Genomic DNA, 71505 nt, shown 5'->3' with positions numbered 1-71505 from the left:
TTGGTAATCACACATGGGACCTGGTTCCTCGTCCCCAGTCTGTCAATGTTGTTTCTGGCAAGTGGATCTTCAAACACAAATTTCATGCCGACGACTCACTTGAAAGGTACAAGGCAAGGTGGGTTCTCCGCGGTTTCTCACAACGTCCTGGTATTGACTTTGATGAAACTTTCAGTCCTGTTGTGAAGCCAGCTACTGTGCGCATAGTCCTATCCTTAGGTCTCTCTCGCTACTGGCCCATCCATTAACTCGACGTCAAGAACGCTTTCTTACATGGGACTTTGTCTTAGACAGTTTACTCCTCACAGTCGTCTGGTTTTGCTGATGCTGCTCATCCGGATTTTGTGTGCCGTTTGAATCGTTCCTTATATGGTCTTAAGCAAGCACCTCGAGTCTGGTACAGTTGGTTTGCCTCCTTTCTGCTCTCTCTTGGGTTTGTTGAAGCTAAGTCTGACGTCTCTTTAGTTGTTTACCGCCGTGGAGATGATATGGTGTGCCTACTGCTATATGTTGATGACATTGTTCTGACAGCTTCTACCGAGGTTCTTTTTCGTCGCATCATCAGTTCATCACCTCACTTCAACAGGAATTCTCTATGAAGGACCTTGGCAAACTTCACCATTTCTTGGGGATGCAGGTCCAACACACGACAACTGGTTTGTTTTTGTCTCAACGTCAGTACATGATTGACATCCTTGACCGCGCTGGCATGGCTGAATGCAAGCCCTGCTCCACCCCAGTTGATGTCAATCCCAAGCTGTCTGGCACTATTGGCAATCCAGTGGCTGATCCTACAGATTTTCGCAGCCTTGCAGGGGCCCTCCAGTATCTCACTTTCACACGGCCTGACATCTCTTATGCAGTCTAGCAGATCTGCCTTCATATGCACGACCCCCTGAGCCTCACCTTGCTGCTCTAAAGCGCATTCTTTGTTACGTGCGCGACACTCTTCACCTTGGTTTGTTACTTCGGCCTTCCGCACAGATTGAACTGCTGGTCTACTTAGATGCTGATTGGGTTGGTTATCCTGATACCCCTAGGTCTACCTCAGACTTTGATGTATTTTTGGGTGAATAGTCTCATCTCCTGGTCCTCCAAGCGTTAGAACACTGTCTCCTGCTCCAGCGTCGAGCCTGAATACCAAGCTGTTGCAAATGCCGTTGCTGAAGTCATCTGGCTGCGTCAGTTACTACAAGAACTTCATGTCCCCCTGCACCGCACCGCCTTGGTTTATTGTGACAACATCAGTGCTGACTACATGTCCTCCAACCCCGTCTAGCATCAACACACCAAACATATCAAGATTGATCTTCACTTTGTTCGCGAGCGCGTGGCCCTCGTTGACATTCATGTTCTTCACGTTCCGACATCATCGCAGTATGCTGATGATATCTTCACCAAGGGGCTACCTACTTCGGTCTTCACGGAGTTTCGGTCCAGTCTAAATGTCCAAGGCTTCGATGCTCCGACTGTGGGGCGGGGGGTGTTAGCAGTGCATGTTTCCTTTGTTGTAATGGCGTGTGCTTTCCTGTAATGGCATGTGTTTAGCATAAATAGAATCCAGGGCTGTTATGGTAGGAGATGCCTTGATTGATGTAGGGATCAATCTGTATCAGACACATTGGGAAGGTCTGATCCTGATTGATTGAGGAGATCACTCTGGCACTACTTCTATAAGCCACAGGATCTCCTCCTCCCCTATATATTCTGTAACCGACTGGTTCTATTCTCATCTAATACATTGCCTACACAACACATCTTCTCTCACTCATCAATTCCCCCGTAGCAGTGTTTTGCCCTAACACCGCCCACATCTATGCCTACATTGCTCTCGCCGGCAGCAACACCACCTTCCTTAACAGACACATTCTTCGCTTCCGCGCACTGTCCTGGTTGCTCGATCCCCGCCTGCCCTCGTTCCACGTGAGCCCGGTACAGGCGTACACTCCTCCCCTCTCCTTGCGACCGCTCCCTCCATGCCCGTCCTTCGCTATGCCGCGGTCCATGTGCCTCCCTATAGTGTGCATGTATCTCTTCATCGAGTGCATGTTCATGGCCTTTGATCGAGACATGAAACCGGTTCTCCCTTCTCTGTGACTACGTCGAGCTCTGCCACTCTCTAACCTCTTTCCACCCTCTGGCGGGGCACCATGCTCTAGGGCCATTTCTGTTCTGCGGTGCCGAGATTGTCTCCATGACGGCCGGAGCCTTGCCTTCTCCATCGCCCATGCATGCCGTCAGTCTGCTCGCCGCTGGGGCATGGGTTGCTGACTCCGATGCCTCGTACCACACCACTCTTGACCCTGGTTTTGTTTTTTACCCCATCCCCGTAGCCCCACCTTCCCTTCTCCCATCATTGTCGGTAATGGGTTGACTCTGCCTGTCACCTCAGTAGGCGACACTATTCTTCCTGATCCTTTATACCTCGACAACATCCTTGTTGCCCCCAATATCATATAAAATCTTCTCTCGGTTCGTCCCTTCTCCACTGACAACCATTGTTCCATGGAGTTCGATCCCTAGGTACCAATCATGTTGTGGTCACCCGATGCGACAGCTTTGACCCCACTATATCCTATTTGCTTCCCTGCCCTACTTCCCTCATCTCGTGTTGTCACACCTTATGCCCTCGCCGACGTTGCCTCTGCCTCTACTTAACACCGTCGTCTTGGCCACCTCGGCCACACATCCTCTCTAGACTCTCAGGCACCTCGACCATCCCCTGCCTCATGGCAACGCTGTCTTGCCTTGCCATGCTTGTTAGCTTGGGCACCACACTCCTTATCCTTCCCCTCTTCCATGTCTCGAATCGCTCACCCTTTTCATCTCGTCCACTGTGACCTTTGGACATCCCCAATACCGAGCATTTTTGGTTACCGGTACTATCTGGTCATCTTGGATGACTTCTTACTACCTGTGGACATTTCCCCTCCATCGTAAGTGTTGGGACCGAGGCCAAACTAGACCTTGTTTGACCCTTCGCGAATAAGCCCCTAAGCTAAAACTAACCATGTTTGAATACAGGACCAAGTGTAACCAGAAACTCCGACAAGTGCATGCCACTGGTGAAGCCTTCGTTCCCCATGGCCGACAACAATTGCACGAAGATGTCTCCATGGGGACTCACCGAGAACGAATGTCGTGTCCTTACACTCCCCTCAGAATGGCAAGGCTAAGCGCATGATTCGCACATCACCAATCTCATCCGCACCCTCCTGTTTATGCCTCCTTTTCTGCTTGTTATTGGGTTGTGGGTCTACATAATGCCACTTACCTCCTGAACCGCCTCCTCCAAGGCGGTTAGTCACCCACTCTTCGCCCTCTTTGCACCGTCCCTTCCTATACGTACCTCCACGTCTTGGTTGTGCCTGTTACCCTAACACCTCCAACACTGCTCTTCACAAACTTGCGCCCGATCCACACGCTGTTTTTTCCTAGGGTACTCTTCTGATCACAAGGGGTATTGATGCCTCGATATTCTCACCAACTGCATCATCATCTCTCGACATGTTCTCGATGCCGATTCCATCGATGTCCCTCCTCTCTCTTTACGACTGGTCTGGTGACCTCCTCCACGTCCTGTGTAGCATCACCACCTTCGATCGTGCTCAGCGAGGCCCAGACGCCTTTGATCGCGCCACACGTGGCCTCGGCGCCTTCAACCACGCCACATGTGGCCTCGTCACCTTCGATCACACCACGTGTCGCCTCATTGCCATCGCACGCGCCACACGCGCCTTCGACCGTGCCATGCGTGGCCCGTCACCTTCGATCACGCTACGTGTTGCCTTGTTGCCCCCGCACGCGCCACACGTGGCCCAGTCGTCGCGAAATGCACCACACGCGGTCTCGTACTTTCCGGCGCCTACAACTCGTTTTGTCAATCTCACCTACGTCTACCAGCAATGTTTGTGGTCTTGTCCTCCGGTTTGCTCTTTTGACGAGCCGCCCTGTGCCTTTGCCCACTCCCATGACAAGCTGTCGGTGCACCATTTGGTTGCCATCCATTGTGACCCCTGCCATGTCCACTCGATCGTCTCGCATCAATTGGCCGGTGCTCTCCGACTAGTTGACCCGATGGTGCTCACAGCCGCCACAACTCTGACTCCCTCGCCTTTTCCCTCCTCTGTCCGCACTACGCTCGTCGATCCCCAATGGCTTCGTGCTATGGAGTATGCTGCCTTGCTGTCCAATCACACCTGGGACCTGGTGCCATGTCCCCTGGCACCAACATGGTCACTCGCATGTGGATTTTTCTGTCACAAGCTCAAGGGCGATGGTACTCTGGATCAGTACAAGGCTCGTTGGGTCCTTTGGGGCTTCACTCAACGCCTCGAAGTGGACTACGATGAGACCTTTAGCCCTGTGGTCAAGCCTGCCATCGTTCGCACCGTCCTCTTCCTTGCCCTCCCTCGGGACTGGGCGGTCCACCAGCTGGACGTCAAGAATGTCTCCCTTCATGTCACTCCGATCGAGACAGTGTAATGCATTCAGCCTGTCGGCTTCATCGACTCCACTCGCGTGGGTATGGCGTGTAAGCTTAACCGCTCTTTGTATGGCCTCAAGCAGGTGTCGTGGGTCTGGTACAGTCGCTTCACCTCCTACTTGGTCTCCCTCGGCTTCGTCGAGGCCAACTCGGACACGTTGTTGTTCATCCTTCGACGTGGCGACGACGTTGTCTACCTCTACGTCGACGATATCGTGCTCACGGTGTCCAGTGCCATCCTTTTCCAGCGCACGATCGCAACCCTGCTGCGCGAGTTCGCTATGAAGAAATTGGGCCCTCCACTTTCTCGGGGTCACCGTGGAGTGTCGCCCACAAGACCTCTTCACCAGCGCCAGTACACCAGCAACATTCTAGAGTGGGTTGACATGTTCGATTGCAAGCCTTGCTCCACCCCTATTGACACTAAGGGGAAGGTTTCTGACGATGAAGATGTTCCGGTCGACGATGTGACAACCTACCGGGCCCTCGCCTAGGCTCTACAGTACCTCACCTTCTTCCAGCCTGACACCGTCTACGTGGTCCAGCAGGTGTGCTTTCACATGCACACCCCATGGGAGCCCCACCTCTCCGATGCCAAGCGGATTCTTCGCTACCTTTGTGGCACCCTCGACTACGTTTTGCTTCTTTGGCCTTCCCCGACTTCTAAGTTGGCCGTCTAATCCGACGCTGACTGGGCCGTCTGTCCCGGCACGCGTCGGTCAACCTCTGGCTACGTCGTGTTTTTGGGCGCCAACCTCGTCTATTGGTCCTCGAAGCGACAACCCAACGTCTCCCGCTCCAATGCCGAGGCCAAGTATCGTGTTGTGGCCAATAGCGTGACTGAGGCGTCTTGGCTCCGTCAGCTGCTTCAGGAGCTCCACAACCCCCTCACACGCGCCACCCTCGTCTACTGCGACAACGTCAACGTGGTCTTTCTCTCCACCAATCTCATGCAGCATCAGCGCACGAAGCACGTGGAGATTGTCCTCCACTTCGTCGACGAGTGTGATGCCGTCGGCGATGTTCGAGTTCTCCGCGTCCTGACCACTACATAGTTCACTGTCATCTTCTCGGAGCCCCTTCGTCGACGAGCGTGATGCACGTGGAGAACATCTTCTCAACATCTATACAGACTAGAGTTGCGACTACGGAGGGTGTTAGCATTTGTGTACTGTGTAACTATAATGGGCCTTGGCCCATGTACTTGGATATATATTAATATATCCCTTGTCCAATTAGGATTAGGGTTTCCAATCTAACATGTATGTATAAGCACTCTTCATACTGGATATACTAATATGGTTTTAATGTTAACAAATCAAATATTCATATCACTTGAACAATTTCCTTGCAATATAATCATGCCTCTTCATTTTTTCTTTTTCCTTCCGAAAGAATATTACTTGTTTATCCAGCTAAGCTTATGAGCCATTTTGATAGACCAGATATCAACCTTTCCTTGCCATGCGATATACCTGACATTCCAACGCTTTAATTTTGTATTATTTAGCAGTAAGTAGCAAATGTTGGTGTTCTTATCGAGCTCTGTTAGTTTATTTCTTGCATTGTATAACAGTCTGCATTTTGTTTGTGATATGGACAGATATGCTATTTTTTCTTCAAGAACATCACATTTGGCTTTACGCTTTTCTGGTTTGAGGCTCATGCTATGTTCTCAGCACAACCTGCGTACAATGATTGGTTCATATCTTTCTATAATGTTGCCTTCACATCTCTTCCTGTCATCGCCCTCGGTGTTTTTGACAAGGATGTCTCTTCCCATGTTTGTCTTGAGGTTTGTAATCTATCAGATTCATACGTGATGTTGTGATATAGATGTAAAGTTTGGTCTTCAAGTCAGTGTTTGTAGCATTGCATTGGTTGATTTGTTTTTTCTTTTTATAAATCACAGCTTTTGTTCCCTTTCATATCATAGGTCCCTTCATTACATCAAGATGGCGTTAATAATGTATTCTTCAGTTGGTCCCGAATACTCAGTTGGATGTTAAATGGGATGTGCTGTTCAATAATTATTTACTTTGGTTCCCTCAACGCTATTCTGGTTCAGGCTGTCCGACAGGATGGTCGCGTTGCTGGGTTTGATATCCTTGGGGTGACCATGTACACTTGTGTAGTGTGGACTGTGAACTGCCAGCTTGCTCTCTACATCAGCTACTTCACCTGGATACAACATTTTGTCATCTGGGGCAGCATACTGATTTGGTACACTTTCCTTGTCATATATGGTCTATTTTCCCCAGCAATATCAACCACTGCATATCATGTTTTTGTGGAAGCTTGTGCACCTAGCCCTTTGTACTGGCTATCCACTCTAATGATTGTGGTGACAGCCTTGATCCCATTCTTTGTCTACAAAATATCGAGAACACTCTATTATCCACAGTATCATGATCAAGTTCAGAGGGCTAACTCAAAGAATTGGTAGTGCCTGTTGTATAAGATGCTACTGAATGAGGGGATGTACAGTCAGTAATTTGGTTTAACATACCACATGCTTTGCTTTGTAGATCATGATGCAGAGGTAGTGTATATAAACAAAGTTGGCTGTTTAACAGATCTTGTATTTACGGTCTATGCCCACAAAGTTACAGTTTCAGGTTGTGGCAGTGCGTCTGTCAAATATCAGAACACAATGGTGACTTCGCAGTCACGCGAAGGAACTGCAAGCGGCAAATTGATTCTTTGGACCTATTACCCCACTAGGACACGTTTTTCTTCGGGGTGCCATCATGGAAGCAGATTGCAATTAGGATTTATATAGAATGATGTATAGCATGTCGATAACTCGAACATGACTTCCTCGATATATGTAGTACTGTCTTCCAAAAAATAGCATTCTTGTAGCATCAAACGGCCAAACCTATGTTCGTGGAAGCATAGTTAATACCCTTTATTGCTCCAATGGTTTGTACATAGTTGTATGAATATATGAGATGGATCTTGATGTTGTTTAACATTTGATATGAAATGAATAAATGATATGATGTTATCTCTATAATTATATTTTTTTTATATTTGTATATCTGTGAATGATGAAGATGTGTTCTTCGTGACCTTCGTTTAAGATTCATTATACCCGAAGAGAGATAGTGCTTCGAGGGACGAAGGTCCTTAACGTTTAACAATCGTGTTGCCTTGTTTTATGGTTCATAACAACCAGAAACAAGTGACCACCATTGGTGCCCACCTCCGGTGAACTCAAACGACCACCTTCGTCATGTCGCAGAAGAAGACAACGGCACCAGGGGCTGCCCTTGCTCTTCTGGACACCAATCAAGATGGGCTCCTTCTAAGGAAGGCCTGAAGCCAGAAGAGGAAAGCTATTAGCCCAACGCCACAGGACGAAGAGTTGTATCAAGAGATCGGGGATCTAGAAGCTATTCATCAACAAGTGGAAAGAAGAAGGGAGAAGATGCTTCGGATGGCTAAGCTCCAGAAAAAGATTGACAAAGCAGCCGAAGAAATGCGGCACATCACACAAGACAATGAACAAGGGCATAAGCCACAACAAAGAGACCTTTGTCAAGAAAGCCCTAGCCTTGATGACATATGGTATGCCGACTTCCATCATGATAACATTGCTTTTGATGATGCTTCCCCCTAGCTATAGAGTTGCAGGCTACCCCATGACCACCTTCATAAAAGTCACCCCAGCTTCCCATGTATGACAGACCCGAAGCAGTTTCTCATGAACTACGAAGCAACCATATCATCATATGGTGGCAACACCGCTGTCATGGCAAAATCCTTCGTCATGGCAGTCAGAAGTATTGCTCAAACTTGGTATTCTTCTCTTAGACCAGGAACAATTAAATCACGGAAGAAGTTGAAGGATATGTTGGTCACTAGCTTTTAGGGGTTTCAGACGAAGCCAGTGACCGCTCAAGCCTTATTTTAGTGCACACAGGACCACGAGGAGTATCTGCAGGCATACGTCCGAAGGTTTCTGCGCCTCAGAGCTCAGGCGCCAACGATGCCAAATGAGATTGTCATTGAAGCCATGATCAAGGGACTTCGTCCAGGACCAACATCACAATATTTCACCAGAAAGCCCCCACAAACCCTGGAGAAGCTTCTCCAAAAGATGGATGACTACATCAGAGCCGACAACGATTTTCGGTAAAGAAGGGAGGAAGCTTACAAGTATTCTGAGATGACCAGGGACTTTGGAGGAAGGCTCCACCCAAGGCATGTTAGAACAATACACGATCCTAGTCAAAGTGAATACAGAGGCAATCACAACCAAGGACACTAGCATAGTTCCCAGTCAACTGGGACGCAACAAAGCTCCTTCAGACCGCCAGCCCCAAGAGGCAGAGGGGTACGAAGCTTCGGAGGAAGATTCAACTCACAACCAAGAAGGCTATTTTGCTTGTTCTATGGAGAGGATAAGGGGCACACAACTAGAACCTACCAAGTTACAATACAGAAGCAAAAGGAGATAGCTGAGGCCGAAGCACGACAGAATCAGCTGAAGCAAGTCCTACATATTAGTTCGTGTTATTCCCCATACATTCTAGAGTATGTGGGCAATCAACAGCCATTTTCACAACCTACAGTTTTAGTGGATTCGGTAAGTCACTCTCCAGTTGCGTGGGCCTTACCACAACCACCGGTACTGGCTCTAACTTCATCCCACAACCAGCAGCCTGAAGGGCAGCGCCAAATTCAGCAGCAACGCGATGCAAGAGAAGAATCTGAAGCTCGAACATTTAACAACATTGTTCCAGAGTCTAGGCACATTTACTGAAACTACAGAAGGGCTGGACTAAGAACTTCATATGCACCTATTGTAATTTTCATTTCTCTTGTTTCATGTTTTTGCCTCAGAAACAATTTGAGAAGGCTCAACCTTCGATGCGTTGTAATAAATTTGTGGTTACACCATCGAGTGTAACAGCAAAGGTAAAAAAGCTCCAAAGTCGTTGATATGGGGATGCAGAGCTAAAATGCCACTTAAGTAAAAGGTGAAGAAGCTCCAAAGTCGTTTCTAAGGGGATGCAGAGCTTAGCTCCAAAGTCGTTCCTACGGGGATGCAAAGCTAAAATACCACCTAAGTAAAAGGTGAAGAAGCTCCAAAGTCGTTCCTAAGGGAATGCAGAGCTTAAATGCCACCTAAGTAAAAGGTGAAGAGACTCCAAATCGTTCCTAAGGAGATGCAGAGTCTTATTATTATGAAGTGTTTTCTATTAACATTTCTTGCATCATGTCATCGCATCATTCTGCATCATAACATCACATCATTCATCATTTCGCATCATTTAAAAAGGGCAAAAGAAGGGAAATTGCTCCTTCGTCCGTAAATATGGTTGACCCACGAAGCTAAGTGTGTTTTTGTCAAGGAACTATGAAAGGATACTGCATCTCTATCGGTTGTTATTAAACAGTACATAATTCCTTATACAAGACCTGCAGCAAGACCTTCGGGTCTAATACTATCACTTCGGCAAAAAAGGGATTTGCTCTATGAAGCGTGAAAAGAAGGGAAGGTGTTTTTTCGCGTTCGACTCAAAAATAGTATGTATGACACTTTCACGCTACACAAAGAAATATATTACATAATGAATCACATAGTTTGCAATTGTTTCTTACATAAAGGCAACAAACAAAATTTGCAAATGTTTTTTACACACAGTTTAATCATCCTCCTTCAGGACTGTCTCGGCAGCTTCATTTAGAAGTTTCTCTATAGCTTCATCTATTGCTGCATTCACTATTTTGATTTCATAGAAGGTACCCTTTAGGGCTGGATCGGTGTCAGGATCGTATGGCTCCGGAGGAGGAGAAACTTCAGCTACACCAAAATATAAGTTTTTTGTCAGATGCGAAGTTAAAGTACTTACGAAGCTAAAATATGACAAACGTACCTATACGCCTTTCACGCTCAGCGACTTCTTCAGCTTTTCTCGCTTCTTCTGAGGAAAGATGAGATTCTTCTTCGCTTTGCCTGATAGCTTCGTCTGCTATCTCTTGGCCGACGTTCATCCACACTTCAGAATAAAATTTCCCACCAAGGGTGGTAGCTTTGGTTGAAGGATCTTTAATGTCATTCGCTGAAACTGAGAATTCTGGCTCAGTTACAACCTTCGCATGTTCACAGCCAGCTTTTTCAAGCAGCGACACAGCCCCCCCCCCCCCCCCCCGAGTGCCTACACAGGCACAAAAATCCCCCTGCCAGTTAGAACTTCGTCAAATACTTCGATTTCACCCTCAATCCATTTGATCACACCCTCGGGATCACCACGAATAAAATTTTACTCAGCCGAGAATGCGCCAACACTAGTAAAAGCAATTTTGAGCTTCTCAGAACATTGCATAGCAACGACATAGCATTCCTCCTTCGCTTGATGAAGCTCTTCAACATTCTTTTGAACCATGGACCGCTTAGTATCTGATATCTCACGCTTCGATTGCTCAACATTGAAGTTTTCAGTAGCTTCATCAAGTTTCTTTTCTAGTCTTGCTACTTCAGATTTGTGCAATCCCACTTGGACAAATAAAGCATATTCCAGGTTAGCTATACGTTTTGCATCCGCTTCTTTTTCCTTCTCAAATTTTGAAATCTTTTCGTCCGCTTCAGAGAGTCTGGCCAAATTAGCTTCGCTCGTCTTTAACCTTTCGACTAAATAAAGCATAATTTTAGCTTTCTCAAGGGCCTCATACCGAAGTGTTATAACCTCCGAGCGCAGATTCCCGAAGGCTATTTTAGTACTCTCATCCTCACAATCTTTTTGTGCCTTCAAAGCTTTGCTTAAAATAAGACCCTAATAACGACAAAAAGAAAACAAGTAAATACTTTAATCAAAACAATTATCAAGAACCCCTGAAGAAACAAGTAAGCACAAACCTTCAAACTATTGTACGCCAAGCAGTCTGCCAGATGGTCCTTCGGCATTAAGGACAGTTTGAGCTCAAGCTTCGGGTAACCCATGTTATCCATCATTTTATGGTAGACATCAATTTCCTTGCTGCCAGGAAGGCAGTATAGGGATCCTTCGTACACTAGGGATCCTCGAGGATACTTCACATCCTTAACGTAATGCTGAGCTTCGACAATTTGCTTCTGTGTGAGTTGTTTTCCCGAAGCGTGGCGGATGATGAATTCAAGGTCTACGGCCGACACCGCTTCGGGTATCGGCAGTGATATTTTCTCTGACAGACTCTCGTTTACTTGCTCTATTGGCCTAATTTCGGAAGGTCCAGCCTTAATAATCAGGAGAAGCACTTACGTCGATAGCTTTTTCCAATTCTCTAGCTTTGTCTTTGGAAATCCTACTAGGAACAGGGGTAGCCATTTTCGAAGGCCTTAGAATAGCGTCTAGAACACTGGCCATCATTCTCCCTCTCTTAGGTGTTGCTACTGAAGCAGGTGTTATCCTTGAGAGCCCTTGCACCACCGAAGAACTCTGCAAGTTCGACTGCTGCTCGGTCTTAAAACTCTCTATTTTTATTTCTCCAGTGGATGTGATATCGTGGCCCCTGGGATGGTGATATCCTAGCCCAAGGCTTAATAGAATTAATAGAGCACTCATATCAACAAGGTGCATCTTCTTTTTCGAAAGCTTATCTCGAAGGAACCTCCAAGCTAAGCGTGCTTGGCTTGGAGCAATTTGGGATGGGTGACCGACTAGGAAGCTTTCTCGGGTGCGCATGAGTGAGGACAAAGTGCGCACAAAAGACCCGTGTTGGTCTGTGGGGACGATATTTGATCCTAGAGAGCTACTAGGAGTAAGTACCGCTGGTCCATGGATTGGACGGGGTGTTACAAGTGGTATCAGAGCCGACCCTCACGATTTTACGGGCGTGTGTGGGTTAGGGGTTCGGGTATATGTCACATGGCGCATGTGGGCCCAGAGTGGTCACATGGCATGGCATATGATGACACTAGAGACAGACGTGGCTAAGAGGGGAGTTTCCTGGATTGGGGTTGACCGACAAGGATGTTGGTCTTCTAAGGGGTGGATTGCGATATCCTGGCCCCTGGGATGGTGATATCGTGGCCCAAGGCTTAATGGAATTAATAGAATACTCATATCAACAAGGTGCATCTTCTTTTTCGGAAGCCTATCTCGAAGGAACCTCCAAGTTAAGTGTACTTGGCTTGGAGTAATTTGGGATGGATGACTGACTAGGAAGTTTTCTCGGGTGCGCATGAGTGAGGACAAAGTGCGTACAAATGACCCATGTTGGTCTGTGGGGACGATATTTGATCCTAGAGAGCTGTCTGGAGTAAGTACCGCTGGTCGAGGGATTGGACGGGGTGTTACAGTGAAATAGTGAGAACTTTAGCTGCTACAACAGGTATTTTGATCATTTATTCAAAAAATTCCAAAAGCAACATTAGATTATATATTCTTCGATTTAAAGCAAGGAAAAAGGGAAAAATATTACCTCTGAAGCCGAGAGGATATCTTCGACAGTTTCAATAGCCTCTGTCTTTGAAACCCATGCAATAGACAATATAGCAGCCCTCTCTAAAAATACGAATTCGGCTAGTGAGTTACAACTTTTGTTCTCTTCGGCTTCGGCGCGACAGAAGGGGTCGCTGATGCAATTTTCCTTTTCGTCCCTTATTTCCGAGCCGGAAAGCAATAGTCAGAATAGACTAAATCAATAACATCAAATACTATATTCAACCTTTTCTTTTCACGGCACCAAAGGCAATATTCATGGCTTCATCTTCAGTTTTCGTATAAGCCCCCAACAAATCATCACTAGTCGCCTCAATGGCCTCAAGCCATTCATCATCTGGCTCGTCGAACTGACTTTTGTAGCGGTACGTATACTTCAAATAAACTAGACCACCTTCGCTTGAACTATCAGTGGTTTCCTTTGGCATTTCCCATTCATTAACAAGGGGCCACACTTTGAAGGCTATGTGCTCTTGGACCAAGTCTCGGGTACCAATGTAGCTGCACATAGTGTTAAAGGCCACTAGGCATGCTTGTGCTTTATCACTGTTCACGATCGAGGGCCTTCTGATGCCGAAGCGTGATTGTATGGGACGTTGAGTTATATCTTTCACATCCTCCCTCTCAACCAAATCATTCTTAACATAGAACTATTGCCTCATACTAGATCCTAGCCACTTCTTCTGAAATGTTGGGACATGACGTCTCGCATCAGAGCGGTATACGAAGGAATAACAGCCAAAGTTATTATGATATTGTTCCTTCCCAATCGCCTTCATCTGGTAAGATAATTCGTGTATATTACAGAAGCAGTCGACGTCTGGTTCCAGCCCTTGGCTCCTTATCGCCCAAATAAAAACCCTGACTTTAATTAAAGCTTTGGGAGTAAGCTAATGAAGGTATTTCTCGAATCTTTTTAGCACTTCGACCAGCATCTTATGCAAAGGAAACCGAAGACCAGCCTTCATAAAACCCTTGAAAACTACCACTTCGTCAGCTTCAGGAAGAGGAACAGTGTTCTCTCCTCTAGCCCTCACTATGGATATATCACGGAAATATTTGCCCTTCATCGCTTCAATCCGCCCTTTTTTAACAGTGGACTTTCCAAACACAACATGACTCGGCCTCCACGAATGATCTTCGGCATCATCATTATCACTCTCAATATCAAAATCCTCGCTGTCACCAGAATCTTCAAACAACCCAACTAAAATCTCATCATTTATTTTCTCAACATTTGTCCTCTCCATAGCTTCATAAAACCCAGCCAGTGCAGGGTCTTCACTCCTTTTATCTTCGGCCATCTCAGCTTTGGTTGAAGCAAAAAGCCAAAACAAGCTTGATAGCACGATTTTTTTTCCAGCAAGCTAAAAACCTTATGTATCATCGGCCATCGTGGTTATAGAATCAGCAAGCTAAACAACAAAAACCAACACAAGCTTGATAGCACGAAAAATATTTTCATCGCAACCCTCATATATATATGCAAAGCACAACTGCATGATGGGCCCATGATACAGAAGGTTTCGCTATTCTAGCGAAGGGAAAGTGTTTTTTCGGACCTTCGACTAAAGGCCTTCATTTGTTTCACAGTCTGATTTGTTACAAAGGAACTGAAAGTCGCCTAGAGGGGGGTGAATAGGCAAATCTGAAATTTATAAAGTTTAAGCACAACTACAAGCCGAGGTTAGAGTTAGAAATATAATCGAGTCCGAAAGAGAAGGCGAAAACAAATCACAAGCGAATAAGAGCGGATGACACAGTGATTTGTTTTACCGAGTTTCGGTTCTTGAAAACCTACTCCCCGTTGAGGTGGTCACAAAGACTGGGTCTCTTTCAACCCTTTCCCTCTCTCAAACGGTCACCTAGACCGAGTGAGCTTCTCTTCTCAATCAAACGGGACACTAAGTCCCCACAAGGACCACCACACAATTGGTGTCTCTTGCTTTGATTACAATGATCTTGGGAACAAGAAATGGGGAAGAAGAAAGCCAACCAAGCAACAAGAACAACAAAAGAACACAAGCCGATCTTCTCACAAGTCCTAAGAACTAGAGTTGAATTGGGGACTTTGATTTGATCGGAGGCTTTGATTTGTGTCTTGGAGTGTTGTGTATTGCTCTTGTATTGAATGAGGAGTAGTGAATGCTTGGATGTCTTGAAGTGTGGTGGTTAGGGGGTATTTATAGCCCCAACCACCAAAACAGCCGTTGGGGAACTCTGCTGTCGAAGGGCGCACCGGACAGTCCGGTGCGCCAACCACGTCACCCAACCGTTAGGGTTCGACCGTTGGTGCTTCTGACATGTGGGCCACCGGACAGGTCCTGTTCACTGTTCGGTACGCCATCTGACGCCTGCTCTGACTCTGCGCGCGCAGTCGGCACTGTTCACTGTTCACTGTAGTCGTTGCAGACGACCGTTGGTGCGGGTAGCCGTTGCTCCGCTTGGCACACCGGACAGTCCGTTGCTACACCGAACAATCCGTTGCTACACCGAACAGTCCGGTGAATTATAGCGGAGTGGCTCCCAGAATTCCTGAAGGTGGCAAGTTTGGAGTTGATCTCCCTAGGGCACCGGACAGTCCGGTGCGCCAGACCAGGGCAGCCTTCGGTTGTCTTTTGCTCTTTTTATTTGAACCCTTTCTTGGACTTTTTATTGGTTTGTGTTGAACCTTTGGCACCTGTAGAACTTATAATCTAGAGCAAACTAGTTAGTCCAATTATTTGTGTTGGGCATTTCAACCACCAAAATCATTTAGGAAAAGGTGTAAGCCTATTTCCCTTTCAATCTCCCCCTTTTTGGTGATTGATGCCAACACAAACCAAAGCAAATATATAAGTGCAGAATTGAACTAGTTTGCATAATGTAAGTGCAAAGGTTACTTGGAATTAAACCAATATTTATTTCATATGATATGCATGGATTCTTTCTTCATATTTAATATTTTGGACCACGCTTGCACCACTTGTTTTGTTTTTGCAAACTCTTTTGGAAATTCTTTCCAAAGTCATTTTGCAAATAGTCAAAGGTATATGAATAAGATTTTGAAAAGCATTTTCAAGTTTTGAAATTTTCTCCCCTTGTTTCAAATGCTTTTCCTTTGACTAAACAAAACTCCCCCTCAATGAAATTCTCCTCTTAGTGTTCAAGAGGATTTTAGATATTAATTTTGAAAGGGGTTATACCAATTTGAAAATCCTATCAAGAATAAGATACCAATTGAAAAACCTTCTTTTAATACAAATTTGAAAGACTACATTTTTGAAATTGGTGGTGGTGATGTGGTCCTTTTGCTTTGGGCTAATACTTTCTCCCCCTTTGGCATGAATCGCCAAAAACGGATACTTGTGAGTGAAATATAAGCCCTTCGTTCAAACATTCTCCCCCTTTGGTAAATAATATATGAGTGAAGATTATACCAAATTGGAGAGCGGTGCGGAGTGACAGTGAAGTATGAATAATTTGATGGAGTGGAGTGGAAGCCTTGTCTTCGCCGAAGACTCCATTTCCCTTTCAATCTATGACTTAGCATGAAATACACTTGAAAAACACATTAGTCATAGCACATGAAAGAGATATGATCAAAGGTATAGAAATGAGCTATGTGTGCAAAATATCAATCAAAATTCCTAGAATCAAGAATATTTAGCTCATGCCTAAGTTTGGTAAAAGTTTTCTCATCTAGTGGCTTGATAAAGATATCGGCTAATTGCTCTTTGGTGTTAATATAAGCAATCTCGATATCTCCCTGTTGTTGGTAATCCCTTAAAAGTGATACCGAATGGCTATATGCTTAGTGCGGTTGTGCTCAACGGGATTATCCGCCATGCGGATGACACTCTCATTATCACATAGAAGAGGAACTTTGGTTAATTTGTAACCATAGTCCCTAAGGGTTTGCCTCATCCAAAGCAATTGCGCACAACAATGACCTGCAGCAATATACTCGGCTTCGGCGGTAGAAAGAGCTACAAAATTTTGTTTCTTAGAAGCCCAAGACACCATAGATCTTCCCAAGAACTGGCAAGTCCCTGATGTGCTCTTTCTATCAATTTTACACCCTGCCCAATCAGTATCTAAATATCCAATTAAATCAAAAGTGGATCCCCTGGGGTACCAAAGGCCAAACTTAGGAGTATAAACTAAATATCTCAAGATTCGTTTTACGGCCCTAAGGTGAACTTCCTTAGGATCGGCTTGGAATCTTGCACACATGCATACGGAAAGCATAATATCCGGTCGAGATGCACATAAATAGAGTAGAGATCCTATCATCGACCGGTATACCTTTTGATCTATGGATTTACCTCCCGTGTCGAGGTCGAGATGCCCATTAGTTCCCATGGGTGTCTTGATGGGCTTGGCATCCTTCATCCCAAACTTGGTGAGTATGTCTTGAATGTACTTCGTTTGACTGATGAAGGTGCCCTCTTGGAGTTGTTTCACTTGAAATCCTAAGAAGTACTTCAACTCCCCCATCATTGACATCTCGAACTTTTGAATCATGATCCTACTAAACTCTTCACAAGTAGATTTGTTAGTAGACCCAAATATGATATCATCAACATAAATTTGGCATACAAACAAATCATTTGCAATAGTTTTGGTAAAGAGAGTAGGATCGGCTTTTTCGACTTCGAAGCCATTCGCGATAAGAAAATCTCTTAGGCATTCATACCATGCTCTTGGGGCTTGCTTGAGCCCATAAAGCGCCTTAGAGAGTTTATAGACATGGTTAGGGTACTCACTATCTTCAAAGCTGGGAGGTTGCTCAACATAGACCTCTTCCTTGATTGGTCTATTGAGGAAGGCACTTTTCACGTCCATTTGATAGAGCTTAAAGCCATGGTAAGTAGCATAGGCAAGTAATATACGAATTGACTCAAGCCTAGCTACGGGTGCATAGGTTTCACCGAAATCCAAACATTCGACTTGTGAATATCCCTTGGCCACAAGTCGGGCTTTGTTCCTTGTCACCACACCATGCTCATCTTGCTTGTTGCGGAAAACCCACTTGGTTCCTACAACATTTTGGTTAGGACGTGGAACAAGATGCCATACCTCATTCCTCGTGAAGTTGTTGAGCTCCTCTTGCATCGCCAACACCCAATCCGAATCCTTTAATGCATCTTCTACCCTGTATGGCTCAATAGAAGACACAAAGGAGTAATGTTCACAAAAATGAGCAACACGAGATCGAGTGGTTACCTTACCCCCTTTTGAATATCGCCGAGGATGGTGTTCACAGAGTGATCTCATTGTATTGCTTGGTGGACTCTTGGGTGTGGCGGTCTTGGACCCTCATCATCTTCCTTGTCTTGATCATTAGCATCTCCCCCTTGATCATTGTCCTCCTCTTGAGGTGGCTCCTCTTGATCTTCATTTTCATCATCTTGAGCTTGATTCTCATCTTGGGTTGGTGGAGATGCTTGCATGGAGGAAGATGGTTGATCTTGTGCTTGTGGAGGCTCTTGGGATTCCTTAGGACACACATCCCGAATGGACATGTTCCTTAACACGACGCACGGAGCCTCTTCATCATCTAGCTCATCAAGATCAACTTGCTCTACTTGAGAGCCGTTAGTCTCATCAAACACAATGTCACAAGAAACTTCAACTAATCCAGTGGACTTGTTAAAGACTCTATATGCCCTTGTGTTTGAATCATAACCAAGTAAAAAGCCTTCTACAACCTTTGGAGCAAATTTAGATTTTCTACCTCTTTTAACAAGAATAAACCATTTGCTACCAAAGACTCTAAAATATGAAACATTGGGCTTTTTACAGGTTAGGAGTTCATATGATGTCTTCTTGAGGATTCGATGAAGGTAGAGACGGTTGATGGCGTAGCAAGCAGTGTTGATTGCTTCCACCCAAAACCGGTCCGAAGTCTTGTACTCATCAAGCATGGTCCTCGTCATGTCAAGTAGAGTTTTATTCTTCCTCTCTACTACACCATTTTGTTGTAGCGTGTAGGGAGAAGAGAACTCATGATTGATGCCCTCATCCTCAAGGAAGCCTTCAATTTGAGAGTTCTTGAACTCCGTCCCGTTGTCGCTTCTAATCTTTTTGATCTTTAAGCCGAACTCATTTTGAGCCCGTCTCAAGAATCCCTTTAAGGTCTCTTGGGTTTGAGATTTATCCTGCAAAAAGAACACCCAAGTGAAGCGAGAATAATCATCCACAATAACTAGACAGTACTTACTCCCGCCGATGCTTATGTAAGCTATCGGGCCGAATAGGTCCATGTGGAGTAGCTCGAGTGGCCTGTCAGTCGTCATGATGTTCTTGTGTGGATGATGAACACCAACTTGCTTCCCTGCTTGACATGCGCTGCAAACCCTGTCTTTCTCAAAATGAACATTGGTTAGTCCCAAAATGTGCTCTCCCTTTAGAAGCTTATGAAGATTCTTCATCCCAACATGGGCTAGTCGGCGGTGCCAGAGCCAACCCATGTTAGTCTTAGCAATTAAGCAAGTGTCGAGTTCAGCTCTATTAAAATCAACTAAGTATAGCTGACCCTCTAACACTCCCTTAAATGCTACTGAATCATCACTTCTTCTAAAGACAGTAACACCTAAATCCGTAAAAAGACAGTTATAGCCCATTTTACATAATTGAGAAATGGAAAGCAAATTGTAGTCTAACGAATCTACAAAAAAAATATTGGAAATAGAATGTTCAGGAGATATAGCAATTTTACCAAGTTCTTTGACCAAACCTTGATTTCCATCCCCAAATGTGATAGCTCTTTGGGGATCATGGTTTTTCTCATAGGAGGAGAACATCCTTTTCTCCCCTGTCATGTGGTTTGTGCACCCGCTATCAATTATCCAACTTGAGCCCCCGGATGCATAAACCTACAAAACAAATTTAGGCCTGGTTCTTAGGTACCCAAACGGTCTTGGGTCCTTTCACATTAGAAACAAACACCTTGGGTACCCAAACACAAGTCTTTGACCCCTTGTGTTTGCCCCCAACATATTTGGTAACTACTTTGCCTGATTTGTTAGTGAGCACATAAGAAGCATCAAAAGTCTTAAATGAAATATTAGGTTCATTTGATGCAATAGGAGATTTCTTTTTAGGTAATTTAGCATGGGTTGATTGCCTAGAGCTAGATGCTCACTCTTATACATAAAAGCGTGATGAGAGCCAGAGTGAGACTTCCTAGAATGAATTCTCCTAATTTTGTGCTCGGGATAACCGGCAGGGTATAAAATGTAACCCTCGTTATCTTGAGCCATGTGAGCTTTGCCCTTAACAAAGTTGGACAATTTCTTGGGGGCATTAAGCTTAATATTGTCTCCCTTTTGGAAGCCAATGCCATCCTTAATGCCTGGGCGTCTCCCACTATAAAGCATACTACGAGCAAATTTAAATTTCTCATTTTCTAATTCATGCTCGGCAATTTTAGCATCTAATTTTGCTATATGATCATTTTGTTGTTTAATCATAGCAATGTGATCATGGATAGCATCAACATTAACATCTCTACATCTATTGCAAATAGAGACATGACGAACTGTAGATGTAGAGGGTTTGCAAACATTTAATTCATCAATCTTAGCATGTAACATGACATTTTCATTTCTAAGATTGAAAACAATATCATTGCAAACATTTAAGTTCTTAGCCTTAGCAATTAACATATCATTCTCAGTTTTAAGGCTAGAAATTGATTCATTTAACTTGTCAATCTTAGCAAGTAAAATAGCATTATCATTTTTAAGATTGGCAAAAGAATCATCACAAATATCTAATTTTTCAACCTTAGCAATTAATTTAGCATTCTCATTTCTAAGGTTGGAAATAAAATCATGGCAAGTGCTTAGCTCACTAGTTAATTTTTCACATTTCTCTACTTCCTGAGCATAAGCATTTTTAACTTTAACATGCTTCTTATTTTCCTTAATAAGGAAGTCCTCTTGGGTATCCAAAAGTTCATCCTTCTCATGAATAGCACTAATCAATTCATTTAACTTTTCTTTTTGTTGCATGTTAAGGTTGGCAAAAAGGGCAAGTAAATTATCCTCATTATCACTAGAGTTCTCCTCATCACTAGATGTTGCATATTTAGTGGAGGCTCTAGATTTTACCTTCTTTTTGCCGTCCTTTGCCATGATTCATTTGTGGCCGACGTTGGGGAAGAGAAGGCCCTTGTTGACGGCGATGTTGGCGGCGTCCTCGTCGGAGGAAGAGTCGGTGGAGCTCTCGTCGGAGTCCCACTCACGGCATACATGGGAATCCCTGCCCTTCTTCTTGTAATATTTCTTCTTCTCCTTCCTTCTCCCCTTCTTGTCGTCGCCCCTGTCACTATCACTTGATAATGGACATTTAGCAATGAAATGACCGGGCTTACCACACTTGTAGCACACTTTCTTGGAACGGGGCTTGTAATCTTTCCCCTTCCTTTGCTTGAGGATTTGACGAAAGCTTTTGATGATTAAAGTTATCTCCTCATTATCGAGCTTGGAGGCGTCGATGGGGAGCCTACTTGACGTAGACTCTTCTTTCTTCTCTTCCGTTGCTTTGAAGGCAATGGGTTGCACCTCGGGTGTGGAGGTGGTGCCTCGCTCAATGATTTGTTTGGAGCCTTTGATCATTAGTTCGAAGCTCACAAACTTTCCTATCACTTCCTCGGGAGACATTAGTTGATATCTTGGATCACCACGAATTAATTGAACTTGAGTAGGGTTAAGAAAAACAAGTGATCTAAGAATAACCTTGACCATTTCATGGTCATCCCATTTGGTGATCCCGAGGTTGCGCACTTGGTTCACCAAGGTTTTGAGCCGGTTGTACATGGCTTGTGGCTCCTCTCCTTGGTGAAGCATGAAGCGACCGAGCTCCCTTTCGATCGTTTCCCGCTTGGTGATCTTGGTCACCTCATCTCCATCGTGCGCGGTCTTGAGCACGTCCCAAATCTCTTTGGCACTCTTCAAGCCTTGCACCTTATTATACTCCTCTCGACTTAGAGAGGCGAGGAGTATAGTAGTGGCCTGGGAGTTGAAGTATTGGATTTGTTCGACCTCCTCTGAATCATAATCTTTATCCACTTTCTTTGGTACCTGCACTCCATACTCAACAATATCCCATATGCTTTTGTGGAGTGAGGTTAGGTGATGCCTCATTTTATCACTCCACATAAAATAATCTTCACCTTCAAACATAGGTGGTTTGCCTAATGGGACGGAAAGTAATGGAGTACATTTTGAAATATGAGGATAGCGAAGGGACATCTTACTATACTTCTTGCGCTCATGGCGCTTAGAAGTGGCGGATGCCGATTCCGAGCCAGAGGTGGAGGGTGACGAAGAGTCGGTCTCGTAGTAGACTGCTTTCTTCATCTTCTTCTTGTCACCCTTCCGTTGGGACTTGATGGAGGAAGAGGATTCCTCCTTGTGCTTGTGGGCGGACTCCCTCAAATGTGTTCTCCCCGAGTTTGCGGACTTGTCGCCGGTCCCGATCTCCCTCATGGCGGATGCTCCCGACATCACTTCGAGCGGTTAGGCTCTAATGAAGTACCAGGCTTTGATACCAATTGAAAGTCGCCTAGAGGGGGGCTGAATAGGCAAATCTGAAATTTATAAAGTTTAAGCACAACTACAAGCTGGGGTTAGCGTTAGAAATATAATCGAGTCTGAAAGAGAGGGCAAAAACAAATCACAAGCGAATAAGAGCGGATGACATGGTGATTTGTTTTACCGAGGTTCGGTTCTTGCAAACCTACTCCCCATTGAGGTGGTCACAAAGACCGGGTCTCTTTCAACCCTTTCCCTCTCTCAAACGGTCACCTAGACCGATTGAGCTTCTCTTCTCAATCAAACGGGACACTAAGTCCCCACAAGGACCACCACACAATTGGTGTCTCTTGCTTTGATTACAATGATCTTGGGAACAAGAAACGGGGAAGAAGAAAGCCAACCAAGCAACAAGAACAATAAAAGAACACAAGCCGATCTTCTCACAAGTCCTAAGAACTAGAGTTGAATTGGGGACTTTGATTTGATTGAAGGCTTTGATTTGTGTCTTGGAGTGTTGTGTATTGCTCTTGTATTGAATGAGGAGTAGTGAATGCTTGGATGTCTTGAAGTGTGGTGGTTGGGGGGTATTTATAGCCCCAACCACCAAAACAGCCGTTGGGGAACTCTGTTGTCGAAGGGCGCACCAGACAGTCTGGTGCGCCACCGGACATTGTCCGGTGCGCCAGCCACGTCACCCAACCGTTAGGGTTCGACCGTTGGTGCTTCTGACATGTGGGCCACCGGACAGTCCGGTGGTGCACCGGACAGGTCCTGTTCACTGTCCGGTGCGCCATCTGACGCCTGCTCTGACTCTGCGCGCGTAGTCGGCACTATTCACTATTCATTATAGCCGTTGCATACGACCGTTGGCGCGGGTAGCCGTTGCTTCGCTTAGCACACCGGACAGTCCGGTGAATTATAGTGGAGTGGCTCCCAGAATTCTCGAAGGTGGCAAGTTTGGAGTTGATCTCCCTGGTGCACCGGACACTGTCCGGTGGCACACCGGACAGTCCGATGCGCTAGACCAGGGCAGCCTTCGGTTGTCTTTTGCTCTTTTTATTTGAACCCTTTCTTGGACTTTTTATTGGTTTGTGTTGAACCTTTGGCACCTGTAGAACTTATAATCTAGAGCAAACTAGTTAGTGCAATTATTTGTGTTGGGCATTTCAACCACCAAAATCATTTAGGAAAAGGTGTAAGCCTATTTCCCTTTCAGGAACAAACTAATACTGTGAGGGGCTACTGTTGGGGGCCTTCATCTTCAGAAGGTCCTCAAAAACATGACTAACCATTTGTTTTCAGTATGTTACTAAGTATTACAGGAGCTTCATTATCAAAAAAATCTTCGACATAGATCAATGAAAGTACGACAAAGCAAGCTTCGTTAAGTTGACGCAGAAGGGCAACGTAGGGAGAAGGTGTTGTTCAAGCTGCTAAGTGCAAATGACAAAATTATCCCTATGACATTGTAAACCTTGTATGTAATCTTTGAGGGTATGAATGTAATATCGTATGAAGTTGTACGATTGCCTATAAATAGGTGAACAATACCCCTGTACTGGACACGCTGGATTGTAATTGCATTCACACATTTATCTTCAAGCAAGCCGAAGGTATCAATGTAATGTGTGCCTTAATATTATTTTCACATTCAATACGAAATGATCAAATGGCATGATATTACATTTGTAATCATGTTTTTACATTTGTGAATGATGAAGACCTATTCTTCATGACCTTCGTTATACCCGAAGGGAATAATGCTTCGAGGGACGAAGGTCTTTAATGTTTAACAAATGTGTTGCCTTGTTCTTGATTCACAACAATCGAAAACAAGTGACCAACATGCAACAAAGAAGAACTTCGAATATAAGCCATAGGAGAAGCTTCCAAACAACATAGGCATAAACCTGCACAACTGAGAATGGAGAAAATACATTATTGCCCTGACGTCATTTATAAACAATGTGTGTAAAACCTTGAGGGGCATGATTGTAATTTTGTACAAAGGCGATTCATCTTCCCTATAAATAGGTGAATAGTGCCCTGCATAAGATACCTTTTTAATGGCCATAACTTCATGTTGCTTAGCCTACAAAGAACCTTTGTGCCATCCTGTGTCCAGGAGCCGAAGGTATGTTTGTAGACTCATTATCAAAAGAGATGGTATAAAATGATAAGGCATATGAGATGAATTTAATGTGAAGTTCTACTTTGTCGCTTTCATATCATTTCATTATGCTTCTCTTCAAAAACAGTCGTCCCTCGTTCTAACACTTTGAAGAAGTGTTAAATAAAGAGGACGAAGGTCTTTACATCTAACTTGTGTTGCCTTGGTTTTCGATACCTTTAGGGGAATTGAAATCAAGTACCAACATTGGAACCCACCTCCGATGATCTCACGACCACAACAAGCTACATCACGACGAAGAGCATGCCAAGCCATCAAGCTTTGTTAGCATCCATGTAGAAGCTTATGTTCCCCATCACTAGGGGCTCGAGCTTTGAACCCAACAACAAAAAGCAAAACAAAGAGGCCCAAAGAAGGGTACAACATGTAGGCGTCCAAGGACCCTACATTAGGACCAAGTGGTCCCATATTCCTATTACCTTCTCTCAGGATGACCTTCGTCTGAAAGACTATCCACATAGAGATACCACGGTTATCTCTTGTGTTATCAAAGGCTTTGTAGTGCACAATGTTCTGGTCGACATAGGTAGTGCCGCATACACCATATTTGCCAAGGCTTTTAATCAAATGCAAGAGCTTGAAGATAAGATCCAAGATTCAACGTTTCCTCTCTTTGGCTTTGGAGGACAACAGGTGATGGCACTAGGAAAGTTGACTATGCCTATCAACTTCGGCTATGTTAACAACACAAGAACAGAGAAAGTCTTGTTTGAGATTATTGATATGGAATTCCCATACAATGCTATCATCAGAAAAGGAACTCCCAATGCATTCGAAGCAGTTTATGGCAGCCAAGAAGCTTATCTTTGCATGAAGATACCCAACAATCAAGGAGTGATATCAGTTTATGGCAGCCAAGAAGCAGCAAGAAGGGCAGAAGGGACCCTGCAAGAGACAAAGATTGTTTATAACATAGTCGAAGCTGAAGTGCAAATCTAGGAATCTACAAAATCATTAAAAGAAAAAACATCTTCGGTGGATCAGCTAAAGTTGGTACTTCGCTGTGATGATCTTGCAGAACAGAGGGTTTTCTTTGGCAATCAGTTAACTTCGGAGCGAGAGTCTAATCTCCGAAGGTTTTTGTTTCACAACAAGGATGTCTTTGCCTAGTCAACAAATGAATTGTGTGGAGTGGATAAAAGCATAATAAAGCATGCCCTAAATGTGGATCCAAGTTTCAGACCACGTAACTGAAGACAAGGCCGAAGGTGCAAAGGCTGAGGCTAAGAGATTGCTTACCGCCAAGGTCATAAGGGAAGTTGCATACCCAGAGTGGTTATCCAATGGTAAATGGAGGATGTGTATTGATTTCACAGACCTCAACAAAAGCATGTCCGAAGGATGAATTCCCACTACCAAGAATTGATTCACTAGTGGATGCAGCTGCAACCTCGAAGCTCATGGGTTTGCTGGACTGCTACTCAGGTTACCATCAAATATGGATAACAAATAAAGATGAGCCGAAGACCAGATTCATAACCCCAGTGGCACTTACTGCTACCTTCGGATGCCTGAGTGGCTCAAGAATGCTGGTAGAAGCTTCAACAAAATGTCAAAGTCTGTCTTCTTAACTTGGCTAAGTCCGTCTTCAGCTTTCGGAAAACCAATGCTTCAGGTGATTTTTTGTTTTGTCGAGTGTTTTTCTTTGTCGAGTGCAACACTAGGCAAAGACGTAATCTTTGCCGTGTGTAACACTAGGCAAAGCCACTGTTACCTGTGTCTCCCACTGTCAAGACAACTTTTCTTTGACGATTGCCCGAGATATAGCACTTGACAAAGGTCCTTTGTCGTTCCATTCTTTGCCGAGTACTCTTTGCCGAGTGCAACACTAGGCAAAACCTTTACCGAGTGTAAAAAAGGCTTTACTTAGGCCCTGTTTGTTTTCCTCTCCTAAAGTTTTGCATTATATTTTTGCTAAATTTTAGACACTAGAGAAATAAACAGGGTGATTAAAAGTATTGTGCTAAAGTTTAACACCACTTTAGCTCCACCGAAAATATTAACTATACTAAAAAATAGTCTCCCGACCCCTTTCTCTCCTCCCCACCCATTGCATCTACTTTTTCTATCTCTCTTCCCACGCTCGGCCAACCAGCTACCGTGTAGTAGCTACTTTGGCCAACTAGCTACGGCGCACATGTTGATTGAGCAGGCAGGTAGGCAGCTACATTTTAGGCTCACTCCAAAGCAGCCATCTGGCTAGATAAAGCTAAAATAACTGCTCCAGCTAAACGGACCAGGCAAAATGAAAAGCAGGTGAGAGAAAAACCATATTGCCTGATACTATGACCGGTAGCTAAATTCTTTATTCTTGATTGACCACTGGGCCCAGTGTCTACTCTATTCCAGCTGAACGTATGAATGACTGTGTTGTTGAAAAGATCTAGCGTATGACTGAGCAGGTAAACTACAGACACTAGCCAAAAGTACAGATGGATGCCCGATTTGCATGCCTCCCGTTGGAGTGAGCCTTAGTAGCTACAGTTTAGCTCTACGTGCTAAAGTTTAGTCTTACATCCAAACAACTCTTAAGTGCTAAAATTTATAAAAAAATAAGAAATACTAAAGAAATATAAAAGCTAGTAATGTTTGTGATATTATATAAATACCATTAATATTATAACTATTTGATGTCACAATAAATGTTGAAATTTGATTGAACTTTAGAAAGTTTGATTAGGGATAAACTAGAATTATGTCGTAATAGATGTTTTTTCAAAGAAAATAAAAATTTATTCTAAAATATAAGAAATCTAAGAGTATTTAAATTCATAGAAATAAGTCTTTCCTAGCATCTGTCACAACATTTTTTTAGCTTTGGCATCAACAAGATGAGAGCCCCGCCGCAATGGAACGCCAAGTCACGCAAAGCGAACTGAACGGAGGCATGGGCCCCACTACACCGTCCTCCGACGCGCGCAAACTTCTAAACAGCTCCACTTGCTTTCAGGTTTCGGCTCCGTTCCACACACTTCCCATCCCCGGACGCCCACTCCAGTACTCCACTACGCCTCTGATCCCGTGCCGAGTGCCGCCATTTCCCGTGCCCCCCACCGCCGCCCCGCCGCCGACGCGATCCCCATCACGCGCCGCCCATGGCGCCCCACCTACTCACCCCACCAGCCCTCACCGTTACGGGCGCCGCCGCCCCAGGTCGCCTCGGCAGCGCCGGATCGGCGGACCCGCGGACGCCCAGGCCACGCGCGCCGTGGCCCACTTTCTGCTCCTCCCCCAGCAGAGGGCGGCGGGAGCTGAGGAAGAGGAAGGGCTTGAGCGTCGCGGCGGCGGCGGAAGTAGCGGAGCCGGGTGGGCCCGCTGGGGCGATGCGGCTCAACGAGTACATGGTCGCTGTGGACCGGCCCCTCGGCGTCCGCTTCGCGCTTGGTGTCGACGGACGCGTCTTCGTCCATTCCCTTAGAAAAGGGGTAAGTGACTAAGCGGGTAACGAGCAATGGGAAGGAAGTCATTCCCGGCCCCCGGGCGGGCGAGTCGTTGAAAGGACCTTCGGTTGCCGAGTGACTCTGGCATAGTGACATCCGGCTTCTGCATGTGGTTATGCATGGCAGGGAAACGCCGAGAAGTCCAGGATCATCATGGTCGGCGACACGCTTAAGAAGGCAGGCGCCGACGGCGAAGGCCTCGTCACCATCAAAGACCTAGGTGACACGGAGTACGGCACTAGAAATGTCTTTATGTTTCACTCTTCCAAAGACTAGCGCCTCTATGAAATTTAGTGAGCCATCCCGTTTGTCGGTTTTGGTCAATATGTCATATATGAGGTTTCTTATGATCGAAAGTGCCTTTGCTGGTTATATGAGGTTTTTTTTTTTTGAACTGGTCTTGTGAAATCCCTACGTCTGAAAGAAGCCTTAAAAATCGACTTGTAACTAATAATTTTCTGGACTATGCGTTAAGCTTAGTAATTCAAGATTCTGTTTCAATTGCTCAATCGGAACGGTTCTTTGTTATGGTATAGATATTTCATGGCACGCAACAGTACTCCCATGCACTGAACAAACAAGTTTGAGTTCTGTGCTTTCCCAGACATTGAAGTGCATATATTCTTAATTGTTGCAGCAGGCGATTTAAAATTGAGCCCTACACTCTGAATTTCTTGACAAAGTGTTACCTGTTGGAGCACCACCTTGCTCAAAATTTAAGATACCACAAGTCCACAATCTAGCAGTTCAGTACCAACTCTGCAGCGGTAGTGTAATGTTGTGGCGTTAAGCAGTGCACCCTCGTCGATGACAAGGAGGGGAGCACCTTTCCTAACACCGCTGCAGAGTTGGAGTTCGTTGCCCGCGGGACACGCACCATGCTTGCACTTGGAGACAACGGGCCGGTACGGTTGCTGGCGAGGTCGCGCCACCATGTGCCAAGGTCAACCGCCATCAAGGCTGCCCTGAGCGTCTGCCGGCGCACCTCATGCTGCTGCCAATGCACTAGGAGGCCACGCGCTGCAGACACCTTGCAGGCACTCGCCCGCAATCGCCTTCCTCTTCGCGAGCTGCGCCGTTGCTTGAAGATTGGGTGTTGTCATTGCCGACGCGCTAGGAGGCAGCGTGCCACCGCCTATAGCTGCGCCGTCGATGCCCGGATGCCATCCACGCCGTAGAAGACGTCATCGTAGTGCTGCTGTGGGCATGGGGGCGGTGAACGATGGGGCCGATGAAGGAGATGTTGTCATTGTGAATTCCGGCACCGTCGTTGATGAGAGGGCGTGCGATGGAATTGGTGATGGTGATGGTGGCATGGAGATGAGGTAAAGGGGCAGGCCTCCCTGAGGGATGACTGCGCTTGATGTCTCAATTTGTGTTTGGGGCGAAGACATGGTGTACTGGGGTCCCCCCCCCATGGCCATGGCGTATGATGGAATAGGGGAAGACGACTATGGCATGAGCAACAGATGAATGGGCAGGCATGGTGTCGTTGGGGCGCTGGTACGCGACATGCCATAAGATGTCGGTGGCAGTGGCTGCTATGGAGGAGGAAGAAGGGTGGCTGCCAATGTCGCCTGCATGGTTGCCATGGATCGCGTGAGCTCATGGACGACTGTTGACAAGGACTCGAGTGTGAGGGGAGGTGCCATGGATGAGGATGTGGTGGGTCTAGGCACCGACAGTGTGGAGATTGGTAGCGTGGCGTAGGAGGCCGACGGCTGGATGATGGTGGACAAAGGCCCTGACATATCCGTACCAGATTGTTATGGGTGGCATATGGCTGATGTTATGTGGTTCCTAGGATCGCGGATATGTTCGCTGGACGGGGCTGCGAGGGTTAGAGGGCCACGACTAGGGTTATCGATCAGAATCTGGTGGGTTGATAGGATTGTGGATCCTACTGGGGTCGTGGCGCAAAGAGCAAGGATGGGGCGTTGGGGAGGCCAATCGTAGGGCTTTGCCCACGGCCGGCAAGAGAGAAGCGATTTCCTTCTAATCTCTTACTTACCTTCAATTGATACAATCCTTCTCCTTATATAGAGAGGACTACTTGACCTCTAAGCACTAGATCTAATCTTATCTCTAATTCTAATCTTATCTCAAACTAGCCTTATCTTTATCTAACCTACCTGAGGGGTGTGCTGCTACAGTACCGACGTCACAACGGCATTCATATGTTCTCTTTGACTTGTATCCAGGACTGCGCTGAGGGACAAGTCAGGACCATGCAGCCTTGTCCTTGAGAGACCATTTGCTCCTTTTCCAATCCATCAGTTGCATCAAAATGAAGATTACCACATTCTATTTAACAGAGGACGAGCTGCTGTGGCCTCTTGGAACAGTGCTGTTTGGTCTACAAAGATGAACGAATCTTCTACTGGGGATGGAAAATTAGGTTTTGCTGTATTCTCCCCAAGGTTGCTAAGTTCTCAAGGATGGGCTCTTCTGTCCAATGAGAAAGGTGGACTCAATCAGAGTAGCACTAACCTTGCCAATCGCGTAAGTGAGATTGTTGGTTTATATTCTGATGAAGACGATGACAATGCTGAGTGGGCACATGGTAGCTTTCCTTTGGAAGAGTACATTAAAGCACTAGACCGTGCTAAAGGTGAACTGTACTATAATCATTCACTGGGTATGCAGTACAGCAAGGTAGTGGAAGACTACTGTTTCTGTTCATAATTTTAGACATGTACATCCATAAAGGGTGTGTCAATGCTATGCATGCTTTCAAGAGCTCAGGAATTTGTTTTAAATAAATATTCGCAGATAACAGAACAAATATTTGTTGGGTCATGTATACAAACAGAGAAAGATGTGAAGATGTTATCAGAAACTATGGTACGTTCCTGACATATGCTTAGATTTGTTGCATTGCATTTATACTTCCATTTACCTTACAGTTTAGTTAAATTTCTGATACTTCAAAAGGCTTCAGGGTATTACTGCTGTTCTGAATTTCCAAAGTGAAAGCGAGCGCATTAACTGGGGAATCAATTCTGAGATAATCAACAGTTCCTGTCGTGAGAATAACATCTTGATGGTTAACTATCCTATACGGTATGCTGTAATTCCTCCATCTAGAATATAAACTTTAGAATGTTTGATTCTAGTTCTTCACTATAGTTATATTGAACCAGCTGTAGTGTCCTTTTAAATTTCAGGAAATTGTTATCCTGTGCCAAACAAGAGTAGAATTTATATAGGTTCAAATTTGCTGTTTATTTGTAGAGCATTGTCGGTGATACTTTAGCAACTGTTGTTGTAGTGTTGTGTACTATTTGTTGCTGTGTGGATTAATGTTTTAACTTTTAAGTGCTTTATCTCTCAATATTCTGAGCTCATCCTGCTTCACCCTATTAATTATTTGAACAAAAAAGATCTCTGTAAAATGTTGGTGAGATCTTTTCTTGTTTTGCAGACATGATAGGCTTGCTAACCTTACTATTAGTTGACTGTCATTTAACTACTGATGCTGGATGTTTTCAGAGAGGTTGATTCATTGGACCTAAGAAAGAAGCTTCCTTTTTGTGTTGGTCTTCTGTTGCGTCTTATAAGGAAGAACTACCGCATATATGTGACTTGTACCACTGGATATGATAGATCACCAGCATGTGTGATATCATACTTACACTGGGTTCAAGATACACCTCTCCATATTGCTCACAAGTTCATCACTGGTTTGCACTCTTGTAGACCTGACAGGTAATTATGGTTGAGCAAAAATATATCTTGTTAGATGCTTAATCAAAGAGGTGGTTGCTTACTGTGATTGCTGCCACAGTTGTTTTTATGGTTATCGGTTTCAGAACTAAAAAGTCGTTTAATGATGCAGAGCTGCAATTGTTTGGGCAACTTGGGATCTTATTGCTTTAGTTGAAAATGGAAGGCATGATGGTAGTCCCACACATTCAGTTTGTTTCATTTGGAACAGTGGTAGGGAGGTGAGTTCCTTTTATACAAAAAAATATTACGGAAGAGTGAGTATTTGGCATAAAAGATAATTTGTTCGAGTCAGTGTGAGACCCCATGTATGGTCTTGACAATCAATAACTTGAGGGGGTTAACTTGCACGTGACATTGGCTCTAGGGCGAGGATGTAGAGTTAGTTGGAGATTTTACAAGTAACTGGAAAGACAAAATAAGGTGCAGCCACAAGGGTGGCTCAAGATATGAGGCTGAAGTTCGACTTCGACATGGAAAGTAAGTTGCCACTTGCTTGTTTTCACGGCTGTGGATATTTATGAAACAACATCTGTCTATCCCATCATCTTCTGATCTCTTTGCTGCTGATGGTTATTGAGTTTACTGAAACTAACCCTATACTCATTTAGGTACTATTACAAATTTATAGTTGGGGGCCAATGGAGGCATTCGACTTCGTTGCCTACAGAAACAGATGAACATGGGAATGTCAACAATGTGATCAGAGTTGGCGACATTGCTCGGATTCGTCCTGCTCCAAGCCAGCTACATATAAAAGTATGTTAATCCACTGCCTTCAGTGTCTCGATTGAACTTCCCACCTGTGTTCTTCTTTGCAATTTAGGCATTCTCTCATATTTTCACCAATCAAACCATATATGAGTTTTTAGGTAATAATTTGGAATAGTAGACTATGTAGCTACTACAGCCAACAATAGTATCATATTATAATACGATTGGCATCTCTCATTGGCAGGACCCATCTGTTGTTAAGGTCATAGAAAGGGCGCTAACTGAGGACGAGCGGTTTTTATTGGCGTTTGCAGCACGCCGCATGGCATTTGCAATCTGCCCAATCAGACTGTCCCCAAAGCAGTAGACGTGTCGGTCGTCCTTCTCCGAGCGGAACCAGGCGTCATCGAGGATCAGCGATTTTCGAAGCTACAGAAAACTCATGTATGTAACAACAGAGGGGCTTCTTACTGTATGTACCCGTTCACACAAAACCTGGAACGTGGCTAAGTGTCTCAGCAATGGGCACAATGTACACCTCTTTGTAATTCCATGGACTGTATACCTGAAATGAACTCCATTTTAGACTGACACTCTTGATATAATCGGAGGCCGGCTCGCAAATGGCCAGTGAACAGGCTCTGCAATCTACAGCTCTCATGGGATGGGAGAGATGACTACTTTGCCGGTTGCCCTCCCGGTCTCAAGGTAGGAGAACGCCTCCACAACCTGCGAGAAGGAGAAGGGCCCCTCCGGGTCGATGAGTGGCTTCAGCTTCCCTGACTCGAGGTACGGGTTGAGCTTCTCCAAGACGGAGCCGTTGGAGGTGACGACGAACCGGAACCCTGGAGGGCTGACGGCGCCGGTGAGAACCACCACGCTGCCGCCTTCCTTCACTACCTTGACAGCTTTGTCACCCTGACCTGAATGGATCGATGGTGCAAAGGGCAGATCATGTCAGCCGAGGCCTGAGGGTGGGTGACGGATTTTTGTTTTTGTGTGTGCTGGGCATGTGTTTGATGATGGTGATCTTACCGACTCCGTCGAAGACAATGTCGTATTTGTCCGGTAGCTCTTCCAAGTTCTCCTTAGTGTAGTCGATGGCGACATCGGCACCTAGGCTCTTGAGCAGCTCGATCTTCTTGGTGCTGGCCGTCGCAGCTACCTTGGACGCGCCGTAGACATGCTTCGCTAGCTTCATTCCACATCAAGAGCAGAGGCAGCAGCATTGCAAGGTTGAGTTCAGTCTTCGGTACGTACGTACCCACACCAACATGCAAACAGTACCTGGATCGCAAGGGAGCCGACACCGCCGGCGCCACCGAGGATGAGGACGGACTTGCCGGCGGATATTCCTGCCCTCTCCAGGCCCTCGTTGGCGGTCTCGACGGCTAGCGGCAGGCTGGCGGCCTGCGCGAAGTCGAGGCCCTTGGGCTTGAGCGCCAGCAGCTTCTCCTCGACGGCGGTGTATTCCGCCAGCGAGCCGGACTGCTTGGGCCCCTGCAGCGGATTCTCGCTGACCATGCCGTACACCTCGTCGCCTTCCTTCAACTTCTTCACCTGGCTGCCCACCTTGACGACGACGCCGGACAAGTCGTACCCCGGCACGGTCTGCAGTATCACAGCAGAGGGTTCAGCACTCCCAGAAGCAATAATTTGCAAGACGATACGAGTACGAGGATAGCTGTATCATCAGACCGGGAGAGGGGAGTCGGTGGCCTGGAACTTGCCGGCCCGCCGCTTGGCATCGACGGGGTTGAGCGCCGCGGCGACGACCTTGACGAGCACCTGGTCCTCGCCCACGGCCGGCACAGCCGCGGCCTCGTCGAGCTTGAGCACGCCGGCGTCCCCGTACGCGTCGTACACCCAGGCCTTCATCACCCCGGGCACCTCCGTCGCCACCGCGGCCGTGGCCGGGGACGAGGACGCGGACACCGCGACGACGCACCGTCCCGACCGACCAGCTTCCGAAGCTGTTCTTCTACCGGCGGCGACCCTCGGCGCTGACGACGGGACGACGAGCTTCACGGGAGCCTGAGGCGGCCGCGGCAAGAAGTATGATCTCGAGTACGAAGTGGCCGGGATCGACGAAGAGAGGAACGCGTGCATTTTTTTTTTCTCTCTCTCGATGGCTCGTCTCTGATCAACTCAGTTCAGAGCCTGTGCTTATGAGCAAACGGAGCAGGATGAACGTTGCAGGTGTTCTCTGCTGCTCTGCTTCACTGGCTGTTGTTATCCGTTTGCGGCCGTCAGGAGTGGCGGGTAGCGCTCGGGGAGACGACACTTGTGGCTTGGATTGGCGCGAGTCGCACTGCCAGCGTCGATGGGCAAAGTGTTGGGTGTAGAAAGTTCGATAGCGCTCCAGATGGCCGCTCCTCTACACGACTACACCGTCAGGCTCGGTGGACGGACAGGGGCAGAAATGGAGGGGGACGCACGTAGTTTGGTTCAGACCCAACGATTCCCCTTCCCAAATCCTCCATATTGCTACTTTCTATTTATATTAAATAAATATTTTTTCTTAAATACTTTTCCTCTATTTCACCTCCTCTCCAACATTTCCTTCCATTTAGATCTCTTTTACTTTTTAATTGAGCTATTTAAATTTTTTTACGTCAGTTTTGAGTTTTAAAAAATATTACTCTCTCCGATCTCGACGCCAAACACCAGAGATGGACTGTCTGGCGGTGCTCTCTATGGAGGCACGGACGATCCGTGGTCCTAGATCGACGGTCCGCGACATGTGCACAGGAGCGGATCCTCCTCTGTACGTTTCCGAATGGTCCATGCCTAAGTCTCGGACGTCCGCGATGATGCAGAGGGTCGTCTTCTTCGCAGCAGACCTATATCTCGCCTACCGGAAGAGACCCCGTCAGGGAGGAGAGATCCAAGGGTGTGTCTTGGCGTCGGCAGACCATCCAAGACTTCTCTAGTCGACGTAGAGCCGAAGAGAGTTGAAGATTCGATGTAGAGGAAGGCTAAGCTAGGACTAAACTAGGGCTACTCCTAATGCATAAGGTACAACGATAAGTAGAGTTGTTGGATCGATTTTGGGGGTTCAATCGGCCGTAACCCTTCATCTATATAAAGGGGGAGCTCTGGACCCGTTACAAGTCGTTTTCCGAGTTAATCCCGCAGGTTTTGCTAACAAACCCCGCAAGAAATCTGGAACCCTAACTGATTCTACGCACGCGAGGACGGTGAGTGCCGCCACTGCGGACCGTCCGGACCGCGGACAGTCCGACCTATAGGGCCAGACAGTCCGGTTGTCCATTCAGGTGTTCAACATATGTCCCTGCCTTTTGGTGGAGGTTAACGAATCAAAAGCATATGTACTGCCAGCACTCTTCGGAAAACAATAGATCTCACAAGTCGTCTTGTTCCCAAAGTAAGAACTACGCCAGATGCAAGTCACCAGCTTTTTAAATCAATAGGGTGATCATCCAATAGAGCTCTAATGCATAAAGGTCGTTTTGGATTGCACTTTTCTCGATCATGACCATCTGATCAATGGATCAAAAGGTATAGAATGGAGGTGGCCCCATTCTGAATAGGCCAATGGACTATGCGTGTACCACGGGTTCATCATTATATCATTCCACATTTGAACATGACAATATATCGATGATGAGTAGGTGGGTGGAAAGTATCCTGGCATCACTGGATGAATAGGCGATGCCATATGTCCTTAAAGCCAAAATATGTCCTTAAAGCCAAAATATGTACCATAGTCTAGTTCCCATATGTCCTTAAATCCAAAATATGTAATAAGCTCACCAGTTTCATCGTCTATGGCCTCGCATCGAGCACCACTATTTTGTGACATGCTCTTTTGTCCTTGGACTTGGTAAAAATGTGAATCCACTAATGTCATAGGTTTGCCATGTCGTAACCTGGCGTGATGGTCGAGATGCCAACCCCTTGATGGTTTTATCTTCTATTGTTTCTTCATGTGGAATGTCCTTCACCATTAGCCATGTGTTGAACCGCTGCTTGTGTTGCTTCATTACCCAATCATTCGTATGCCTAGGATTTTGCTCGCGAAGCTCATTGATGTGTTGTTGGATAAATGACTCCATTATCGCTAGCTGATGTAGGATGTTGTGATGCGCCTCAAGTATTGTATTGTAATCCGGTGGGATGGAAAATTTATGTCCCATCCTCTCGCTTCCATACAGTCTATCATCGTGTCGTGACGAACACAAACCTATTGCAACCTAGTCTTTTAGGATACTGTTGCAGAATGGACCTCCAAACTCAATGCCCCCTTCGGTAAAGCACCCCGCTATGATGGATGCCTCGGGATGAGCATGGGTTGATACATAGCCATTCAGTATTGACATGAAACACTCATATGTTCACATTTCATGCAACTACATAGGACCCAATGCCTCTGAAAGTCGCCTAGAGGGGGGGGTGAATAGGGCGAAACTGAAATTCTCAAAAATAATCACAACTACAAGTCGGGTTAGCGTTAGAAATATAATCGAGTCCGCGAGAGAGGGTGCAAAACAAATCGCAAGTGAATAAGGAGTGAGGCACGTGGATTTGTTTTACCGAGGTTCGGTTCTCGCAAACCTACTCCCCGTTGAGGTGGTCACAAAGACCGGGTCTCTTTCAACCCTTTCCCTCTCTCAAACGGTCCCTCGGACCGAGTGAGCTTTCTCTTCTCAAATGCTTGGAACACAAAGTTCCCACAAGGACCACCACAAGATTGGTGTCTCTTGCCTCAATTACAAGTGAGTTTGATCGCAATGAAGAATCAAAGGAAGAAGAAAGCAATCCAAGCGCAAGAGCTCGAAAGAACACAAGCAAATCTCTCTCACTAATCACTAGAGCGTTGTGTGGAGTTTGGAGAGGATTTGATCACTTGGGTGTGTCTAGAATTGAATGCTAGAGCTCTTGTAAGTAGTTGAAGTGGGAAAACTTGGATGACTTGAATGTGGGGTGGTTGGGGGTATTTATAGCCCCAACCACCAAACTAGTCGTTTGGTGGAGGCTGACTATCGTATGGTGCACCGGACAGTCCGGTGCGCCAGCCACGTCACCAGGCCGTTGGGATTCGACCGTTGGAGCTTCTGACTTCTGGGCCCGCCTGGCTGTCCGGTGGCACACCGGACATGTACTGTAGAGTGTCCGGTGTGCCAGCGCGCGCGTGCCTGACTTCTGCGCGCTCTGGCGCGCATTAAATGCGCCTGCAGGTGACCGTTGGCGCGAAGTAGCCGTTGCCCCGCTGGCTCACCGGACAGTCCGGTGTACACCGGACATGTCCGGTGAATTATAGCGGAGCAATTTCCCGAGGCTGGCGAGTTCTAGAGCCGCTCTTCCTTGGGGCACCGGACACTGTCCGGTGTACACCGGACAGTCCGATGAATTATAGCGGAGCGCCTCTGGATTTTCCCGAAGGTGACGAGTTTGACTTGGAGTCCTCTGGTGCACCGGACACTGTCCGGTGGCACACCGGACAGTCCGGTGCGCCAGTCCAGAGGTGCCTTCGGTTATACCTTGCTCTCTTTGTTGAACCCATTCTTGGTCTTTTTATTGGCTAAGTGTGAACCTTTAGCACCTGTATAACTTATACACTAGAGCAAACTAGTTAGTCCAATTATTTGTGTTGGACAATTCAACCACCAAAATAATTAGGAACTAGGTGTAAGCCTAATTCCCTTTCAATCTCCCCCTTTTTGGTGATTGATGCCAACACAAACCAAAGCAAGTATAGAAGTGCATAATTGAACTAGTTTGCATAATGTAAGTGCAAAGGTTGCTTGGAATTGAGCCAATATAAATACTTATAAGATATGCATGGATTGTTTCTTCAATTTTTGACATTTTGGACCACGCTTGCACCATATGTTTTGTTTTTGTAAATTGTTTTGTAAATTCTTTTCAAAGTCCTTTTGCAAATAGTCAGAGGTAGATGAATAAGATTTTGCGAAGCATTTTCAATTTTTGAAATTTTCTCCCCCTGTTTCAAATGCTTTTCCTTTGACTAAACAAAACTCCCCCTAAATAAAATTCTCCTCTTAGTGTTCAAGAGGGTTTTGATATATCAATTTTGAAATGCTACTTTCTCCCCCTTTTGAACACAATAAGATACCAATGTTAAATTTATCAATTGAGAATCATACCAATTGAAAAACTCTTTTTAAAATTAGGTGGTTGGTGCGGTCCTTTTACTTTGGGCTATTATTTTCTCCCCCTTTGGCATGAATCGCCAAAAATGGAGTCATTAGAGCCCTTAGACTTACTCTCTCCACCTTTGGTTATAAATAAATGAGTGAAGATTATACCAAAGACGGAGTTCTCTTCCTCCCCAAAGATGGAGAGTTGCTCGGAGTGTCGGCGAAGGATGAGTTACGGAGTGGAAGCCTTTGTCTTCGCCGAAGACTCCAATTCCCTTTCAATACACCTATGACTTGGTTTGAAATAGACTTGAGAACACATTAGTCATAGTATATGAAAGATACATGATCAAAGGTATATAAATGATCTATGTGTGCAAATCAACAAAAGAAGTTCCTAGAATCAAGAATATTTAGCTCATGCCTAAGTTTGTTAAAAGTTTGTTCATCAAGAGGCTTGGTAAAGATATCGGCTAATTGATCTTTAGTATTAATGTAAGAAATCTCGATATCTCCCTTTTGTTGGTGATCCCTTAAAAAGTGATACCGAATGGCTATGTGTTTAGTGCGGCTATGCTCAACGGGATTATCCGCCATGTGGATTGCACTCTCATTATCACATAGAAGAGGAACTTTGGTTAATTTGTAACCATAGTCCCTAAGGGTTTGCCTCATCCAAAGTAGTTGCGCGCAACAATGGCCTGCGGCAATGTACTCGGCTTCGGCGGTAGAAAGAGCTACGGAATTTTGCTTCTTTGAAGCCCAAGACACCAAGGATCTTCCCAAGAACTGGCAAGTCCCCGAAGTGCTCTTTCTATTGATTTTACACCCTGCCCAATCGGCATCCAAATAACCAATCAAATCAAATGTGGATCCCTTAGGATACCAAAGCCCAAACTTAGGAGTATAAACCAAATATCTCAAGATTCGTTTTACGGCCGTAAGGTGAGCTTCCTTAGGGTCGGCTTGGAATCTTGCACACATGCATACGGAAAGCATAATATCCGGTCGAGATGCACATAAATATAGCAAAGAACCTATCATCGACCGGTATACCTTTTGATCGACGGGTTTACCTCCCTCGTCGAGGTCGAGATGCCCATTGGTTCCCATGGGTGTCTTGATGGGTTTGGCATCCTTTATCCCAAACTTGCTTAGAATATCTTGAGTATACTTCGTTTGGCTTAGGAAGGTGCCCTCTTGGAGTTGCTTCACTTGAAATCCTAAGAAATACTTCAACTCCCCCATCATAGACATCTCGAATTTTTGTGTCATGATCCTACTAAATTCTTCACATGTTGACTCGTTAGTAGACCCAAATATAATATCATCAACATAAATTTGGCATACAAACAAGTCATTTTCAAGAGTTTTAGTGAATAGAGTAGGATTGGCTTTTCCGACTTTGAATCCATTTGTAATAAGAAAATCTCTAAGGCATTCATACCATGCTCGCGGGGCTTGCTTAAGCCCATAAAGCGCCTTAGAGAGTTTATACACATGGTTAGGGTACTCACTATCTTCAAAGCCGGGAGGTTGCTCAACATAGACCTCTTCCTTGATTGGTCCATTGAGGAAGGCACTTTTCACGTCCATTTGATAAAGCTTGAAGCCATGGTAAGTAGCATAGGCCAATAATATACGAATTGACTCAAGCCTAGCTACGGGTGCATAGGTTTCACCAAAATCCAAACCTTCGACTTGGGAGTATCCCTTGGCCTCAAGTCGGGCTTTGTTCCTTGTCACCACACCATGCTCATCTTGCTTGTTGCGAAAGACCCATTTGGTTCCTACAACATTTTGATTAGGACGTGGAACTAAATGCCATACCTCATTCCTAGTGAAGTTGTTGAGCTCCTCTTGCATCGCCACCACCCAATCCGAATCTTGTAGTGCTTCCTCTACCCTGTGTGGCTCAATAGAGGAAACAAAAGAGTAATGCTCACAAAAATGTGCAACACGAGATCTAGTGGTTACCCCCTTATGAATGTCGCCGAGGATGGTGTCGACGGGGTGATCTCGTTGGATTGCTTGGTGGACTCTTGGGTGTGGCGGCCTTTGTTCTTCATCCTCCTTGTCTTGATCATTTGCATCTCCCCCTTGATCATTGCCGTCATCTTGAGGTGGCTCATTTGCTTGATCTTCTCCTTCATCAATTTGAGCCTCATCCTCATTTTGAGTTGGTGGGGATGCTTGCGTGGAGGAGGATGGTTGATCTTGTGCATTTGGAGGCTCTTCGGATTCCTTAGGACACACATCCCCAATGGACATGTTCCTCAGCGTGATGCACGGAGCCTCTTCAAGACCTATCTCATCAAGATCAACTTGCTCTACTTGAGAGCCGTTAGTCTCATCAAACACAACGTCACAAGAAACTTCAACTTGTCTGGAGGACTTGTTAAAGACTCTATATGCCCTTGTGTTTGAATCATATCCTAGTAAAAAGCCTTCTACTGTCTTAGGAGCAAATTTAGATTTTCTACCTCTTTTAACAAGAATAAAGCATTTGCTACCAAAGACTCTAAAATATGAAATATTGGGCTTTTTACCGGTTAGGAGTTCATAAGATGTCTTCTTGAGGATTTGGTGTAGATACAACCGGTTGATGGCGTAGCAAGCGATGTTGACCGCCTCGGCCCAAAACCGATCCGAAGTCTTGTACTCATCAAGCATGGTTCTTGCCATGTCCAATAGAGTTCTATTCTTCCTCTCCACTACACCATTTTGTTGTGGGGTGTAGGGAGAAGAGAACTCATGCTTGATGCCCTCCTCCTCAAGGAAGCCTTCAATTTGAGAGTTCTTGAACTCCGTTCCGTTGTCGCTTTTAATTTTCTTGATCCTTAAGCCGAACTCGTTTTGAGCCTGTCTCAAGAATCCCTTTAAGGTCTCTTGGGTATGAGATTTTTCCTGCAAAAAGAACACCCAAGTGAAGCGAGAATAATCATCCACAATAACTAGATAGTACTTACTCCCGCCGATGCTTATGTAAGCAATCGGGCCGAATAGGTCCATGTGTAGGAGCTCCAGTGGTCTGTCAGTCGTCATGATGTTCTTGCGTGGATGATGGGCACCAACTTGCTTCCCTGCTTGGCATGCGCTATAAATCCTGTCTTTCTCAAATAGAACATTTGTTAATCCTAAAATGTGCTCTCCCTTTAGAAGCTTGTGAAGATTCTTCATCCCAACATGGGCTAGTCGGCGGTGCCAGAGCCAACCCATGTTAGTCTTAGCAATTAAGCAAGTGTCGAGTTCAGCTCTATCAAAATCTACCAAGTATAGCTGACCCTCTAACACTCCCTTAAATGCTATTGAATCATCACTTCTTCTAAAGACAGTGACACCTACATCAGTGAATAGACAGTTGTAGCCCATTTTGCATAATTGAGATACAGAAAGCAAATTGTAATCTAAAGAATCTACAAGAAAAACATTGGAAATGGAATGGTCAGGTGATATAACAATTTTACCCAATCCTTTGACCAAACCTTGATTTCCATCCCCGAATGTGATAGCTCGTTGGGGATCTTGGTTTTTCTCATAGGAGGAGAACATTTTCTTCTCCCATGTCATGTGGTTTGTGCACCCGCTGTCGATAATCCAGCTTGAGCCCCCGGATGCATAAACCTACAAAACAAGTTTAGTTCTTGACTTTAGGTACCCAAATGGTTTTGGGTCCTTTGGCATTAGACACAAGAACTTTGGGTACCCAAACACAAGTCTTTGACCCCTTGTGCTTGCCCCCAACATATTTGGCAACTACTTTGCCGGATTTGTTAGTTAAAACATAAGATGCATCAAAAGTTTTAAATGAAATGTTATGATCATTTGATGCACTAGAAGTTTTCTTCTTAGGCAACTTAGCACGGGTTGGTTGCCTAGAGCTAGATGTCTCACCCTTATACATGAAAGCATGGTTAGGGCTAGAGTGAGACTTCCTAGAATGAATTCTCCTAATTTTGTTCTTAGGGTAGCCGGCAGGGTACAAAATGTAACCCTCGTTATCCTGAGGCATCGGAGCCTTGCCCTTAACAAAATTAGACAACTTCTTAGGAGGGGCATTAATTTTGACATTGCCTCCATGTTGGAAGCCAATGCCATCCTTAATGCCAGGGCGTCTCCCTTTATAGAGCATGCTTCTAGCAAATTTAAATTTTTCATTTTCTAAGTCATGCTCGGCAATCTTAGCATCTAGTTTTGCTATATGATCATTTTGTTGTTTAATTAAAGCCATGTGATCATGAATAACATTAACATCAACATCTCTACATCTAGTACAAATAGAAGTGTGCTCAACGGTAGATGTAGAGGGTTTGCAAGATTTTAATTCTACAACCTTAGCATGCAATATATCATTCTTAGTTCTAAGGTCGGAAATAGTAGCATTGCAAACATCAAAATCTTTAGCCTTAGCAAGCAATTTTTTATTTTCTTCTCTAAGGCTAGCAAGAGAAATGTTCAATTCTTCAATCTTAGCAAGCAAATCATCATTATCATTTCTAAGATTTGGAATTGAAACATTACAAGCAATAGAATCAACCTTAGCTAACAAATTAGCATTCTCATTTCTAAGGTTGTTTATAGTCTCATGGCAAGTGCTTAGTTCACTAGATAATTTTTCATATTTTTCAATTTCTAGAGAATAAGCATTTTTAACTTTAACATGCTTTTTGTTTTCCTTGATTAGGAAGTCCTCTTGGGAGTCCAAGAGGTCATCCTTCTCATGGATGGCACTAATTAATTCATTTAACTTTTCTTTTTGTTGCATGTTTAGGTTGGCAAAGAGAGTACGTAAATTATCTTCCTCATCACTAGCATTATCATCACTAGAGGATTCATATCTAGTGGAGGATTTAGATTTAACCTTCTTCTTTTTGCCGTCCTTAGCCATGAGGCACTTGTGGCCGACGTTTGGGAAGAGGAGTCCCTTGGTGACGGCGATGTTGGCGGCGTCCTCGTCATCGGAGGAGTCGCTAGAGCTTTCGTCGGAGTCCCACTCGCAACAAACATGGGCATCGCCGCCCTTCTTCTTGTAGTACCTCTTCTTCTCCATTCTTCTCCCCTTCTTGTCATCGCCCCTGTCACTGTCACTAGAAATAGGACATTTTGCAATAAAGTGACCGGGCTTACCACACTTGTAACACACTTTCTTGGAGCGGGGTTTGTAGTCCTTCCCCCTCCTTTGTTTGAGGATTTGGCGGGAGCTCTTGATGACGAGCGTCATTTCCTCATTGTCGAGCTTGGAAGCGTCGATTGGTTGTCTACTTGGTGTAGGCTCCTCCTTCTTCTCCTCCGTTGCCTTGAATGCAACCGGTTGAGCTTCGGACGTGGAGGGGCCGTCAAGCTCGTTGATTTTCCGTGAGCCCTTGATCATAAATTCAAAGCTCACAAAATTCCCGATTACTTCCTCGGGAGTCATTAGTGTATATCTTGGATTACCACAAATTAATTGTACTTGAGTAGGGTTAAGGAATATAAGTGATCTCAAAATAACCTTAACCACCTCGTGGTCATCCCATTTCTTGCTTCCGAGGTTGCGCACTTGATTCACCAAGGTCTTGAGCCGGTTGTACATATCTTGTGGCTCCTCCCCTTGGCGAAGACGGAAGCGACCGAGCTCCCCCTCGATCGTTTCCCGCTTGGTGATCTTGGTGAGTTCATCACCCTCGTGCGCCGTCTTGAGCACGTCCCAAACTTCCTTTGCGCTTTTTAGTCCTTGCACCTTGTTGTACTCCTCCCTACTTAGAGAGGCAAGGAGTATGGTTGTGGCTTGGGAGTTGAAGTGCTCGATTTGGGCCACCTCGTCCTCATCATAATCCTCATCCCCTACGGATGGTACCTGTGCTCCAAACTCAACAACATTCCATATACTTTTGTGGAGTGAGGTTAGATGAAATTTCATTAAATCACTCCACCTAGCATAATCTTCACCGTCAAAGGTTGGCGGTTTGCCTAATGGAACGGAAAGTAATGGAGTATGTTTAGAAGTACGAGGATAATGTAAGGGGATCTTACTAAACTTCTTGCGCTCATGGCGCTTAGAAGTTATGGAGGGCGCGTCGGAGCCGGAGGTAGAAGGTGATGAAGTGTCGGTCTCGTAGTAGACCACCTTCCTCATCTTCTTTATTTTGTCGCCACTCCGATGCGATTTGTGAGAAGAAGTCTTCTTCTCCTTCTTCTTTTCCTTGTTGCGGGACTCTTCCGATGAAGCCTTCCCGTGGCTTGTAGCGGGCTTGTCGCCGGTCTCCATCTCCTTCTTGGCGAGTTCTCCCGACATCACTTCGAGCGGTTAGGCTCTAATGAAGCACCGGGCTCTGATACCAATTGAAAGTCGCCTAGAGGGGGGTGAATAGGGCGAAACTGAAATTCTCAAAAATAATCACAACTACAAGCCGAGTTAGCGTTAGAAATATAATCGAGTCCGCGAGAGAGGGTGCAAAACAAATCGCAAGCGAATAAGGAGTGAGGCACGTGGATTTGTTTTACCGAGGTTCGGTTCTCGCAAACCTACTCCCCGTTGAGGTGGTCACAAAGACCGGGTCTCTTTCAACCCTTTCCCTCTCTCAAACGGTCCCTCGGACCGAGTGAGCTTTCTCTTCTCAAATGCTTGGAACACAAAGTTCCCACAAGGACCACCACAAGATTGGTGTCTCTTGCCTCAATTACAAGTGAGTTTGATCGCAATGAAGAATCAAAGGAAGAAGAAAGCAATCCAAGCGCAAGAGCTCGAAAGAACACAAGCAAATCTCTCTCGCTAATCACTAGAGCGTTGTGTGGAGTTTGGAGAGGATTTGATCACTTGGGTGTGTCTAGAATTGAATGCTAGAGCTCTTGTAAGTAGTTGAAGTGGGAAAACTTGGATGACTTGAATGTGGGGTGGTTGGGGGTATTTATAGCCCCAACCACCAAACTAGTCATTTGGTGGAGGCTGACTGCCGTATGGTGCACCGAACAGTCCGGTGCACACCGGACATGTCCGGTGCGCCAGCCACGTCACCAGGCCGTTGGGATTCGACCGTTGGAGCTTCTAACTTCTGGGCCCGCCTGGCTGTCCGGTGGCACACCGGACATGTACTGTAGAGTGTCCGGTGTGCCAGCGCGCGCGTGCCTGACTTCTGCGCGCTCTGGCGCGCATTAAATGCGCCTGCAGGTGACCGTTGGCGCGAAGTAGCCGTTGCCCCGCTGGCTCACCGGACAGTCCGGTGTACAGCGGACATGTCCGGTGAATTATAGCGGAGCAATTTCCCGAGGCTGGCGAGTTCTAGAGCCGCTCTTCCTTGGGGCACCGGACACTGTCCGGTGTACACCGGACAGTCCGGTGAATTATAGCGGAGCGCCTCTAGATTTTCCTGAAGGTGACGAGTTTGACTTGGAGTCCTCTGGTGCACCGAACACTGTCCGGTGGCACACCGGACAGTCCGGTGCGCCAGTCCAGAGGTGCCTTCGGTTATCCCTTGCTCTCTTTGTTGAACCCATTCTTGGTCTTTTTATTGGCTAAGTGTGAACCTTTAGCACCTGTATAACTTATACACTAGAGCAAACTAGTTAGTCCAATTATTTGTGTTGGGCAATTCAACCACCAAAATAATTAGGAACTAGGTGTAAGCCTAATTCCCTTTCAGCCTCTATTTGTGGCACCAAGTGCACCACAAGGTGCACCATAATATCAAAGAATGATGGAGAGAAACACATCTCAAAATGTGATATTATCTCCACTACGAATTCACGTAGAGATGCCAACTCATCATGGTCAATTACCTTTTGTGAAATTCTGTTGAAAAAGTAGCACAACTATGTGATTGCCATCTTTAAGAACAAAGTATTTATATCCCAAAGGGCAATAGGTAGGAATGTAGTCAGCTTGACATGACAATCATGTAAGTTGTAGTTCGTGACAATCAGGTCTTTCATTAACACAATACTTCATATGCTAGAGCACAATACTTAGTATTTTTTTATGTACATTTTTTTTCAATCAGTAGTTATGCCAAATTTGCAAATTAAGGCATGTTAGAGGAAGATACATCATGAAAAATAGGATAACTAAAAATTCCAAACACCATGACTTTTGGGCGTTTAACTTCTCTATACTTCACATCCCATCGCAGAAGTTTTGTTGGACCGTTGTGGTCTCCATCCTCTTACAATTGCTGCCATGGGCAAGCTCTGATGAAGGAAACCAGAGTGGAAAATAGGAGAAAACCATATCCAACCTCACAACATATGCAACTTGTGTCCCAGCAGACTACATAAATCTTACTTGCTCTCTTAAAATAGTAGGTTCCATATATAGATTAATTGATCTTCTTGATGCTTGTGAAGATACTTCAACTTTAGCCATCTTCTCTTCTATTTTGGCCAAGATATCTGAGCATGCTGATGGCGCAATTGCTGATGAAATTTGGCAAGAATTCCCATGGATGAAATTGCAGATCTCTTGTTTGCAGAAAATGAGCAATGTATGAAAATGTGTTTATAAGACTTGCATCTTTGACAAAGGTTAGAAAGTTGAAGGCTGTTGAGATTATGATTGAATCAGGAATTGACAAGAAACTTCTTGTGCTTTTATGCAATGGTTCTGAGATGTCACAGCACTACACGATTACCACGCTAAAAACATTCAGTGAACTTGGTGCTTCACTTCAAGGGTGCATGGGGCCTAAAGTGTTGCTTCATTTGCCTTGGCATGCTCGGATTATTTTGGAAAGATTTGTTTTATTTGATAGAAATATATTGCAACCAATAAAGCTCCAACAATTATTTGAGGTGATTCTTCATAATATCCTTCAGAGAGACAACAAAAATATAATTGAAACCATCTAATGTTTATTATCTCTTGCTGAAAGGGCAAATGATACAAGGGTAAGAGCTCCTTTTGGAAAACTTTAGATTTGCGCTTTATGTCAAAAAAATAAGGTAAAATTATGTCTAAGTGAGTGTTTAAACCTTGGTTGTTGGCTCCGCATTCACACCCACCTAATCAATAGAAAACATATAATTTGTGCTTTATTAAAACAAAATTTATCCTCGTAGCAATGCAGGGGCATATAACATAAGACGCGCGAACCCATCGTATTAATAGATTTTTATTAATGTTGTCGTGGATGATGAACACAAAGTCAATGTTTCGTCTGTTAAGTTTATTCGTCAGTGCAACGGCCATGCATAGAGATGTCAATGGGGACCCGATACCCGATAACCCGTGGGGAATTCCCCTATTAGGGTACGGGTATGGGACAAAAAATTGTCCCCATGGGTATGGATATGGGACAAAATCTCTACCCATTGGGTAAACGGGTATGGGTTTGGGAAGCAATAATCCGAACCCGATTACCCATGGGTATTTCATACGTGTATACCTGTCCTGTTTGTATGAATGAGTTGAGGCCGAGTCGGCCATCAAATCCAGCAGACTCCATTTCTTATATTGGTCCCAAGTACTAATTTCTTTTCTGATGGATGGATGAATGGATAATGGTTCATGGATGAGTGCTTGCCTATGTGGTGATGTATGAAATCTGGATAGTTTGTGCTAGATGTTAGTACCTAGTTATTCCTTAATTAGGGATGGGGACCCATTGGGGACCCGAAACCCGAATGGGGATGGGTATGAGATGATTTTTGTACCCATGATGGGTATAGGTATGGGTATGGCGATGTATCAAACATGATAGAGATGAGTCTGAGATGCTATAACCTGATGGGGAATTACCCATTGACATCTCTAGCCATGCATAAGAACATGTAATGCTTGCGTGCCCACTTGGCCACTTGAGAGCCCCAGGATGGTGAATTGTTGTTAATCAGTTCACGCAATCGCAGAAGATGAGCGGACTTAACAGCAGTCTGCATTTGGCAAACGGTTGACGATTGTAAAATCCAAACCACTTGTTCACTTCCAGCTGCCAGCTCCGCTCTTTTTATTTGAGGCATCCTAATGACCTCCCTTTCAGAGACAAAAACACATAAAGGGCCGGGGTGCGCAATCCAATGCAAGACCCGGTTTCTGTTCGTTGCAGCTCCACTCTGCAGAGACTTTTGACCGCGAAGGGCCAGGGCATCGTCAATGCCAATGGATCGCAGAAAGTAAAAGGCAGCTGGCACATGATGAATGAAGCACCGGTTGTTCAGCTTTAGCAAGAAGCTAGACGAAGAAGTGCGATATGGGATGGGAGAGGATACCTAGCTGGTGGCAAGCTCCCAAACCTTTGTGTGGTTTGCTCTCGTCTGGCCTTCAGATTCTGATGGTCACTGACAAATCGTGGTTCAGAAAGGCGGCTTGGTTAGGCAATAATCTTTTCTGGGCCGATAAAGTTGCGAAGCACCATGGCTAGCTTCCGCTCATTTTACATTAACGCTAGCAAAAGCCTCCTGCATGCTGATCATCATATGTACGGTTTTGGCTCCAACTCGATCCAATCCGTAGCTGCTTCCTCCGGCTCCTGGTGCCTTGCGTTGCACCAAAGATCCCTATTCTCCTCCTCAGGAGAGAAACACACAACACGGATGTGACGAGAGGGCTTCACTGATTTCTGCAATACTCCTGCCTATGGAAGTATATTTAATTAACAAAGTTCATCTGGTATCGTAATTTTTTTTACTCTTTTCTACAAACTTGGTCAGACATAGAATTGTTTACCTTAAGATGACTAAAAATCACTTAATTTTCAAAATTGAGGGGTATGCTATTTTAGAATTGCTATGCAGTTTTAATTTACCATTTTCTTCCTTGCTGTCCGGTCGGCTATGCAAAATGCAATAAAAGCACTGGTCTGCTGAAGCCCCCACTTTTGATCAATTATCATCCAAGCACGTCAACAAAAAGGTTGTTCTTCGTGACTAGCCAGCAAAGCGCCTTCATTTGCCTACCATGGGAAGACAGGCGAAAGAAAAATACTTTATCTCAGAAGATAAGGCTGAATAAATCGGCCTGAAACATTGTTCAACCAGTCCCAACAAACACACCAGCACAAACACCGCCACTTAATTATGCACCTATGTATCCGCCAGTTTTTGTATCCACTCAATCTAGGGTCATCAGGCATAATTTCAGCAAGGAGGTCGGACTCCTCGGTCATAAAGGCCGACCAATTTGCAAAGTTGAATGGTGATATTGCCAAATTAAATGCTCAACTTAAAACTTGCAATGATGAGTATGAGAAAATAAATTTGCTAGGGTACCTTACACAAGTGGTAGGCATCACTCAATTAAGGATGGTCTTGGTTTCCAAAAGGAAGCCAAAGACAAAAAGAGCATGAGGCCCCCAAGTTCATTAAGGAAAAGGGAAAGGCGCATGTGGATAGCAGTGTTCATTCATGCAAAAATCATGCTTATATTTATGCTCATACTAAGAATGTTCACCATGCTAATCATTATATTCATGATGCTTGTGTTGATCATGATGTTCGTATTGTGCCTCATATTGCTGCTTATTCATTTGATGCCATGATTGCTTCAAGTAGTGTTGGTGTTTCGTACCTCGCTCCGACAAGTAAATTAATTATGTGTGTTCCGGGCTCCAAAGGATGTGTGCGGAGGACGCAAGATTTATACTGGTTCGGGCAGAATGTCCCTACATCCAGCCATCGGTGGCTTGCGCTACCAGCACCATTGATGATCAAATTCGTAGTAGGGGTTACAAGCAGTCGAAAGAGGGAGGAGAGGCTCCCAGATCTCTTATCAGGGTGGAAGTGGAGCTTAGAAGCTGAGAGATGGAGTCCTAGCTAAGTCTTGGCTTGGAGGTGCTCCTACCTCCTGGTCCTCGTTGGTGCTTCTCCTCCTGTTTGTCCTTATAGGATCGTCTTCATCTGAAGGCGCCTGGTCATCCCTCAGTCCGTCCTTCTGTTCCTCGATCGGTCCATCCGTCCATCGTTTGTCTCGAGGCGACCCTCTCTCTTTTATAGGCCAAGAGAAGAGTCGACCAGCGGTGGCTTCTCTAGGAAAGAGCCGTAAGGCAGGGGTAAAACTAGCGTTTTACCCCCGGTGAGTCCATGCGTACTCGTGGGACTCGGGGCTGCCTAGTTGTCGGGTATTTATTGTAGTGGATGACGCAGGGGTGGCGATGGTCCCATGCGCCACCATTTCGGCTATGCCAACCCCTGGCTTCCATAGCCTGGGGCTCGATGCATCCCATCGTGTAGTGCTCTGCGGGAGGTTTGCGCACTCAGGCATAGCCCGATAGGCCATGAGTGCGCCGCATACTGAGGGGCACACGGGCCATTAATGCGCAACAGTTCGGGGGTTCGTAGGTCATGAGTGCTACGTGGCCCACGCTGTGGCTCCGCGCTAGGCATGGTTAATGTGGCCAGTCATTTATGGCGGGTCAGTCTGAGGCCGGGTGTAGGATCCACTCAAGTGATTCCCTTTCGACATGCCCCTCGTCCCTTATCAGGCTCCGCCACGCTTGGCCTTGGGCTTGGTGCCGCGGGGTTCGACTAGGGGCGGGTCCTTCCAAGGTTGGTGCACCGACCTCTTCTGACTAACAAACGGGCCCCAACGATCAGGGGCTCTTCCCTAAGCGTGCTCACTGACTGGTGAGTGCCAGGGACAGGGGATCATTTCCCCGATAGTAGCCCCTGAGCCCCCAAGGGGAGAGTGTCTCCCTTCAGGGGATGATAAAGGGTTAGACATGTGTCGTGTCAGACATTGTCTTATTCCTTTTTGTTGCTTGCCGCTGTCGAATGGAATCAGCAAAGTCCACTGTTGGCTTCAGTCGAACGCAATAAGTAGGGGTCCGCTCTATGCTTACCCCCAACAGACTTTAGTTGTTGCTTTCTGCTTTCCAAAAGCGGTATTTAGTCAGGAGGGTTTTGTTTCCTCCAACCTCTCAGGGTCCGTCGGCTAGTCATGGATCACGGTAAGTGTCCGACTCCAGAGTGCTCTCACCAAGGTCGGTCCAAGCGCCGCCCATCGCAGGAAAGGTGACCAAGCACTCACTTGACTCTTGCCCATCCATTGTATTGGTGACTAACCTTCCTCGCAAAGTGGTGGGTTCAAGCGTCAGAGGAGAGGTCATATCGCTTTTGTCTTCCAGCTCGCCAGATGGGGAGTCAAAGGCTGGCCCTTGTGGTGGCGAACCTGCAATGTTGGTTCCGCCGGCCAGCGCTGTCGGCATCCCGGTCATTGTCGGTCGTCCTGTGACGGTTGTGAGGTTGGTTAGTGCTGGCCCCCAACCTGGTTGTGTTATCTTATGCAGAGGGTCGTTGCTTCCTCCTCCTTCGCCCCTCATGTGCCGTCTTGCGAGGTTGGGTCCTTGGCCCTTTCACTGTTGGCGATGGGCGAGCTGCACGGTCAGTTGGAAGTGTCTCGATTGGCCATACGAACGTCTGATGCTCGTGTCATAGGTCTTCAGGCATGATTGGCTATCGTGGAGGCCCATGTCGTGAGTACACCACTTGCCCTGCTTCACAATCCCTTTCTGCCTCTCAGGGGCGCTGAGACTTATGTTTCTTTTTGTCTTCTAAGCAGGGCAAGGAACTGAGTTGGCGGAGCTGCGCTAGAAGGATGATCTGGTGTCCCAGAGCATCCGTGCACATGAAGCAACTCCCCTGCAGCGCCTGCTCGACATTCTGAGCCGCGTTCGAAACGTCGTGGACCTTGGCATCCATAGTGGGGCCACTATTGCCCTGGCCACCGCCCAATTTTGCACTGGGGTTGACCTCCGTGCCCTAGCGATGCTTTCTCGGGGCACCCTGTCCGTGGTCTTCGAGAACCTTATCCAGGGATACGACAAGGCCACATGAAAGGTGGCTGGCACCGTGTCTGCGGAGGACTTGATCCAGTGGGATCCCTAGGCCCTTTTACGGTGTTCATCTTTTGGGTTTCCCAGCATGGGTAGCCACTCTCGTCGTTGTGTCGGGTGTCAGGATGGAAGGTGGGGAGACAATCGAGCTTCCCTCTTTTCTTAGTCGTTAGTTTCTGTTTATTTCTTTTGGATGTTGGGTTTCATGCCCAGCCCCCGAGTCTAGAACTGTAGTTTACGGGAGACTCATTGCCCCTATATGTAAAGAATGATGTACTCCTAGGTAAAACTTGGTCTAATGTACATTTTTTATACAGATGTCCTTTTTGCGCGAATAAATACTTACGTCGGGTCTTCCTTTGGGAGGTGGTGGCGTGATGTGTGGCCTGACACGCCGGCGGGCCAGGCCTGCTTCCTCGTCAAGTGGGTCTTTTCCGTCGGTCCCAAGTAGCATGGTTTTGCAGGATGACCTTTATTTAATCGTGTCGCTCACCCTATCTTATCCACCTTGCTTTTGGTTCCTCGGACCCTCATCTTCTTCGCTTGGCCCATCCTCCCTTTGCTCGGATCTTTCGTCGCTCCTCCCATGGCGGAATGGCGCCGATCCTTGATGAGTCAGGAGAACCTTTGGGCCCTCCTCGGGCGTGGTTTACTGAATGAAGGTGGGTGGTTGATTCTAGGTGCTGAGAAGGCCCCGACTCCGCCTCCCGGTTACATGCTCTCGTTTGTTTAGTTCCACGAGCGTGGTCTCGCCTTCCCCCCTTCTTCCTTTTGTTGTGACTGTTTTCAAGTATCTACATGTGCAGCTCCATTTTTTGAACCCAAACAGTATCCATCATATGACTGCCTTCATCGCCTTGTGTGAGGGGTACCTGGGCATCAAGCCCAAACTCATCTTATGTCAGTACTTCTTCTACATCGAGCTATTGTGGAAGAGGGAGGAGCAAAGGGTAACAAAAGCATGGCTAGTCGGATGCGCCAGCATCTGCCTCTGTAGCAGAAGGCCATGCGAGTGCATCCCAATTCCCCTTTCCCTTTCTAACAAGGGCTGGCACAGGACGACTATACTTGCTTATAGCCCCCGAGTGTCCCCCGATGCACGCCGAGCCAGGCTTCATTGAATTAGTAAGTAGCTTTCTTCGCTCCCTTGGGTGCCTTCCCTTATCTCACAGGCCTGAAAAAATTATTTTGTTGATCCTGTAGCCCTTTCCGATTAGGGATCCGGCGCCCCAAGGGTGGTTTATGACGACACCTTTGTTCTGCCACCCTGACTCTCTCCCTGGGGTGGCAGTTTTCAGAGAGCGCAGTGCTCTCGAACCTTTCTTGAGTACGGCACCACCTTTGATCCATGCACTGTCGAGGACCGTCGTCCCCGCTATACATTCCTCGTTGGCGACCCGGGAGCCTTCCTCGATGGGTGTCATTGATGTCGGGCTTCCTCTGCCGCGGGTCTCGTCGCGGGAGGCCATCCCTCCGTCAGACTTCCTCCTAGGGGCCCCGTCCTTCCTTTGCTAGTCGTCGGCCGAGGTGGAGTTGCAGCCTCCCCATCGTCGTGGAGGATTGCGTTCGGAGGATGGGGATAGTCCACGCACAACGTCCGAGGTGCAGGCTGCCTTGTGGCAGTTAGGGGAGTGTTTTATTTTCCCCAAGCCATGGCGTCAGTATTTTGAGAACGGCTTAGCCATTTGAGGTTGCATGGGTTTCACATCGCTGTCTGAAGTCCCACTGCTGGTTGTTCGAGACGGCATGGTCCGAGTCCGGCCAATCGGTGGAGAATGAGCATCCCTGAAAGGGAAATGTGCCCTTGGGCCATCTCTATTATGTTTTGGTGATTAAATGCTCAACACATTATCTTGGACTAACATCTTGATGTATGAGCATAGACACAGGAATTTGAATGGCAAATTGAAAAACATAGGAAAAAGTGCATTTGGTGTATATTGCAAATCTCATTACATTAAAGGAACAAGATATGATTCTAGCACTTATTAAATTCTTTTAGCTGCTAACTATGTTTATCTAAGTGCCAAGAAACTTCTCAAGTCGAACCATTTTGGAGAAATGGTGTTTGGCTAAGATTAGCCAAAACTTGTGCCAGTCTGGGGAGCACCGGACTGTCCGGTGTGCACTGAACTATGTCCAGTGTCTAGGCAGGTCAGCCAACAAAACAGAACGCTCTTAGGAATTCATCGGGACGCCGCGACTATAATTCATCGGACTGTCCGGTGTGCACTAAACTGTCCAGTGTGCCAGCCGCGTGCCTGGCCAACGGTCGGCCACGTCAGCCGAGCGAACGGTCAAAAGGCTGCAACGAACTGTTGTGAATCATCTAGGCCCCTTAGTGGTGTTTTGGTAATTAATGACAACTGAATGTGGACTAACAGTTCTTGGACAATAAGAATGCAGGATTGGACCACAGGAAATAGGAAAGTCCTTGAGACTTATAACCATTGGTTATGGATCAAGTGAAGGCAAAGGTATAACGTAGGTTTTGTTTTTGCCGGTCATCAGGAGTTTAGAGAAGTAATTGACTGGATTAGTAGGTTTTTGTCGGTCATCAGGGGTCAATGAACTTGATCTGTGTAAAACTTAGTGCCTCATAGAGCATAAACTGTTGCATTTGCATGAGGACTAACAACGCTTCGATTTCAAAAGTCAAAGTCTTTTCTTTAAGCACAATCTAAAATTACTGAACTCTAGGGTCGACGGACCGTTTGGGCTAGGAGGCCGGACTGTCCGTGACTCTGCCAGAGGGGTCTGCTGGCGCACCTGTCCCTGTGTTCCTCTATGGACTGTTTGGCCATAGGGCATGGACCGTCCACATGTGCCAAAATGGAATTGGACAGGGTCGATGTGTTTTATGTCTTTGTAGTACGGACTGTCCGGGGTTTTTGCCCGGACAATAAGTAGCCCAGGGGCGAACAGTCCAGCCATGATTGGCGGACAGTCCGCCCGTGTAGTTCAATATGGATAGTGCTCTGGCATTTCATATTGACAGGTCCTAGACCGTCCAGCCTAGGCTGGCAGACCATCCGGGCTTGACTTTTTCTAATAGCACTGACAGGTTTCAAACGGGAATTATAGTCATTACTAGTACGACGGACTATCCGACCATAGGGCGCGGATCGTTCGCGTGTGCACAGAACTTGTGCTAGTTGCACATAATGGCTAGCTTTGTGTTGGGGGCTATATATAGAAGTGGATCTCGTGTGTGAGGGTTCTCTTGGCCATTCCTAGCACACATTGAGCTCATTTGTGATCCTCTAACTCACACTCTCACACTTGTTGCTTGAGATTGCATTCTAGTGACTGATTGAGAGTTTCTAGTGCATTTGCATCCATTGTGATCTTTTGAGACACTAGGTGGTACACCGAGCAAGCATCATTGTCTTGTTACTCTTGGAGGTTGCCGCCTCCTAGACGGCTCGGGTGTTGTCTCCGTCGAGCTCTCCGTGAAGATTGTGGAGGAGCCGCGTTGTTGATTGTGAGGGGTTCGCACCTGTCTAGCCGGAGCGGCAAATGTGATGCTAGTGGAATCAAGGTATTGAGTGAGTTCTTGTCCACTTGGCTCAAAGATCAAGTCGTGTCTTGATAGAGGAGCAGGTGAGAGCTTGAATTCCACCTCAACATGGTTTAGGGGTGATCGGCAAATCACCGATACCACAGAATAAATTTCGGTGTCATTCTCTTACTCTTTACTCATTACTTGCAAGTAGTTAGTAAATTGTGTATTGTCTATCATTTGTAGTATTAACATAAATTGCTCATCATATTTTGTTTGCCTATCATAGCTAGGAAATTTATATCTCTTGTTGTTTTGATTAAATTTCTCTAGTGCCTTTGATTTTAGTTAAAACCGTCTATTCACCCCCCGTCTAGCCGGTGTCCTAGATCCTACAAGTGGTATCGGAGCTTTGGACTCCATTGTTTGTGGATTTAACCATCCCGGAGTTGGAAAAAATGGATAGTAACAACAATGTGCACATGGGGAAGCCACAACATTTTGATGAGAACAATTATGACTATTGGAAAAATAAGAATGTCATTGCATCTTAAAGCTATGGGAGGAAAGGTTTGGCCTAATGTTAGAGATGGGTTTGTTGTATTGAAGCAAGACGAACCATCACCTATTGGAAATGAGAATGTTCTAACTAATGATCAAGTCATGAATGTGTTCTATGATGCTCTAGACATAAATGAGTTCAATCGCATCAAAAATCTTACAACCGCTCATGAGATTTGGACCAAGCTAATGGAAATTCATGAAGGAACTACAATTCTGAAGAGTGCATAGGTGTATGTATGCAAGGGAAAATTTGAGCAATTTCTCATGAAGGAAGATGAAAGTGTGTCTGACATGTTTAACTGATTAAATTAGATAGTAAATGAGCTCAAGGGACTTGGTTTTAATGTACCAGATGTGGATTTCACACACAAGTTTCTCAGATCTCTTCCAGAGAAATATGACACTATTGTGACCATGTTAGTAAGGAGTGATTTGACCACTACTTCTCCAACCGAAGTATTGGGAGAGATTCTTACTCAAGACATATTCAAAAGGTCTCAAGTCGAAGCTATGAGTTTGGCTAAGAAAGTTAAAGGTGAATCAATAGCTCTCAAAGCAAAAGCTTCCAAGGCAATTGAAAAGGAAGAAAGTGAAGATGAAGGAAATGGAAGTGAAAGTGATGAGGAGTTGGCTCTCTTTGTGAAAAAAAATCAATAAATTCATGAGGAATAAGAAGGGTCAACCTAGAAGTAGGGGTGGTAATGGATCACGATCCAAATGCCTCTTCACAAAAAGTTAAAGCCCTTAAAAAATATTAGTTCAAAAATGAATAAGAATAGGGCCCGACCCTAATCCGATTTGATCCTTAAAATTTGCAGTGTAAAACGGTACGTATGTAAAGTTTCATGCATCGTAAAGAATTGAATCATAAAGAAAAATAAAACAAGTATATTACATGCAGGATTACAAGATATTACACATATTACATTTAAAATGTTTTTACAATAGCATTTAGTCTTCCCTAAGCACTACCTCTGCAGCTTCGTTCAACAGCCGATCGACAACTTCATCCATAATAGCTTCAGCCATCTTTTTAATCTCATCGTCACCCCTAGGCCGTGCACCCGGAGATGCTTCAGTAGGATCTGAGGAAGGACAGGACACGGCTACATTGCTATTACAAATCGCAAACAAATCTTAAAGCCTAAGATTACAACACGATAAAAACTATTATTTAATACCTAATTGACCTTCGACCTCTGCGCTCTTTTCAGCAGCCTCAGCTACTTCTCTAGCATCGTGAATGCCCTTTTCACTTCTTCGAATAATTTCTCCGGCCATTTCTCGGCCACCATTATCCCAGATATCGGTAAAAAAATTTCCACCAATTATACTAGCTTCGGCCGAAAGATCTCTTGCATCTTCAAAGGACAAAGCAGCTTCGGATTGTGCTAAAATTTTTACATGTTCGCAGCCTTTTTTCTCCAAGATGGTGGCAATCCCTCTGGCGCCAGAGAAGGCGCATATATCTCCTCGGCTATTTAAAATTTCTTCGAAGGCATCAGCTTCGTGGTCAATCCATTCGATGACACCTTCGGGATTGCCTCTCGAAAAGTTTTCCTCACTTGAGAATGCGCCGACCTTGGCGAAGCTAGCCTTTAGCTTCTTAACACAATCTATAGATTTGTCATAGCATCTCTTTTTGGACGAACGAAGCTTTTCAACAGTCACTTCTAGGTGATCTGCCCATTGATCGCTAAGTTCACGCTTTGTTTCTTCAAGTATGCGTTCTTCCTTAGCTCTGGCCAGTTGTTTCCGAAGATCTTCAATTTCGCGCTTCTGAGCTTCAGCTTGAACTTTAAAAACAGCTTCGTCTTCCTTTATTTTATTTATCAATGAGTATAATATTTTATCTTTTTCGAGGCCTTCGTTCCTTAGTTCAATTACTTCGGAACGAAGGTTGCTCAGGGCTATAGTACACCCTTCGTCTTCAGCATCTTTCTGTGCTCTGAGGGCATTGCTAAGTATCAGGCCCTGCAAAGAGAAATATGTGTGTGTCAATAAGTTTAAACGAACGAAAAAATACAAGGATTTCATTTGTCGTACCTTTAAGCTATTGTAAGCCAGGCTGTCGGCCAGATCGTTCTTCGACAGCACCGAGAGCCCGTCTTCTAAAGTTGGGAATCCGAAGCTCTTGCTCATCTCCCGGCAGACAGAAATCTCTTTGCTGTCGGGAAGACAATACAAGAAGTCTTCTTCTCCACTGCCATTGAATATTAACGCCCCCTTTGGATATTTCAGTTTTTGGGCGTAGTGCTGGGCCTCTTGTTCTTCTTTTTCTGATAATTTTTTCCCCGAAGCATGACGAAAAATATAATCACGAACTTTGGGGGATGCTTCGGGGGCAATAACACCGGTTTCTTCAACAAAAGTTGGCTTTGTTATTTTTTCTGCCTCGCTTTCCAAGGGTTTTATCTTTGCGGGCTCTGAGGGCCCAGCTTCGGCTTCAATCTCTTGCTCTGGAGCTTTAGAACCAGAAATTTCAGTTGCTGTTTTAGGAATAACAACAGCCTTCTTCAGAGGTGTGCTTGAAGATTTGATCGTTTCCAGTACATCTAGCACATTGGCCATCCTCTTTCTTTTCGGAGTCATTGCTGGCACTTTTTGATTTTTTACTGTCTCAACGTTTGCTGCAGGACTAAAAACTCCTGATGTTTTGGAGCCCTCAGTCGCTTCTTTTACCTCTTCCATTTTTTCTGTGGACAGCGCTTCAGCTTTCTCTTTTGTTTCTGATAACAAAATGTTTGATTGTTCCAATTCTATCTTTCTTGGCACTTCGGCCGTTTCTGTGACTTCTGGCAACAAGGCTGGATCGGTTGGTTTTTCAGCTTCGGTGGCCGAAGAAGTTTCTCCGGTAAACTCGGGCACCGAAGCTGGTTCAATATAGCGCGGCCGGTGTGTAAGAACCTTTATCTTCTTTCTTTTCGGTTCTGGCTCGCTAGGAGCAGTTGCAGTTTCTTCTATTGCAGAGGATGTGTTTTTTCTCTTCTGCCTTCGGATGGGATAGCAATAGTCAGGGTAGACAAACCCGATTGCATCAAATACCCGATTCAGCCTCTTCTTCTTTCGGCCTCCGAAGGCTGCTGACATTGCAGTGTCTTCGGCCTTCGAATAGGTCCCAAGCAGCTCATCACTTAAATTGTCAATGCTTTTTAACCAGTCATCATCTGGCTCGACGAATTTATCTCCAAACTTAAAAGTGTACTTAAACCTGATAAGTCCACCTTCGTCGGCCTCTTTTATGGTTTCTTGCGGCATTTCCCATTTCTCCGCAAGCGGCCACTGTGGGGGATAGATATCCCCTGGGTCCACTAAAGAAGTAAAAGGCCTCACGAACGGCCCAAGGGCCCAATAATTCGTAAGGTCATTCTTTCGTGGGCCTAGGGAGAGACAGCCAACAAAGGAGACGCGAGACTGATTAGTGCAAACACAGGCGGCCCACAACGTCGAACGAATGGATCACAACAGAGACCCGACTTTCCCGCGCTGAAGCCCTCATGCAACAGAGCCATGCGAGGATAAGTCGGCGAAGGTTACGTAGGGATAAACTCAAGAGGTTCACTATCTTTTAGCTACTTGTTGTTATCGTATCACATGTACTGCTCCACGGCCGAGTATATAAGGCCTAGGGGGCACCCCTTCAGATCGATCGACCCTATTCTACTTAGCCACCCACGAAAACTCTCTGCATCCTCTATCCAGAGAAACCTCTTGTAACCACGCTCATATACTCACCAGGACGTAGGGTGTTACGCACTTCTAAGCGGCCCGAACCTGCAAACCTTGTCCATTGTCCCTCGTGCGATCGGCACGAACCATTTTGCTACAGTCGTCGACACCGTCCTACTCCTAAAAGCACCTTGAGGGGCAACCCCTGGTGTGCGGTCGGACCCAAAACACCGACAGCTGGCGCGCCAGGTAGGGGGTGTGTCGACGATCCAAGCTAGCTCAATGGCCGTCACCTTCCACAGCAAGATTACCATGCGTCCCGGATCCACATTCTGCTTCGGGACAATCTCATCCGTGGCGGACGAAGAGGGAATTCTACACCGCCTCGCGGATCTACCGGAACAGAAGTCTCCTCCAACAAACTCCGAAAATGCTGAAAAAACGCTACCTCCGGCTCTTCGGAACAAGATCGCCTCCGGGGAGGCTGGAGCTAGAAGCTCGCTGACCCGGAAGACTCCGCTGTCTACTTCCCCGACGAAAGAATGGACACAGGTCATGAGAAGGAAGGAGATCAAGGAGAGGCCAGTTATTCTTCCCGTTCCTCCGACCTCAAAGGAGAACGGAAAGAAAGTCGCCGCGGCGGCAATACCGTTCTACCCCGACGTCCTCTTCATCAGGAGGGCAGAATCGCCCGCCGTCTCCGACGATGAACCGACTGCGCCCGGAGAAGAACCGCCTCAGCGAGAATCCCGCCGACGAAGGAACCGACGCAGGAACGTTCGACGACATCACGCAGCTGGAGAACGGGATCCGGAGCAGCCTGTCTCGCGAGACGAGGTCTCAGAGATAGGAGAAACTCCGGAAGAACGCGTCTTCAGGGAACGAAGGAACTCCCGACGACGAGATCGTCGTCGGACTCAGGAGCAAGCCGAGCAAGACGCAAGGCAACGACGCGAGAACCCGCTCTTCGGGCGCAACCTGAACCCCGACTTCGCCCGAGCTATGAATACGCCGAGCGAGGTCGGAGGCGTTCTGGCCCGGATAGCTGACGGACTTCCTCGGACCCCCGATGCCGAGGGATACCGGCGCCTGTTCACTCAGGCAGCCAACCATCTTCTACCGCTCGCCCACCCGCCGAACGATCTGCGACACGCCATCAACAGTCGCCGAGACGCGCGAAGCTCTATCAATGCTTCGCGCGAACGGCGGCACGAAAACGAAATTCGCCGTCGGGAGGAGTATGACCGAGATCATGGCTTCCCGACTCAAAGCCAGGCCACCCAAACTGAGTCGGCAACAGCTTCAACTGGTGGAACCACCCGGGGACGGTCGAGGAACCACCACCGCCACTCCCCTCCCCGGGACAGACGACATCCTCGACGACAGGAGGACACGTGCGGAGTATCTGCCCTTACTCCGCGCCTTAGGGCCATCCAATGGCCTCCCAACTTCAAGGTATCCAATGTTGACAAATATGAACCTAAGCAGGATCCAGGGGGCTGGTTGGCCGTCTACACCACCGCTGCTCGGGCCGCCGGGGCATCCGAGGACGTCATGACTGCGTATCTGCCCATCGTCCTCGGGCAAGACGCGCTGCAGTGGCTACGACATCTACCCCGACACTGCATCGACGACTGGGGAGACTTCAGTCGACGTTTCACCGCCAACTTCCAATCTCTCTCCGACAAGCCAGCGCAACCATGGGACCTCAAATCCATCAAGCGCCGGGGGGATGAGACTCTCCGGTCATACCTTAAAAGGTTCCAGACCATGAGAAACCGCATCCCCGAGGTCACGGAGGCGGCCGTGATCGAGGACTTCTACAGAGGATCTAATGACTCGGCTTTCGTCCGAGCCATACTGCAAAAGCGCCAACCACCTCCGAGGAGCTATTCCGGGAAGCCGACCTCTACATCACCGCTGACGAGCGGGCCCAGGACCTCATCGGAGGAGCAAAGCCCGCACCGGCGGCACCACGACGCGACGCGAACCAGCCGCCCGACAAGCGCTGGGAGAAGAGGCCTCGCGAAGAGGTACACGCCGCCAGACCACCCGCCTCTCGCGCCCGAGGAGGACCTCGTGGAGGCGAACGCACGCTGGACGACATCCTCGACGCCCAGTGCCCGTACCACAAGGATATGCGCCACACTCTCCGCAACTGCCGGGACTTCAAGCACTCTGTCGGGCATGGCCGACCCTTCCAACCTCTACCACCTCCTCCGCCGAGGGGAGGACCAGATGAACCACGACAGCCCCATCAGCCGGAGGAGGGGGGAGGAGGAGCTTTCCCGCGCGTTGACAGGGAGGTCAACGTCATCTTCGGCGGACATGGGTCGCAGGAGAACAAGAGACAACAAAAGCTCAACGACCGGCAGATACTGGTGGCGACCACCGGCCCTCCCGCCCCGTACCGGTGGTCGGAGCACCCAATCACGTTCACTCGGGATGATCAATGGCTCAACTTCGACCACCCGGGTAAATACCCGCTCCTCGTCGATCCGGTGATCCGAGAAAGCCGGGTGAAGAAGGTGCTAGTGGACGGGGGGAGCAGCATCAATGTTACCTTCCCCCGTACGCTTCAAGGCTTGGGAGTTCACCTCAAAGAGCTCCACGAGTCAGACACTCCTTTCTTCGGCATCGTGCCAACGGAAGGGGAATACCCGCTGGGCCACATCTACATGCCGGTCACCTTCGGGACTCCAGATAACTACAGAACCGAGTTCCTGAGGTTCGAGGTGGCGAACTTCGACTGCGGGTACAACACCATCATCGGGAGGCCAGGGCTGGCCAAGTTCATGGCCATCCCACACTACACGTACATGATACTGAAGATGCCAGGACCACAAGGAATCATAACTGTGCGCGCCGACTTCCAAGGCGCCGCGGAATGTTTCCGAGTGGCCATCCAAGCAGCCCTCACCACCAAGCCGTCAGCGGTTCCCTCTACACCGACGAACTCTAAGCCTGATGAAGACCTCGCCGTGCCGGCAAACGAAGCTCAGGCCGCGACCTCTATGCGGCCGACTGAGGACACCAAGCGGATCAACCTGGGGTTCGCTGATGAGCGCAAGACGGCCATCATTAGCTCCAGTTTGAGTGACAAATAGGAAAGCGCGCTCGTCCAGTTCCTGCAAGATAACCGAGACGTATTCGCATGGCAACCTGCGGATATGCCGGGAGTCCCGAGAGAACTGGCCGAGCACAAATTGAAGGTCTATCCCCAGGCGAGGCCGATCCGGCAAAAGCTGCGTCGTTTCACGCCCGACAAGAGAGAAGCTATTCGTGCCGAGTTAGCCCGCTTGGTCGCGGCCGGATTTATTAGAGAAGTATTACACCCCGAGTGGTTAGCCAACCCTGTTCTTGTACTCAAAAAGAATAAAGTGGATTGGCGCATGTGCGTCGACTATACTGATCTCAACAAGCACTGTCCGAAGGATCCCTTCGGGCTCCCAAGGATAGATCAGGTGGTGGATTCCACCGCTGGATGTTCGATGCTGTCTTTCTTAGATTGCTATTCCGGGTATCATCAGATTAGTTTGGCAAAAGAAGACGAAGAAAAAACGGCGTTCATCACCCCGTTTGGTGCTTTCTGTTATACCTCCATGCCGTTCGGCCTCAAAAACGCTGGAGCGACTTATCAGAGAGCTATTCAAACATGCTTAGCCGATCACTGGGGCAAGCGGGTGGAAGCTTACGTAGACGATGTGGTGATTAAGACGGAGAATCCAGAAAACTTCATCGAAGACTTACAGCTGGTTTTCAACAGTCTGAGAAGATATAGATGGAAGCTCAATCCTGAGAAATGTGTCTTCGGGGTACCAGCAGGAAAGTTACTCGGATTTATTGTCAGCCACCGGGGAATTGAAGCAAATCCGGACAAGATTGAAGCTATCATGAAGATGGAAGCTCCTCGATCGCAGAAGAAGGTTCAGCGACTCACTGGATGCATGGCAGCCCTGAGCAGATTCATATCCAGGCTGGGAGAAAAAGGTCTACCATTTTATAAACTGCTGAAGAAGGTGGATAAGTTTCAATGGACTTCAGAGGCACAGGAAGCTCTAGACGCACTGAAGAAATTCCTGACAACGCCGCCAGTATTGAAACCGCCCCGGCGAGCTACGCCGACTCAGCCGGCTGAAGATCTGCTGTTATATATCTCTTGCACGACTCACGTGGTGAGCACTGCGTTAGTAGTCGAGCGAGTGGAAGAAGGGCATGCCTACCCGGTACAACATCCCGTCTATTTCATCAGTGAGGTTCTAGGCCCATCGAAGAAAAAGTATCCTCAAGTTCAGAAGCTATTATATGCAGTACTTCTAACTGCCCGCAAGCTGCGCCACTACTTTGACGACCACAAAGTCATAGTAGTTACTGGTTTTCCAATAGGGGACATTCTTCACAACAAGGAAGCCATTGGCCGAATAGCCAAGTGGGCTTGCGAGTTGGGGTCCCATGATATCGAGTTCCGACCTCGCACTGCCATCAAAACTCAAGCACTGGTCGACTTCGTATCAGAGTGGACAGAACAGCAAGTGCCGGATAATCCAGAAACCGCAGAAGTATGGCGAATGTATTTTGATGGCTCGCTGAAGCTGCAGGGAGCAGGAGCAGGAATTCTCTTCACTGCACCTGGAGGCGAACACCTCAAGTACGCTCTCCAATTGCTATTCCTGGCCTCTAACAACACAGCCGAGTATGAAGCTTTGATACACGGATTAAACATCGCCATATCGCTGGGTGTCAAGAGACTGATGGTGTACGGGGATTCTCTGGTAGTCATCAGTCAGATAAACAAGGAATGGGATTGTTCAAGTGATTCAATGGGAAGATACTGCGCCGCCGTCCGAAAGCTAGAAGATAAATTCGAAGGTCTGGAGTTCCATCATATAGAAAGAGATCGGAACACGGCGGCTGACGTACTGTCCAAGCTCGGATCCGGTCGGACTCAAGTCCCGCCCGGGGTCTTCATGCAAGAAATCCTTCAGCCAAGCATCTCGACGGATCAAATAGAAGAGTGCAACATCATAGACCAACCCGAGTCAGACTCTGATGACTGGAGGCAACCGATTATTAAGTATATAAAGAATGAAGAAGAGCCAGATGACAAGAACTCGGCCGAGCGCATTGCCAGACAATCAGCTCACTATACACTCATTGGGGAGGTATTATACCGGAGGGGCGCGTCAGGCGTCCTCATGAAATGCGTTCTCCCGTCCACTGGGAAACAACTTCTGGAGGAAGTCCATGCAGGGCAGTGCGGAGTACATGCAGCATCCAGAACATTAGTCGGGAAGGTTTTCAGGTCAGGATTCTATTGGCCGACGGCAAAGAATGATGCAGCCGAGCTAGTTCAGAGATGCGAAGCTTGCCAGTACCTGTCAAAACAACAGCACATGCCAGCACAGCAGCTACAAACCATACCAGTAACTTGGCCTTTTGCATGCTGGGGGTTGGATATGATTGGACCTTTCAAGAAAGCTCAAGGAGGATACACCCATGTATTGGTGGCAATTGACAAGTTTACTAAATGGATAGAGTTTCAGCCCATTGCCTCCTTAACCTCTGCTAAAGCCGTGGAATTCATACAAAGCATAATATTCAGATTTGGGATACCGAACAGTATCATCACTGACTTGGGATCCAATTTCACCAGTTCAGAGTTCTTTGACTTCTGCGAGCAAAAAAGCATTCAGATCAAGTATGCGTCTGTAGCCCATCCGAGAGCCAACGGGCAGGTTGAGCGAGCCAACGGAATGATATTGGAAGCACTTAGAAAAAGGGTCTTTGATAAAAATGAAAAATTCGCAGGAAAATGGATAAGAGAATTGCCTTATGTTGTTTGGAGCTTGAGAACTCAACCTAGCCGGGCCCTGCATGGAAACACTCCTTTCTTTATGGTCTATGGGTCGGAGGCAGTGCTACCTGCTGATCTCAAGTTTGGGGCGCCAAGATTGATCTTCGAAAGCATAGCAGAAGCCGAAGCCACTAGGCTGGAGGATATCGACGTACTCGAGGAAGAGCGACTGAATGCGGTGATTCAATCAGCACGATACCAGCAGACTCTAAGGCGCTACCACGACAAAGCTGTGCGGCAACGTTTCTTTTCGATGGGAGACCTCGTCCTCCGCCGAATTCTAACGGGGGAGGGACGGCACAAGTTATCACCCTTATGGGAGGGACCTTTCATAGTAGCAGAAGTCACTCGTCCCGGATCATATCGCCTCACCCAAATGGATGGTACAGAAGTCGGGAACTCCTGGAATATAGAGCACCTCCGAAAGTTTTACCCATAGCTGTATCTCAAAACAGCCAGGGTGACCATGTATTCTGTATAAAGGAAATACATCATCAATAAAGAGAGATTTCAAAGATACTTGACTCATTTATGATTGACTTGCATTCTTACTTAACTCGGGGTGACCACTATGCCCTACGAACGGAGCAATCGGCTTAAGTCGGCAACGACTTAAGGCGGTGCAACATGCTCACGCTTACTTAACTCGGGGTGACCACTATGCCCTACGAACGGAGCAATCGGCTTAAGTCGGCAACGACTTAAGGCGGTGCAACATGCTCACGCTTACTTAACTCGGGGTGACCACTATGCCCTACGAACGGAGCAATCGGCTTAAGTCGACAACGACTTAAGGCGGTGCAACATGCTCGCGCTTACTTAACTCGGGGTGACCACTATGCCCTACGAACGGAGCAATCGGCTTAAGTCGGCAACGACTTAAGGCGGTGCAACATGCTCGCGCTTACTTAACTCAGGGTGACCACTATGCCCTACGAACGGAGCAATCGGCTTAAGTCGGCAACGACTTAAGGCGGTGCAACATGCTCACGCTTACTTAACTCGGGGTGACCACTATGCCCTACAAACGGAGCAATCGGCTTAAGTCGGCAACGACTTAAGGCGGTGCAACATGCTCACGCTCACTCAACTCGGGGTGACCACTATGCCCTACGAACGAAGCAATCGACTTAATTCGGCAACGACTTGAGGCGGTGCAACATGCTCGCGCTTACTCTACGGGGGGTGACCACTATGCCCTACTAACGGAAGTTACCGACTAAAAGTAATTGATGGCTTGAACCAGTATAGCATACCCACGCTTATGCAGTTCAAGGGATGATCTCCATATCCCACAAACAAACTTCATAATCATCATGCAGCGTTACCACAAACTTGCAAACTAATAAATTCTGATACAATAAGGGTGTAATCACGTCATTCGAATGATAAGCCGATACTTGATCACGCTAACTGCGCGCTCGGAGCACGCGAACTGTTTCTTTATTTTCTAATGTCTTTCTCAGGAACGACTGACGAAGAAGGGCGATTCGAGGAATCAGGAGCAGCATTCACATCGGCTTTTATATCTTCAGGGACAGCCACGCCGGGTCTTCTCATCAAAATTCGTCCTGCTCGAATGGCCTTGTCCAGGGCCTTATCGCGCTGAGCTTTAAAAGTGACAGCAGCTTCTTCAGCAACTTTAACAGCCTGCTGAGCAGTTTCTAACTCCTGAGCAATGGATTTCTTAGAAGCTCGGAGTCCCTTGATGGTGGCATCCTTTGCCGATAGCAACTGTGTTAGGCGGGCTACTTCATCTGAGGATTCTTGCAGTTGACGGCGCTGATTGTCAAGCTCCTCCATCGTAAAACGGTGGCTCCTCTCCAAGATGGTCAGCGAGTTGCTGGAATCTCGGTACAATCTGTCCAAGTTATCACGAGAAGCGGCAAGGGTGCGTTTTTCCTCCTACAAGCAAAAATCAACTCATTCAGAATCCAAGAACATCATAAGGCGAAGCACAGATTCGTAAGCTACCTTCTCAGAGTCAAGCTGGACATGAAGGGAGGAACTCAGAGCGTTGGCATCATCCAAAGCCGCAGAGACCTGACTCAACTCGATCTGACTTTGAGAATACTTCTCCTCGAAGTCAGCGCATCGTCGAGCCATTTCGGCTTGATCTTGAGAGTGCTTTTCTTCAAGAACTGTGATCTGCCGAGTCATCCCTATCAACAAGTATTCAAACAAAATGAGGTCAGAAGGTAAAACAATCCACGGGCAGGAACAAAGAAGAAGAAGAAAGGATACTAACCAGCACTGGCAGCCTCCAACTCAGATACACGACTCCGAAGCAACACTGGGTTCCAACGCTCAAGAGATAAAGCCACCTCCGGGATGGAAGCACCCTGCGACTTCAGCTAGCCGACCATTCCGTCCACCAAAGCCTGATAAGAAGAGCGGATGATCACAATGGCAACAATTCACGCAACATAAAGATCCAACTAAAGCACAGCACAGCACCTGGAGGTTGGAGAAAAGCGAAGGGATCCCCAAGTCATTCAAAATCGGCTGATGACCAGGTGCCAGGCCACCACTCGAAGCAGTTTGCAGCAGACCAGCAGGAACAAGCTCAGTACATTCAGCAGAGTTTAACTCCAGACCAGTGGGGATGCTGCCCTCCAAAGCGACCCCCTGATCCGGAGTCCGAGACACCATCATGCCGCCAGAGTGTGGAGGTGAACCCACGTGAACATCCATGGAAGTGCAGGAGGGAGACCCCGCTCGGACACCCTCGGGGGCTGGGTCAAGGTTGGCACTGCCCACTTGAGCCGGGTCACCCCCGGCAACACCCTCGGGGGCTGGGTAGTGGCCTACACTCCTCGCCTGAGTTGAGTCCTCCCCGGCGACACCCTCGGGGGCTGGGCACATGTCAGCACTATTCAAAGGATCCAAGCTCTCTGCCGTGACCACCTCTAAGGTCGACGGGCCTTCAGCTGTTTCCACAGGATCAGGATGGTCCAAGTCATTATCCCGGCCCTCGAGATCGCGCTCTAAGGTCGACGAGGCACGGGACGACCTCAACCCAGCATCTGGCACGACTGCACAAGTTTCTGTTGCATCAACGTCTGCAGGTTCCAACAGCAAGTTCTCAGGGACCATATCCTCCAGAGCTTGATCAAAATTAGTCATGGACAGTTCTTGCAGACCAATAAGAGCAGACAAGGCAGGAGAAGGAACCCCACTACTCCCACCGCTAGCGACGAACTGCCGACTGTTCTTCCGAGTTAATGGAGTTTCATTCTCTTCCTCCTCATCTTCCACAGCAACAGCACAAACAGCATCCTCATTGGGGTCAGCAGCAGGCGGAGCGCACCCATTGGGGTCAATGTCAGCAAGACCAGTTGCAGTCATTTCTTCGGCAGTAGGAGCTAAGGTGCTGGCATCCTCATCAAAGCTAGACACTCGCCGGAGACGTCTTCTTTTCCTTTTCTGCTCATCAGCAGAAGGCTCGGGTTGACTGGTTCGGCTGGGACGCCTCGGGCGAGTATTGGCAGGTTTCGAGACATCCAAGGTCGCATCAACTTCTGGAAGCGGCACCACTGCCAATGTACCATCAGGAGCAGTATCAGATGAATCCTCAGCTAGCAGATCGAGCATGTCATTTATGTCTGCGTCACTAGGGTTCAGGGGCACTTCAAAATAAATCTGCCGTTCATCATCAGGTATCTCCCCGAGCGAAGCAACTAAGGAACGGACCTCTTCAGCAGAAGGTCGAACTCTAAGACCCAAATTGCTATCTGTCACGGGCGGATTGGACGCAAAAAGAGTGAAATCTTTGGGAGAAGGCAGGTTCCAAGCCGAGTATGCCACTGGAGCTCCAACGTTTGAAACTTTACCCCTGAGGATCATCTCGAGTCGGCTCACCAAATCAACAGAAGAAATTCTCTTATTAGTAACTCGAGTCGAGTCGGCCAGCCCTCGGTAAAGATATGCCGGATAGGCCCTGTCCTTCAGCGGCTGAATGTTTTTGAAAACAAAATCTGTGACCACGGCTTCGGCAGTCAGACCTCTCTCTTTCAGTAATCCAACCTCAGTAAGCAACACGCCCGCCTCGGCTACTTCTTGGTCCGTGGGAGATTCAGTCCAACTCGGAGTACGAACGTCTGCCTGTCTCCCTGAGCGAGGAGGGAGAGAATTTCCATAATTATCCATTATAAACCACTCCAGACGCCAACCTTTAATGCTGTCCTTGAGGGGTATCTCGAGATACTCGGTCTTCCGCCCCCGGCGCATCTCTAAACTGGCACCTCCGACCAATTGATGCTGCCCCCCGGCCATCCCAGGACGGCAGTGATACAGATACTTCCACAAGCCAAAATGCGGCAACACGCCAAGATAAGCTTCGCAAAGGTGAACGAAAATAGAGATTTGGAGAATGGAGTTAGGGTTCAAGTGAGTCAGGTTGATGTGATAAAAATCAAGGATTCCACGGAAAAAAGGAGATATGGGAAGGCCGAGGCCGCGAAGAAGGAAAGGAGTGTAAACCACTGACTCATGGGTATCCTCGGTTGGGACAGTGGTCCCGTGGCAAGAACGCCAAGAACAGAGTTCTCGTGGAGGGAGGACCCCGATGGAAACAAGGCGGAGAAGCTCAACTTCAGAAATCACAGACATATGGTTACCTGCGAAGGGTAACTGACTGTTGGGGTCGATGGCGGGGATCACTGCGGCAGACGAATTCGCGGTCTTCCTCTTGGGCGCCATTTTGTTTCTCGCTGGCGAAACAGAGCAGGAGGCGAGTGGCAGAGAAAACTCAGATGCGGAAATGCAAGAACTAGGGCACGGAAAGCAAAGGCGGCTAAAAGCGCGACTCTTAAGGGATATTCTTGAGCCAGATACCTTTTCAAAAAGTGCCCAGTCATCACCCGGCGGTCATCTCCGAAATCCCAGCATGCCACGTGGATATCTAACAGTTATTTCCAAGAAAGCCGATGTGCCACCTCATCACTCGGCCGTTTTCCTCAAATTAACTCGAGAAGCTGGCTATCACTCGGCGCTGCCTCTGAAACGCCGATCACGAGTTCAATCGCTCGGCATTACTTCTAAAATGCCGACGCCGACCTCCAATCACCCGGCGCTGCCTCTGAAACGCCGATCACGAGTTCAATCGCTCGGCATTACTTCTAAAATGCCGATGCCGACCTCCAATCACTCGGCGCTGCCTCTAAAGCGCCGACCACGTGTTCAATCGCTCGGCATTACTTCTAAAATGCCGACGCCGACCCTCAATCACTCGGCGCTGCCTCTAAAGCGCCGACCACGTGTTCGATTGCTCGGCATTACTTCTAAAATGCCGACGCCGACCTTCAATCACTTGGCGCTGCCTCTAAAACGCCGACCACGTGTTCAATCGCTCGGCATTACTTCTAAAATGCCGATGCCGACCTTCTATCACTCGACATTGCCTCTAAAACGCTGATCTTGTGTTCGATTGCTCAGTGTTACTTCTAAAACGCTGATATCAATCTTCACAATCGCTCGGCGCTGTTGCTACTATATCAAAAGAATCGGTTCAACATTCAGCAAAAGCAGTGACAAG

At 46.8% G+C, this 71505-nt stretch overlaps 3 protein-coding genes across 4 annotated transcripts in view; 2 read left to right on the top strand and 1 right to left on the bottom strand.

Moving 5' to 3' along the window:
• The window catches only part of LOC103643332 (probable phospholipid-transporting ATPase 8), a 17885-nt gene extending 10380 nt beyond the window's left edge, over nt 1-7505 (top strand). Inside the window, exons 10-11 of one of the 2 annotated variants that reach the window (XM_008666490.4) lie at nt 6090-6281; nt 6423-7505. In XM_008666490.4, the coding sequence (XP_008664712.1) occupies nt 6090-6281; nt 6423-6932 (702 nt within the window). In that variant the 3' untranslated portion in view covers nt 6933-7505. The remainder of the gene's footprint in view (nt 1-6089; nt 6282-6422) is intronic. The other variant, XM_020546708.3, reaches the window with a different exon arrangement.
• Nucleotides 7506-27580: 20075 nt separating this feature from the next.
• On the top strand, nt 27581-33151 carry LOC103643331 (phosphoglucan phosphatase LSF1, chloroplastic). Its single transcript, XM_008666489.4, has 10 exons — nt 27581-28061; nt 28203-28306; nt 30278-30731; nt 30849-30920; nt 31018-31139; nt 31569-31784; nt 31915-32023; nt 32170-32282; nt 32414-32561; nt 32761-33151. Exons 1-10 carry the CDS (start codon nt 27732-27734, stop codon nt 32881-32883), a joined length of 1791 nt encoding a protein of 596 aa, XP_008664711.1. The 5' UTR covers nt 27581-27731; the 3' UTR covers nt 32884-33151.
• Nucleotides 33003-34747, bottom strand: LOC100284837 (2-methylene-furan-3-one reductase). The gene is made up of 4 exons (NM_001157732.2): nt 34215-34747; nt 33804-34127; nt 33552-33711; nt 33003-33439 (listed from the first exon to the last, which is right to left on the bottom strand). Exons 1-4 carry the CDS (start codon nt 34623-34625, stop codon nt 33174-33176), a joined length of 1161 nt encoding a protein of 386 aa, NP_001151204.1. The 5' UTR covers nt 34626-34747; the 3' UTR covers nt 33003-33173.
• Nucleotides 34748-71505: the final 36758 nt, after the last annotated feature.

Source organism: Zea mays, chromosome 1 (genome assembly GCF_902167145.1).
Source record: "Zea mays cultivar B73 chromosome 1, Zm-B73-REFERENCE-NAM-5.0, whole genome shotgun sequence".
NCBI classification, from domain to species: domain Eukaryota; kingdom Viridiplantae; phylum Streptophyta; class Magnoliopsida; order Poales; family Poaceae; genus Zea; species Zea mays.
The sequence above is the reverse complement of the archived record's forward strand: the minus strand, read 5'-3'. Positions and strand labels throughout refer to the sequence as shown.

Coding starts and splice junctions, on each gene's coding strand:
- LOC103643331 (XM_008666489.4), top strand. CDS start 27,732: ATGGCGCCCCACCTACTCACCCCACCAGCCCTCACCGTTACGGGCGCC. Junction 28,062..28,202: donor TCCATTCCCTTAGAAAAGGG/GTAAGTGACTAA, acceptor TATGCATGGCAG/GGAAACGCCGAGAAGTCCAG. Junction 30,732..30,848: donor TGGGTATGCAGTACAGCAAG/GTAGTGGAAGAC, acceptor AAATATTCGCAG/ATAACAGAACAAATATTTGT.
- LOC100284837 (NM_001157732.2), bottom strand. CDS start 34,625: ATGCACGCGTTCCTCTCTTCGTCGATCCCGGCCACTTCGTACTCGAGA. Junction 33,712..33,803: donor TCGGCTCCCTTGCGATCCAG/GTACTGTTTGCA, acceptor TGTGGAATGAAG/CTAGCGAAGCATGTCTACGG. Junction 33,440..33,551: donor CATTGTCTTCGACGGAGTCG/GTAAGATCACCA, acceptor CGATCCATTCAG/GTCAGGGTGACAAAGCTGTC.